Source organism: Natator depressus, chromosome 20 (assembly GCF_965152275.1).
Source record: "Natator depressus isolate rNatDep1 chromosome 20, rNatDep2.hap1, whole genome shotgun sequence".
NCBI classification, from domain to species: Eukaryota; Metazoa; Chordata; order Testudines; family Cheloniidae; genus Natator; species Natator depressus.
This window is the reverse complement of record NC_134253.1, coordinates 20,481,195-20,551,627: the sequence shown is the minus strand read 5'-3', so window position 1 is coordinate 20,551,627 and position 70,433 is coordinate 20,481,195. Positions and strand designations below refer to the sequence as shown.

Here is a 70,433-nt window from a genome sequence, read left to right as displayed (position 1 = left end):
TTAGAAAGTTGGCAACCCTACTAGTGGGGAGGAGGAGGGACACAGTGGAATTGTGGGGGGGGGGGGGGAGAGGGAGGGAGGGACAGGGATGTTGGGGAGGGAAAAGGGGACAGAGTAATTGTGAGGGTTAGCAATAGATGCACTCCAACCCAAGCCCTGTGAGCATCCCCCTGGAGAGGCCAGCCCCTGTGCCATGGGACACTCACCATGCCTTTGGCTACACTGCTCCCAAAGGAGCCAGACACTGCAGTTTAGCAGCTACACCTCAGAACACAGCTCCACTTGAAACACAGTGCTTAGACATGTTTATAAAGTGAAACCAAGTATAAGTTTAATTAAGAATAGAGGTTTGAGAAGCAGCAAGTAACAAATATTGGAAACAAATGGTTACCTGTCAAATAAAATCATAACATGGTTTCTAGAGCCTAAACTTAACTAACCAGAGATACTTCCCCATCTAACGAAGCTTAGCTCACCCAAAGTCTTTCTCTCAGCACTTAACAGCTGGGACCCTCCTTTCATAAGACATGCATGCTGGTAACCCGTCCTAGTTTTAGGCTCACATGTGTACCCCAGTACTCCCAGTTATACCCCTCCTCCCACATCCATTGTCTTTGCTCATAAACAGGATGCCCCCTGCTGGATGCTTTCTCCTGTCTGCATCTTTCTTGTAGACTTTGCAAACTCTTGATTAGGCTCAGGCTCCGTAAAGCAAATAGGCATCCAGTGTGAGTCTTACAGCACACACCAGTTCAGACAGAGAGAGAAGCATCTCTCACCTCCTGCTTGAAAGGAACCTGCTTATCCCTGTCACGGCATCACTCACCACACTGGCACCACCTGCTGGTCATTTCAGGAATTAGCTCAGTCCAGCAGGTGCGTACTCGGGTGGTGGCTCTCCCGTTCTCACCTCTGCCTGCAGACCCATTACAGCTCCTTTCTCTCATCTGCTTTGTGGCACAGCCCTCCAGCCATGTCACCATCCGGTTCCCCACTTCCGGGGGACTCCTCCAACAAGCGTCCAGCCACTCCTCTCAGCAGCTTGGCAGTCCACAGCCAGGCTGCTCCTTCCTTCCAGCTCACTGTCTCTATTCCCTGGGCCACTTCCCCTCAGCCTCGGTTCCTTCTGCTCCTGCCTCTGGCTCCAGCTCCTTTTCCCAGGGCCTCAAGCCTGTAAGTCCTGGCAGCCTGTCAGGAGCTCTCCTGGTCCCTGTTAGCACCTGCCCTTCCCCCAGTGCTGGTCTCTCTGTAGCCCTCTAGGAAGCCAGTCTTCTCCCTGGGACTCCCTGCAGCAGACTATGTGCGCTGGTCTGCAGCTTCCTTTTATGTAGGCCGGCTGGGCCCTGATTGGCTGCTCCAGCTGCCACCCCTAATTTTCTGCAGCTGCTGCCCTAATTGGCTGTTTCCCCAGCAGCCCCTCCTTTGGCTGCCTTCCCCTCAGCCTCCCTAGGTGGATTTTAACCCTCTTAGGGCCAGTGTGGGGCAAGCGCCCTGTCACAATCACCTTCTGGTAAGAAGCCCCCAACTTAAACCACATATTTTTCAGCATCTATACATAACTTCTTAACTATTATCCATACATACGTTTCACAGTGATTGTGATGACCAGTGAGCTACTGGCTTTCGGTAGAGACCTTTCATGTCACCTTTGGTGAATTATTATACTTATTCCTGACCCAGGGGATCCATGTTAACCCTGTGCATCCACTTTGTCCCCTCTGCCAGTTGGCACCAAGAGGTCCCTGGGGTCACATGGATAGGATTTGGGGGAAGGGCAAATGTGTGGGTGGGGGATGGGTTCAGGGTTGGAGAGGGCATGTGTGTGGGGTGCAGGATGGGATCAGGGATGGGGAGGGAAAGTGTGTGGGGTCGGGAGATGGGATCGGGGCAGAGAGGGAAAGTGTGTGGGGTGGGGGATGGTATCAGGGCCCGGGAAGGCTGTCTGAGATGCAGGCCTTGATACCATCCCCCACCCCACTCACTTTCACCAGGCTGGGGCAGGGGGTTGGGGTGCAGGAGGGGGAGCAGGCTCTGGGAGGGAGTTTTGGTGTGGGAGGGTGTGCAGGCTCTAAGATGGAGTTTGGGTGCAGGAGGGGTGCGGGGTGCAGGTTCTGGGAGGGAGTTTGGGTGTGTGGGGAGGTGCAGTTTGAGGGCTCAGGGAGGGAGTTTGGGTGTGGGAGGGGTGCGGGGTGCGGGCTCTGGGAGGGAGTTTTGGCTGCAGGAGGGGGTGCGGGATCTGGGAGGGAGTTTGGGTGTGGGAGGGGCTGTGGGCTCTGGGAGGGAGTTTGGTTGTGGGGTGGGGACTCAGGGCAGAGGCAGCAGAGGTTTGGGGTGCGGGAGGGGATGAGGGGTGAGAGCTCTGGGAGGGAGTTAGGGTGTGGGGTGCAGGCTCAGGGCTGGGACATCAGGTGTTTGGGGTGCAGGAGGGGATAAAGGGTGCGGGCTCTGGGAGGGAGTTTGAGTGTGGGAGTGGGTGCGGGTTCCAGCCAGGCGGTGCTGACCTTGGCGGTTCCCGAAAATGACCAGCACTGCAGCATGGACTTTGTTTGGCCCAAAGCGAGGGAGAGAAGCAGTGGGGTGAAGCTATGGAGTTAGCTGCAATAATTTACCTCTTCAGATGTGCAAAGAGCAGGGCAGGACATCACAGCAAAACGGGCCCAGAAATCACCAGAAACAGGCTACAGGGATGAGCAGGGCTTTTCCTATAATGGCTCCTCCTGGCTGCTGGGGGATGCTGTGGTGCCGGGCCCCAGACTGTCCCTCCTGTGCACTCAATGCTCCCCCAGAGACGGAGGAAACAGCCTAACCATTGGGGTGAGAAAGAGGGGAGAAGGGAGCACAGCGGGGCTGGCTGTTTGGGGGGCTGAGAAGTAGGGGAGAGTAGTCAGGGAAAAGGATAAGGGCTAGGTGCATAGGCGCAGAGGGGAGAGGGGGAAGAGGAGGGAGATGTTAGGGGCAGGGGCAGAAGGGGCGGGGTAGGGGAGGGGGTAGCAGAGTCAATAGCCCCCGGAACAGATGCCCTTCCCAAAGCTGGCACAGAGCCCAGGATTCCTGAGTTAGCGCCCTTTAAGGGTCTGTGTCGTGTGTACGCAGGCATTTTCAAGCCACACTCATTCTCATTAGGGTGGACTAAACCGCTGTCGTAGACAAGCCCTGCCTCTCAGCATTCCTCCGCTGTCAGGCAAATAGCTGTGAACCCACTGGCAAAGCGTGTGTCCCATCCCTCTCTAGAGGCTGGTGCAGCGAGAGGATAAGAGTCGACCACTTCTACCAGTTCCTCCGTTAGCTCCAGTGGCAGAGGTCCATGCTGTATATTGAAATGCGTCAACTCTCCTGTGGTCCCACGAGGAGGGTTATTTTGGCTCCACTTGGTGGTATTTTGTTTTTTTCAGGTTGCAAAGCCATGTACTCAAAAGTGTGGAAATGCCAGTATTGGGGCCAGGGTCCTGTGGGTAATAGTGAGCGATCATGGCATTAAAAGCCATGTCATAAAGCATATGCACAAGGGCCAAATTAAAGTTGCGGGGGTAACCTTAATTAACCATTGCCTGTTTGGTGCTCGCATTTGCAGCTAATTCTTTTTATGTCGCTTTTTGAATGTAGTTCGTTATAAATATCCCCTACTCATTGGGTCGTCTGCAAACTTCGTCAGTGACTTTATGTTTTCTTCCAAGTCATTGAAAAAAACGTTAAATAATGTGGGGCCAAAACCGGACCCCTGTGGTGCACTGCTGGAAACACCTGTTTGATGATGATTCACCATATGTAGTCTCAAAATGTAACTTTCAGTTAGCCAGCTTTAGTCCATTTAATGTGTATCATCATGTTAATTTTATATCGTTCTAGTTTGAATGCGGTACCAAGTCAAATGCCTTTCAGAATATTAAAGTATATTAAATCAACACTACTGCTGTTATCAAGCAAACTTATATACTCAACAAAAAAGATATCAAGTTACTTTGACAGGATCTGTTTTCCATAAACCCATGTTGATTGATGTTAATTATATTACTGTTCTTTAATTCCAGTATCAGCTTCTCTGTTATCTTGCCTGGGATCAATCTCAGACTGACAGGTATACAATTACCTGGGTCATCCTGTTTGCTTTTTTAAAATATTGGCACAGTGTTAGCTTTCTTTGACTCTTCTGGAACTTTCTCCATGTTCCATGACTTATTGAAAATGAACATTAAAGCAAGCTCTTCAGCAGGCTTTTTTAATACTCTTGTTTGCAAGTTATCCAGACCTACTGATTAAACATGAGTCCCTACTGGTTAACATCCTCCTGAGATACTAGTAGAATGGAAAGAGTGTTATCATATGAAATGAATCATCATTTGTGTTTTTCCCAAATATAGAACAGAAATATTTATCGAACACTTCTACCTTTTCTCTGTTATTATTGATAATTCTACCATTTCCACCTAGTAATAGACCAATACCATTGTTAGGATTCTCTTTGTTCCTAATAGACTTAAAAAACTCCTTATTGTCCTTAACTCTTCTGGCCACAAGATTTCTCCTTGTGTCCCTTTGCTTCCCTTATCAATTTTCTACAATTCCTAGCTTCTGATTTATATTCACTACTACCAACTTCCCCATTTATTCCATTTATTTGAGATATATATGTATATAGTTGCCTTCACTTCCCCTCTAAACCAGGCCTTTTTTTTTTTTTTTTTTAACCAATATGTTCATCTGTCATTATTGTGGCTTTTGGAGCATCTAGTAAAGTGTTCTTAAACAGTTCCTAATTCACTGTTTGAACTCTGACAGGGCTGGAGACACCAAACTGAAGCCAGAGATCACCAGGGGCTGCCTTTTGAGTCCGCCCTCAAAGACACTTTGAATTGACAGATCACTACAACTCTGTCACTCTTAGGATCTAGATTGCAACTCATTTGTTTATTTATTTCTTTTTCCTAGTTAATAAACTTTCAGATAGGACTGGCTGCGGGCGTTGTGTTTGGTAGAAGATTGAAGGTATCAACTGATCTGGGATAAGTGACTGGTGCCTTGGGACTGGAAGCAACCTGAATGTGGTGCGATTTTTGGTGTAGGTGACCATTTATCACTAAGTCCAGTTTGTCTGGGTGGCAGGATAGACTGGAGAGTCTAAGGGGACTGGCTGTGACTCCATGGTAAGGCTGGTACAGTGATCCAGGAGTTCACAGTTGTTACTGGCTTGGTGAAATCTAATGATAGAACACAGCACCAGCATGGGGTGTCTGCCCTGTTATTGACAGGCTGCCTGGAGGTCACCACTCACAGTTGTGAGCCTCTCCACACAGCGTGATGGGGTAAATTGAGGTGACTGGCCATTCTCCACCTCTCCCTGGCTCCCTCTGTGTGTGTGTGTGTGTGTGTGTCCGTGAAAGAAGAGGCCATAAGGTCCCCTTAGTCCCACCCTGTGCTATGGGTCACTGTAAGAGATGGGCCAAGATACCGAATTCAGATCTGGGCTCCATCTCTAACAGCCCAAATTGCCGGGGTCTGGGGCTGTGGTTCACCTCATAGTGAAGATGGCGTCAATTGGGACCCAGATCCCAGTCTGGGTTTGAAATCTCTGATAGATGTGGGGCTTTGGGGCCCAGGGCTCTGTTGTTTGGGCCCAAGAGGTCTGAGGTGATAAGGGTTAGGAGGTTGGGGATAAAGATAAAGGAGAGATGTGACGAGTGACCCTAGAATGTGCTCAGAGCAGGAGAGACCTTGTTCCATTGACCCTGCCACTCTGGAGCCACTTTTGCCTTTGAAGTAACTGGAACATCCTGGCTCAAAGCTTTTCTGCCAAGTGTAAAATCCCAACCCGGGCGGGGCGTTCAGGCCCCAAGGTCAGTGGCTCTGTAATGGAATCAGAACAGACTCATTGTAGAGGGGAGGAGACGGACTGGCTCCTAACAGGGCTCGGGGCAAACAGACCCATAGCATGGTTTAGGGAGAGAGAGCAGCTGAAATTCAGCAATGCCTGCAGGCAGAAGCAATTGGAGGGGTGGGGACTGCCATGGTGATGGCATGATGTTGGGGATTGTCCCAATGTCCACTGCTGTCTCTCCTGTTGCTAGGGGACAGACTTGGGTGGCAGAGCAACATCCTAGCGGGGATTAGCATTACTGCTCTCAGAAGGAAATCTGTTCCCACAGGTCTCCTAGTGCACAAGCATCCTGCTTCCACATGCAGCCAGAGAGGGCAAGAGAAAGAGATGGGAGCCCGGCAACCAAGCCTGGCAGCCCCACAGGGCCAGTGCAGGGAGCGTGTTGTGCTCTCACCCAATGCAGAGAAGAAGGTGGGATGGATTTGTCCTGCTTATCTCTCTTGCCTCATTCAGTCTGCGAGCTCTTTGGGCAAGGCCTTGTCCGATTTGTGTGGTGTAAGCGCAGAGCACATTCAAGGCACTGTTCACATCATTTATAATAACCCCACCCCTGTCCTGTATCTCTGGCTCCAGCACCAGGATAAAATACCATACTCTTTGCTCTGTCTTGGAGAGCAGAGGAAGCGCTGCATGGCCCTCACCATGCTGAGAACACTCACAGCTTTGCACTTAGACAATTTCTACAATCCATGCTCATGCTTCAGGGCTTCAATTTGTCACCTGCAGGGGTCAGGGAGGAATACTTTCCCCGCAGATGCACAATTGGCCCGGTGCATTTTGGTTTTCTCTCGCCTTCGGCTGAAGCATCAGGGATTGGCCACAGCTGGAGGAAGGACACAGGATGATATGGGCCAGGGCCCTGAGTTGTTACAGTAAGTGCTTTGTTCCTAGATGCCCAGTTGGTGATTCTTGCTCCCAGGCTCAGGGTCACACTGATTGCCAGTTTTGGGGTCAGGAAGGTATTATATAAGTCTGGCAGGGACCTTGGGGGGCAGGGAAAGTTGGGGTTCGGCTTCCTCTCCAGCATGGAACAGGGATCCTGCTAGGATCATCTGAACCTGTCTCACCCAAACAATTCTCTGCCACTGCAGGGGCCTGAGGCCTTGGTGGCATCTCGGTCCCTCCTGCTCTGTCTGTGGCCACAGCCCATCAGTCTCTGGAGGGCTGGGAAGTGGAGAAGAGAACTGGCTGTGATTTGGTCCAGTAAAATCTGTTTGGCAAGGCTCTGATAGGAGTTGTGTCTTTAACTCTGGTTATTTTGAAGTGGGGTTCAGAGGCACTGTGGGATTTACCCCAGGTCACCCAGCCAGTCAGCAGCAGAGCTCAGGGGTCCTGACACTGAACTGTCTATGTCTAGCAAAGGACTTGTACCATCACAAGGTGTGTTTTTTTTTCCTTGATGTTATTGTCATTAACTGTATTGGCCATTGATATTTCAGTGGTTCCTTTGACTTCCCTTCTCAGTCACCTGTTGTGGAGAATGTGGACATTTTTGTAATATTTTTATGAACAATATGCATGACTCCGTTTCCCCACTCACAGTGTATTGCCACAGCCTGGGTGTAAAGGGGTTAATATTTCCTCTGGGACAAGGTGAGACAAGGGGTGTGGGTCATAAGCAGGCAGGTCTGGGTTGGTTTGAATGAACTGTCAAGGAGAGGAGAATGTGTGTGCTCAGCAGGACGGCACCTGAGAGAAAGGGACCAAGTGGATGTGTGGGGTGTTAAGATGACTGCTGTGCAGCAGAGAGAGCTGAAATCCAGGGATTTTGGAGCAGAGGGGCAGGGGATGCTGCCAACACGGGCTCTGAGCTCAGTTTGGCTTTCCCAGACAAACCTGCCCCCCTTGGTTCTGAAGTCCAGGTGACCAATGAAGAGGGCGTGGTCTGAACAGGCCATGTGGTGTCACTGCTAATCCCTGCTGGCTGCATCGTTGCCAAAGGGGTCGAGTCTCTCACAGGGGTCTACACTCAGCTGGACTCACTGGGGAGCCCCGGCGAGAAGCAGAGGGGCTGGAGGCCAAGGCCTCCATCTCAGAGTTGTGGGGCCATGGCACTCCCCCTTGCAAAATGTGGAGGCCTCAGGCCTAGAACAACGAAGGGAGCAGTCCCAGAGCTGGGTCAGAGCAACCTGTAAATCCACGACAGCTGGCAGGAGAGCTGAGATGCTGAATGCAACAGCAAAGTTTTGCAAGAAGTGACTGCAACAGTAGAAGCAAGCTTAGTTCCAGAAAACAGTGGGGGAGGTGGCATGTAACCAGTTCCTTGAGAGGCATATTATAGAGCTGTGCAGAGAGGACTAAACATTGGGAAGTGAACCCTGATCCAGACCATTACTACAGGGAAATAGTAGAATAATCAATCCTAATACAGAAAAGGTAGAAAGCAGAATCCCACTATACATATAAAATGATGGGGTCTAAATTAGCTGTTACCACTCAAGAAAGAGACCTTGGAGTCATTGTGGAGAGTTCTCTGAAAAGTGGATACTCAATGTGCAGCGGCAGTCAAAAAAGAGAATAGAATGTTGGGAATTATTAGGAAATGGACAGATAATAAGACCGAAAATATCCTACTGCCTCTATATAAATCCATGGTACGCCCACATCTTGAATACTGCGTGCAGATGTGGTCTCCCCATCTCAAAAAAGATATATTTTGGACTTGGAAAAGGTTCAGAGAAGGGCAACAAAAATGATTAGAGACATGGAACAGCTGCCGTATGAGGAGAGATTAATAAGACTTGAGTTATTCAGCTTGGAAAAGAGACGATTAAGGGGGGATATGATAGAGGTCTATAAAATCATGACTGGCTTGGAGAAAATCAATAAGGAAGTGTTATTTACTCCTTCTCATAACACGAGAACTAGGGTCACCAAATGAAATTAATAGGCAGCAGGTTTAAAAGAAACAAAAGGAAGTATTTCTTAACAGAACGCACAGTCAACCTGTGGAACTCTTTGCCAGAGGATGTTGTGAAGGCCAAAACTACAACAGGATTAAAAAAAAAACTAGATAAATTCATGGAGGATGGGTCCATCAATGGCTATTATGGGATGGTGTTCCTAGCCTCTGTTTGCCGGGAGCTGGGAATGGGTGACGGGATGGATCACTTGATTATTACCTGTTCTGTTCAGTCCCTCTGGGGCACCTGCATTGGCCACTGTCAGAAGACAGGATAGTGGGCTAGATGGACCTTTGGTCTGGCCCAGTATGGATGTTCTTATGTCTGTCTGACCCCCTTTGTTCGACTCCCAGATGTGCGTCCCGACTGCTTCCCGCAGCCCACCCTTAACCTACACCTCTTACCTCTCCGGTCCTATGTTTTTGAGCTGGGAAGAAGCTGTTCAGCCTCCCTAAGAAGAGGTGGGGAAGTTCATTGTGGCATGACGCCCCATATTCCTTATAGTAATATTACTGTGATGTGAGTATGGCATAATTATGATGTATTTTGTGCAAGATAAGGCATGTGAGAGATCATTGGAAAGGTTATGATTTACTGAATATGATTATCGTACTAGTATGCATGTATCTTTTTTGTATCTGAAGTTTGGAATATTGTCTATGCATCTATTACAAATGTGTTTACACCTGGGGAACACCCACTAGACAGAATGCAATCAGTCTAGATGGATGGCTGGGAAGGTCCATTAGGGAGAACAATAGGTCTTAGAAGATGCTAGTCACCCGCCAGGGAGCCTTCCTGGGGACGCTGCAAACAGTCTCTGAGTTATGGCTGCAGGGACATGTGACCAAGTCACTTGGTAATGGACTTCATGATAATACTAGTGTTTTTCCACTGACCAGGAGTGGGAATCAAACTGGGAGACAAAGGGTCCCTGCCATATGCAAAAACTATTTAAGGCAGGGGGGTGACATCATTGTCATTCGTTCTTCACTGACTCCCCACCCAAGAAAGAAGACTGCTGGAAACACCTGAGAAACAAAAGGACTGAACTAGGGGGAAGGGCTGAACCCAGGCTAGAGTGTTGCCTTGCCTGTGACTGGAATATCTGGAATTTAGTTGGATTTAGTTGGTGTTGGTCCTGCTTTGAGCAGGGGATTAGACTAGATGAAATCCTGAGGTCTCTTCCAACCCTAATCTTCTATTATTCTATTAATTTTAAGCTGCAAGCAATGGCAGCATGTCTTCAAGACTCTCTGTAAACTGCCTTTAGGGTGAGAATTTGCTGCTCATATCCAATTATGTTAATATATTGAACTTAGATTGCGTTTTTGTTTTATTTGCTAGATAATCTGCTTTGATCTGTTTGCTATCCCTTATAATCACTTAAAATCTATCTTTTGTAGTTAATAAGCTTGTTTTGTCTAAAAGTAGTGTGTGGAAATCATAACTTGGGGCAGAAAGCTGTGTATAGCCCTCTCCACACTGAGGGAGGGGGTGAATTTCACGAGCTTATGCTGTACAGTTATCTCTGCAGTGCAAGACGGAACAATTTTGGGTTTACCCTCTAGAGGGATGTGTGCACTTGAGTACTGGGCAATTCCTTAGCTGAGCCTTCCCATGCAAAGCTGATTTCAGTGTCTGTGTGTTTCTGCAGCTAGGTGTGTCCCTACTTGTGTGCTGGTGAAAGTGTGAGGCCGGGAGCATGTCTGCAGCTTGTCACAGCACTACAGGGTGAAAGGGAGTCAAGGCTGATGGGTCAGGCAGAGTCAGTGGTACCCCAGTTCCAGGCAGCACCTCAAAGAGCTGGGGGGAACCAGTCACATCCTTATCCCCCTGCCTTTTGGTTGCTAGGCATCAGTGTCCTGACGATTGGATTTGGCATTTTCTTCTCAGATGCTCCACTGATATGGGAAGCATGGCCCAGACAGCTAGACAACACTCACACCTCTGGTTTAGCCTGCCCAGAGAGCAAACAGTCCCTTTCCACCCACTAGGTAACAATGCAGCATATAGGGGAAACTGAGGCACACATAGGCTTTATATAAATATTACAAAAAATTACCACTTTGTCACACAAATCAAAATGGGGTTATGGCAAATAGATCCTGTCAAACTAACTTGATAGCTTTTTCTGACAAGATTACAAGTTTGGTTGATAAAGATAATAGTGTTGATGTAATATACTTAGACTTCTGTAAAGCATTTGATTTGGTACTGTGTGACATTTTGATTCAAAAACTAAAACAGTATAAAATTAACATGCCATAGATTAAATGGATTAAAAACTGGCTAACTAATAGGTCACAAAATGTAACAGTAAACAGGGAATCGGTTCTTGACCCTACGTTAGTTAGCATTTTTATCAATGACCTAGAAGAAACATAAAATCACAAAACTAAGGTGTCATACAGCTAAGGGTAGCCTAAAATTCCTCCTTACCTGTAAGGGGTTAAGAAGCTGAAATAACCTGGTTGGCACCTGACCAAAAGGACCAATGGAGAAAGAAGATCCTTTCAAATCTTGGGGTGGGGAAGGCTTTGGTTTTGTGTGTTCTCTTGGGAAGCAGAGAAGCATAAGGTCAGAAAACTCCTTCTCCTACAAACCATCCTAACAGTCTCCCATATTACAAAAGTTGTAAGTAAAAGCCAAGCAAGGCGTGTTAGATTATCTTTTGTTTTGCTTGTGAATTTTTCCTTTGCAGGAGGGAGGTTTTTTCCTGTTTTTTGTAACTTTGAAACGAAGCCTAGAGGAAGTTCTGCTGTGTTTTTGAATCTTTTGTTACCCTGTAAAGTTATTTTCCATCCTGATTTTACAGAGGTGATTTTTACCTTTTTTTTTTTTTAAAGAACCTGACTGATTTCTCTATTGTCCTAAGACCCAGGGGTTTGGGTCTGTGATCACTTTGTAACCAATTGGTTAGGATATTATCTTCAAGCCTCCCCAGGAAAAGGGGTGTAAGGGCTTGGGGTGATATTTTGGGGGAATAGGAACTCCAAGTGGTCCTTTCCCTAATTCTTTGTTAAATCACTTGGTGGTGGCAGAATTTGTGTCTTGGGGAAGTTTTAACCTAAGCTGGTAGAAATAAGCTTAGGGGGTCTTTCATGCGGGTCCCCACATCTGTACCCTAGAGTTCAGAGTGGGGAGGGAACCCTGACATAAGGGGACTAGTAAAAAACAAAGAGGACAAGTCACTGATACAGAGCGATATGGATCTCTTGGTAAACTGGGCACAAGCAAACAAGATGCGTTTTAATATGGTTACATGTAAATGTATACATCTAGGAGCAAAGAATGTAGGCCACACTTACAGGACGGGGATTCGCTGGGTGCAGAGGTGGATAATGAAGTGAACATGAGCTACCAGTGTGATGCTGTTACCAAAAGAGCTAAACACATAAACAGAAAACTCTTGAGCAGGAGTAGAGAGGTTATTTTACCTCTGGATTTGACGCTGGTCTGACAGCTGCTGGAACACCATATCCAGTTCTGCTGCCCCCATTTCAAGAAGGAGGTTGATAAACTGGAAAGGGTTCAGAAGAGCCACAAGAATGATTAAAGGATTAGAAAACATGCCTACAATGATAGATCCAAGGAGCTCAATCTATTTAGCTTACAAAAAAGAAGGTTAAAGGATGCCTTGATTACACGCTATAGTTACCTTCATGGGGAACAAATATTTAACAATCAGCTCTTCAATCTAGCAGAAAAAATCTTAACATGCTCCATTGGCTGGAAGCGGAACTTAGGCCATGTCTACACTAGCGAGTTTCCAGTGACACAGCTGTACCGATACAGCTGTGCCGCTGTACAACCACTTTTGTAGCCGCTCTCTACTGGTGGGAGGAGCTCTTCTGTCAACATAATTAAATCACCTCCAACAAGTGGTGGCACCTCTGAAAACAGAGGGGCTGGAGCCCAAGGGCTCCATCTCTGACTAGCAGAGCCATGGGGCAAACAATGGAGGCCTCAGACCCAGCACAATGAAGCATGGCTGTGTAAAGGCCAGGGGGCACAGACCATCCTGGAAATCCAGGATACCGACATTGTTTAACTGTAACTTACATTCATTGCCAGTTACTTCCCCTTTCCCCCGCCCCTTATATACTGATTTTTGTGTGTTTTATCGCTGAACCCACATCTCCTTTGACCCAGGCTGGGTTTTGGCCCACTCTCACTTTTTCTGTGTCTGCAGAATTGTAACTTTTTGGTCATCAAGTAAGTTCTCCCCAAACACCTCCCAGTTTTCATTACCGTTTCCCACTATATATTCATGGTCCCACTCACTTAAGCCAGCTGCTGCTTTAAGCTTTGGGAAATTGGCCCTCTAGAACTCCAAGTACACATGACCCTAGTTGGTGCCGTATTCTGTTCGCACAAAGTAAATGCAACCGGATCATGATCACTGGTACCTCGGCAACTGCTAATGTTCAGCTCAGTGATTAACTGTTCTTTGTCCCTCAGAACGAGGTTCCATACTGAGTTCCTTTGCATTGCGAGCAGGATTCTCTGTGTTAGGAAATTATCATCTATTGTTTTTATACACCCCAAGGAAGTTTTGTTACCAGCCAAAGGAAATGTGTAGCAAGTGTTTCCCAGGTTGAAGTCCCCCATAATAACAGTGTTTCTTCCTACACGTTATTGACAGATGCTTAAGAAGCAGTTTGTTCTGTTTCCTAGTGAGATTAGGTGGTCTGTAACAGATGCCCACCAGTGCCCCCCCATATCCTCAGTTTTACTTTTACCAGTGAGAACTTTAATCCACTAGCCTTTGTGGTCCTGTGATTCTGCATGGTCTGGGACAGGTAACGGCGCCTTTGAGGTAAAGTACCACCTCTCCCCTTTTTCCCATTCTGCCCTGACGGAACAAGTTTTAACTATTGATTTTTAATGTTCCAGTCACAAATCCAAGCCAGCAAGTTTCAGTAATACCAGCCGTGTCATGTGTCCTCTCTCTTACCTGAGTGTCTCCAACGCCTCTTGTTTATTCCCCAGGCTCCGGGCATTAATATAGAGATAATTAAACATGTGCTCCTTACATGCCCCTTTGTGCTTGGATTTGTCAGATGCATAACACTGATGCTGGTTTACATATCTGGGGGTTTGTACCATGTGAAGGGGAACACTCGCTGGCAGCTCCACCTAGTGATCAGGCCAGGTGTGCTGAGTTGTCTTCTTCCCAGGCTTCCCATTTGGGTTGGGGTTTGGGATTCTGGACCCTTGCACCTTCAGGATCATCCCCAGTTAGGTTCCCACCAAGGGATAGACTTCTGTCATTGTCACCTTTTCAGGGGTTGGTAGAGGAGCTCAGGCCCACCCTCTCCACAGGACTCTGATCCAGGGCCCAGTGGTAGGCTGTTGAGATAGGCACTTTGGAGTGCGATGCAACTGCCTCCCTGGATCGCTTCCTACCAGCATCTCTTCCTGCAGGGCAAATTAAAGTCTCTGAGCTTCAAAAGTCCCCCGTCCCTCTTGGTTAGGTCTGTATCTCCAAGCCTCAGGCTGCAAGAGTTCCTGGGATGCCCCTTCCCAAGAGTTCAGAGCACAGGTCTGCTCCCTTCCGCTGCCTGCCCCCTTCTGAGATGCTCTGCTTCCCCTTTTAAGCCCTGCCTCCAGCCTGTGCAGGCACATTCCAGGATCTGCAGAAGCGTGTCTGAATTGGCGTCTTTGTAGGTCACTGCAGAAGGGGTCTCTCCTGCTGACCTCAGAATCTAGTTTATTCTGGTGGTAGTGTTCTTCATCTTCACTCACGGAAGGCAGCAAGCTGTCCTGCCGTGCTTCTACCCATTGCAGAATGCCCTGTCCATTCTTCTTAGCATACAGTCCCCACTAAGGACTGGCTGTCTCCTTTGGCCAGTTGTGGATGTTCTCTTGGGCTTGTCTGGGTCTGTCTAGCCTGAGCTGGCAGCAGTTCTCAGTTCTTTCCTCTAATGTCTGTAGGTCCTTCCCTCTGGTTCGTTCTTGGAGGTTGCTCTCTTCAGATGCCTTACTCTGCACCTGGCAGCGCTTTGATACTTCCAGCTGTGAGCAGATCCTTGGGGTTCTCCTACCTCTGGAGATAACAAATTTCCAGTCATCTTTTCTGTTTTCTTGTCTCCCTTGGTCACTGGACTCCACAGCCTCCCAGTGTGGTATCTGCTGTCGTGCTGGCTGGATCTGAGTACCCAGGAATTTCGCCATAGCCGTGGTGTTTTGCAACATGATCAGCTGTTCCTCCGGACCACAAACCTTCTCCTCCATCCTCACACCTCATGCAGATGGAGTCTCTTCAGGCAGGAAGTGAGCGTGGCACATCCGGCGCAGGTCACAATAGCTGTTCACTCTTGTAATGTGCCGATAAAGGCTTCAAACGCTCTTCTACAAACTCCCATGGAAACTCGGCCCTTAGCCGCTTGCTGTTATCCTGTCCCTATGGAGAAGATTGCTGATGATCTAGGGCTCTTTAATCTAAGAGACAATGGCTGAATGAGATGCTGAAGTGAGACAAAAATCAGACTAGAAATTTTTATCAGTGAGGAACCATCAGAACAATGGATCTAGGGACATAGTGGGGTCTCCATCACTTGGAGTCTTTAAATCTGACCTTAACATCTATTAATTAAATATATATCTGATTTAATTGGTTTGCAAAGTGCTTGAATTTCTCAGGGAGAAAAAAAATCCAGTGATGGCTCATAGGTGTTTATATCCCAAGGCTGGAGTATGAAATGGGGTAAAGGTGGCATGCCCCAAGGTCAGTATATGCTGCCTTATCACTCGACAGAATCATGAAACGTGAGGTTAATATAACAGTATTTACAACTCTCTCATAAACATTGTATCCTTGATAATGAAAAAGCAAAGTAATGTTTGTTGGGTTGCAGTAGGGATAATGCAGGGCCTGTGTACTTACATGTATATTTTGCTAACCTTTTACCTCAATAGAACAAACATTTAAACATAGAGTCGTGTGACTGAAAGGAAACCTGACTCACTCTTCTAGCTCAGATCTACCTTGCATAGGACAGCCCAGGATTCAGTCACCAGTGCCCTGAAGGACCAAGGGAACCCATGTTGGTTTGGTGGGGCTGGAGCGACCCAGAGTTCAGGTGGCGGCTGGGTTTTCTTTTCCACAGGACTCTATAGAACAATATTATCCAGACAAAAACTGTAGGACCTGATCCTGCACCAGATTGTGCATCCCCTGGCGCTGCAGTTGCTGCAGGATGGGGGTCTTGGTTTGGAGGAAGTGAACTTGGAGGAATGAACTCAGGAGATGTGGATTCTCAGATGATGTTGGGCAAGGACCTTCCTTACCCTATGCCTCAGTTTCCCCATCTGTAAAATGGCAATAATGATACTGACTGACCTCCTTTGTAAAGCGCTTTGAGACCTGCTGGTGGAAAGTGCTATATAAGTGTAACCCTTCTGCCCGTCAGAGTTGGCAGCAACAAGGGCTGGGTTCAATATCTAGGGGATCCATTCCAATAACACAATGCAAACCGGCTCGAGCCCCCACCTAGTGACCTGGGACAAATATATACGACCCCCGCTGGGCGCCTCCAAGAGGCAATACTTCCCCTCTCGCAAGCACATAGTCTGAGTGTAGCAAAAAGCCTTTTAATAACAGAGAGAAACAATGTGGCATAATGTTGGGGAAACACCACCCACAGGATTCATAACACAACCCATGAGCAAAAAAACCCACCCCAAGCAAATTGGGGCATGCCCCTTTCCCTTTGGTTCTTGAGTCCAGCAACCCCAAATCACCCAAAGTCCCAAAAGTCCAATGACCCAAAAGTCTCTGTCCCTGGTCAGGGCAGCCCCAGAGTTCGAAAGTTTATCTGCGGAGCTTTACCTCCCACCCTGGGTGGAGATGGGACTGGGGTAAGAGGCACCTTACTTGATCTGAAGCTAACCGCCCCACAGCTCCATAGGCCTTCACTCCACCAGCCGCCTCACGAACTCCTTCGCTCAGCTCCGCGGCCCACAAGCAGCTCCCGCCGTCCCACAAACTGCTCTGCATCCCACCATCCTACAAACTGCTCCACCAGCCTGTCCACAAGGCACTCCAGCCGTCCCGCAAACTGGTCCATAATATATCTTCAGGCTCCCCCACTACTTAACACAATGCTCAGTGATTTCAGCTCAGCTCTTTGGTGAATTCAGCTTGTAGTAGGGGACCCTCAGTGCTGGTGCACCATTAGCTCAAAGTGAGCTCAACAACCTGTAACTAGACTTCTAATGAAATCAAAATTAGCTCTGATATTCCACAGTGGAGAGAGAAGGGAGTGCAATTAGCATGTAAGGCCCTCCCCAAGGGGCCCATGCCACCAAGTATTAATACTTGCCCCCAGCCTCTCTCAAGTCACAGAGTTTTGGAACCCATGACCCTTGCCTAGCGAGTGCTACTTAGTTGATGGTGAGTCCCTCCATCATAACAAAAGGCCAAGTACAGTTCCAAGCACAGTTCCCATAATCAGGGTAATAACAATTTATTCTTCCTGCCCCAATAACAGAGACACTGGGGATCCCACAGCAGCCAAAGTGACCATTTGAGCAGCTATGGCCTCAGTCTAGGCGGGGTGGGTGTGCCTATGCAAATGAGATCAGCCCCTGAAGTTTTTTTCCACAACTTGCCACACCTCACCACCAGATGTCAGGGTGGAGCTCATCCTGACACGGCTTACATAAGAGCTAGGTGTTGTTGTTATATAGCTCATAACCATGAAGACAAGAAATAAGTTTAAAAAACTACCTTCCTGGGGAGCATCCCCTCTCAGAAAAGCTCCTTATCTCTTATCCTTATTTCAGTTGTCTTCAGCTACTGTGTGCTGTTTTCAGTTATTTTCTGTAAAAGCCCTGGAAGCAAATCCAGCCCCACACTTAGTTTGCTGGAAGTTAAGGTTGCTTTCAGACATCCTCAGAACCCAATGAGACCAGGAGTAAGTGAACAAGGTGTGATAAATGAAGGGTGGGGGGTAGCCCCCGTTTATGAAGAGCCATCCATCCAGTTAGCTGTAACATCTCTCTTTGTCTGTTCTCTGCTTGCTTTACCTGTAATGGGTTAACAAGCCCGCAGGTAAAAGGAAAGGAGTGGGCATCTGACCACAAGAGCCAATGGGAAGGTAGAACTTTTTAAAATTGAGAAAGAAACTTTCCCTTTGTCTGTTCTCCGGAGAAGGAGACATGGAGCAGCAGTGCTGTGTAAGGCTTGAACCAGGTATGAAATTTCATCTTCCATATCTAGAAGAAATTATTTGGACAGGGAATGTTTGGTTAGACACAATCAGGTTTATTTTTTTATTTTGGCTTGGGGATCTCCTCTGTGCTAACCCCGATGCTATTGTTTGCTTGTAACCTTTAAGCTGAACCCCCCCAAAAGCTAGTTGGGTGCTTAATATTTGGAATTGAGCTTTTAAAATCTAGCAAAAGCCTAAGCTCTAGATATATTTTTTTCTTTTTAATTTTTTTTTACCTTTTTTAAGAACAGGGTTGGGTTTTTGGTGTCCTAAGAGGTTTGTGCATGTTGTTTGATTAGCTGGTGGCAACAGCTAATTTCCTTTGTTTTCTTTCTCAGCTCTTCCCCGGAGGGGCGTGAAAGGGCTTGAGGATACCCCACAGGGAGGAATTCCCAAGGGTTGGTTTGGGGTTTTTTTTTTTGCTTTTGGGTGGAGGCACAGTTTACCAAGTCAAGGTCAGAGAAAAGCTGTAACCTTGGGAGTGTAATACAAGCTTGGAGTGGCCAGTATTAATTTTTAGAAGCCTTGCAGGCCCCCACCTTCTGCACTCGGAGTGACAGAGTGGGGATTCAGCCTTGTCACACGGACGTGAGCTTTGACATACGTCGGCTACATCTTCACTGACAAAACAGTTGTTTCTACAGGGGTAGGGTGACCAGACAGCAAATGTGAAAAATTGGGACAGGGGGGTGAGGGGTAATAGGAGCCTATATGAGAGAGAGAGCCAAAAATCGGAACATGTGGTCACCCTATACAGGGGTGATAGCTCTGTAAAGGGGGATTAGCCATTGGAATAAACTCCCAGGGGAAGTGGTGGATTCTCCATTTCTTGATGTTTACAGATCCAGGCTGGAGGCCTTTCTGGGAGATGCTTTAGTCCAACGCAAGTTACTGGGCTCAATGCAGGGGTAGCTGAGTGACGTGGAAGGGCCTGTGGAGGTCAGACTGGATGATCTAATGCAGCGTCTCCCAAACTGTTTTGGCCACGGAGCACTTTTTAGTCTATTACCGAATACTTATAATATTATTCTGTAGTTGTTTGGTTTTCAAATAAAAAATTGCGTTATTTATGCTCAAATATATTTTATTTTATAAAACAAAGCAAAAATATAAATTTAAAATAACTTGAACTAACAATTTCGAACTGGAAAGCGCGTATAAAGTAGTACAAAAATCAAGGGCAAGAGTCAAAATTAAACTCTCGATTCTTTCACTGAACACCTCTTCACGTCGTGTGGAACACCAGTGTTCCGCGGAGCACAGCTTGGGAAACGCTGATCTAATGGTCTCTTCTGGCCTTAAATTCTCTGCATCTCAATATACAGCCCTAGTGGAGACGAGGAACAAGTAGTTTTTACCTACATGCAACTTGCTGAGGTCAACACTAGACCCCCGCACGCACACACTTAAGCTTGAGCTCACCTAGCTAGATGGAAGTAGAAATTCCAGAGCCTTGTCTCCACTAGGGTTGTACTTGATCAGTCCTATGCCCATGTAAAAACACATCTGGTTTTGCAGTGACGCCATAGCCCTAGAGGTCTACTGAAGCTCCAGAGCTGCTCCTTTGGCCCCTGAAGAGACTCACACTTGTATGTGCTGAGGCCCAGGGTCACTCACCGCCAGTGACCAGCGAGCACCATTATTAATATGGAGTTATGACTGCGTTCCAAGCTAGTTTTTTATTCTGTACCATAACTGGTGTCAATTTGCTAGTAGAGGTAAATTGATGAAAGATTAACAGTGTGTTAACTTCCTGCATGTTTAACTTTGAATGAGGTCTCAAAGCAACCTGGATTACTGTTTGTTTACGCTCCCTAACTTCGCTTTCAGACACACACAATGGAGCAGTCCCAGGCTGTGGGTGTCAGATGTTCACGGGGTGTAAAGTGGCGGGTTAGCTGGGCTTTTTCTGAAAATGACACTGTTCTGGATGGGCTCCCTGGGTGTGTGTTTGGGTCTGTGCAGTGGCTTCGTGCGATGGGGCCGGGTTCATCCAGTGCAGAGCCAATTCACGCTGGCTGGTGGGGGGAGGGTGGGCTTTCCCCTCCCGCTTCCGGCCAGCTGCAGAGGCCCTGAGCACCAGGCTGGGCTCCCTGCCCCCTCGCCAGAGGGACAAGGGCCCCTGGCTGGCACCAGCATAGCGCTGCGGCCTCTGGAGTCGCTATGGGGAGAGCTGGGGAGGGGCAGCGGCACAGGTGCCCCCCGGGTGGAACCGGGCAGACAAATCAGCTGGTGATACAAGAGCAGAGGTGGTTCCCGGGCCCTGCGGGCTGGGGTGTGAGCTGCGGTCCCCGCTCTCTGGAGCTGGCGGGCTGGGCTCTGCCGGTGCTGGAGCCAAGCGACGGCCCCGGGCTGCGGCCGCTCGGAGCCACACCCCGACCCGCGCGGACCCCCGATAGGGGGCGATCGTGTCCCAGCCTGGAGCCCATCACCCACGGAGCGGAGCCGAGCCGAGCCAAGCCCCTCCTCTGGCCCCGCCTGGCTATGAAGGCCGCTCCCGGAGCTTAGCCCGTGAGTCCCAGCGTCCGTGCCCGGCCCAGGTGAGCGGAGCGCCTGGTTCGTCCCCTGCCCGGCCTGGGCTGGGCTCTGCATGGTCCAGACCCCCGCTCGGTGTCAGCGGGGCTTCCCATGAGCCGGGATCCTGGCAGCAGCGAATGCCCCGGGCTGTGAGGGGGAGCCGGGAGCCGGGGGTGGGGGGCGGGGGGCGGGGGCCTGTTGGCGGGGCGGCAGCAGAGGTGCCCCATAACTGTTGAGGGCGCGGAGCGATGCAAAGGCTCTGGGGCACGCAGCGGGGCTCGGGGCAGGCGCGCCGGAGACAAAGGCGTTTTGGTTTCCGGAGCGGCTTTGCACGCCGTGCTATGGAGTCTCAGCTGGGGACCGGTCTTGCAGGCAGCTGCTTGAGGTTACAGCCCACCGCGACGGGGAAGTCCCTCCTTGGCTGCACCAGACTTGTCAGGCTGTAGGACCCAAGGGAAAGGCTACTGCAGCTGGTGTCCAGGGAGCTCTGGCAGGTAAGGAAGCCAGGGCCTGGGGAAGACCGGCTTTGTGGTAGGTAGACAGGTGGGGAATGGCCGTTGTGCCCCCCAGGAGAGCCCAGCCCCAGCTGTGTGATGGGGGGAGACGGGCAGGAGCTGGAGGCGCCGGGAGTAAAAGCTTGGAGCCAGCTGTGTGCAGGAGGGTCCGGGAGAGGCTCTAGCTGGGCGGGAACCGCCCTGAGCCTGCAGGCAGCTGGGGCAAGGTCCAGCTCTGTGCGGCAGCCTTGAGCCATCTCTGTGCAGGGGGAAGGGCAGGAAAGGAGCTAGCTGTGCCAGGGAGGTGCTGGGCACGGAGGGCTAGAGCCAGCTGTATGCGGAGGGAGCAGGAGCCGGGAAGAGGTGCGAGCACTAGCCACTCTGCAGCATGGTCGAGGGAGCCAGCGCCCTGCTGCCAAGTACCTTGCCCTGCCCGCCCAGGGGAAGCTCACGGCAGTTTTGCAGAGCCCAGGCCTGTGTGAGGAGGGGGAGAAGTTGGCAGCGAGTCTCATACACCAGCCAGCCCCAGCCTGTGCCCTGGGGAAGAGCCAGTTGGCTCCGGTGGATATAAGCCCTGGTAGAAGTCTTGGGGGGAGAGGGGGACATGTGACCCTGTGTGACCCCCCCCACACACACACACGCTGCCTCTGGGGAGCAGAAAGAGCTATTGGCTGTGTGGGGGAGCGCGGGGGGTTAGGAGCAGGAAGGGTTATTGGCTGGCTAAGGGGGCTGGGTTCTCTCCTGGCTCACACACAAAATCATAGAAGATTAGGGTTGGAAGAGACCTCGGGAGGTCATCTAGTCCAACCCCCTGCTCAAAGTAGGACCAACCCCAACTAAATCATCCCAGCCAAGGCTTTGTCAAGCTGGGCCTTAAAAACCTTGAAGGATGGAGATTCCACCATCTCCCTAGAGAACCCATTCCAGTGCTTTACCACCCCCCTTAGTGAAATAGTGTTTCTTAATATCCAGCCTAGACCTCCCCCACTGCAACTTGAGACCATTGCTTCTTGTTCTGTCATCTGCTACCACTGAGAACAGCCGAGCTCCATCCTCTTTAGAATCCCCCTTCGGGTAGTTGAAGGCTGCTATCAAAACCCCCCTCACTCTTCTCTTCTGCAGACTAAACAAGCCCAGTTCCCTCAGCCTCTCCGCGTAAGTCAGGTGCCCCAGCCCTCTAATCATTTTCATTGCCCGCCGCTGGACTCTCTCAAATTTGTCCACATCCTTTCTGAGGTGGGGGGCCCAAAACTGGATGCAGTACTCCAGGTGTGGCCTCACCAGTGCCGAATAGAGGGGAATAATCACTTCCCTCGATCTGCTGGCAGTGCTTCTACTAATGCACCTGCTGGCAGTGCTCCTACCAATATGCCGTTGGCCTTCTTGGCAACAAGGGCACACTGCTGACTCATATCCAGCTTCTCATCCACTGTAATCCCCAGGTCCTTTTCTGCAGAACTGCTGCTTAGCCAGTTGGTTCCCTAGCCTGTAGCGGTGCATGGGATTCCTCCTTCCTAAGTGCAGGACTCTGCACTTGTCCTTGTTGAACCTCATCAGATTTCCTTTGGCCCAATCCTCCAATTAGTCTAGGTCACTCTGGACCCTTCCCTACCCTCCAGCGTATCTACCTCTCAGCAGCTCAGTAACGTACATACAGCTTGTAACAAAGGAACCCAGTGGCAGTTCACCCGCGGTTACAGCCCGGTCTTTCCCCACAGGATGCTACTGCTCACGGACTGGGTGCTGGAGCTGCTGAGCATGGAGCGGACCCCCTTCTGCGCCTACACCGTCTCCGCCCTGCTCCTTGCTCTGCTGGCCCTGCTCTTCCGCACCCTCCTGCAACTTGGGAGATCTTGGCACCGCTACTATGTGACCTGCCAGCGGCTGCGCTGCTTCCCGGAGCCCCCACGTCGCAACTGGCTGCTGGGACACTTGGGGACGGTAGGTGTCATGTCCCGTGGGGGCGAGAAGGGGGTGAGTGTCTTCTCTCCCCTCTTACTCGTTGTTGCCACTGACACATGGCTTGACCCCTGCTGGGAGGAGCCACCCTTGCCCACCCCAAGGGAGGGGCTGGTAGAATAGCCCCTGAGAGGGCTGGGGGCAGGTGACCCTGCTGGTTCAAGCCTCTCCCTCTCTCCCAGGTGAAGGGCTTTGGCCCCAGCTGGTGCTGGCAAGGGGAGCATGGCATGGCAGGTTGCTCAGGGCGCCATGCTCACTGCAGCTGCATGACACATGGGAATGGGGTTGGGACCGAGCAGGGGTAGGAGACGAGGGTCCTGGGACAGCTCCACCAGGTTCTCGGCACACGCCCTGTCTGGCACCAGAGTGAGCAGCGTCTGAACTCAGTCAGACTTCCTGACCCAACAAGGCGGGCCTGAGCTGGAGGCAGAGGCATTGGCCACACTGCTGCTCCCCATCCTGCTGTGGGTGGGGCCCTTCCTATGGTTGCTGGCTCTGATGCACCCCCGATACGGCAGGGCCCTGGGATCCATCTCTGGCACTGGATGGGGCAGGTGGGATGCCGGCCCACATGCAGAGTGAGACGGGGGTGCAAATGGCCCCCTAACCACTCAGTGCCCTGCACTCAAATGCCACATTCTCCAGGCAGGGCCCCAGGCTCAGCGTGGGATGTGCCCTGGTGGGTGTCTCTGGGTGCTGGTGCCCAGACACTTGCCCAGTGGCAGGGGCTCTAAGGGAACCAATCCATAGAAGCATCTCTGCTCACCACTGGCCCCTGCCATGCTCCCTGGCCCAGCCCCGTGACACCCCTGCCAGCCAGCTGCACCCCAATGGCTCTGCCTGCATTGGTGGTAAGTGGCCCCTGGGCCTGTTCGGCCGCCTTTGCTGTGGAGCAGGGAGGGTTATAAAGCCCCTGGCAGGATGGCCCCACCTGGGGTAGCTTTGGCAAGGGCATAGCCAATCACCATGTGCTGTGACATCGGGCATTGCAGGAACTCTGCCCCTCAGAGCACAGAGGGACCTAGGGGACCCAACTGGCTGCTTGGAGTGAGGCATGTTTGGCCTCAGAGCAGCCACCAGCGCAGTGAGGGGAGTTAGGGTTGGTGTCAGAGGGTCCCTGACACTAGGGGTCAGGTCAGTGTGTAGGTCCCTGGGGAGAGGGGCAGTCTCGGAAATGTATTGCCTGCTCCGGGGAGCATCCCCCAAGATGGATGGGATGTGAGCACTGGGCAGGAGTGAGGGTCTTGACAGATACACTTGGTGAGGCATTGCCCACGGCAGTCCTGCCTCTGATCACAGGATCCGATTCTGCCCCTGCCTGGCATGCACTGACTTGCTCAGGAGTCCCGGGTAAGATTGGGTCCCTCCTATATTAACTCTGCCCCGTCCCTCCTGCAGTTCATACCTGGTGAGGAGGGGCTGAGCCTGGTGTCCCAAACAGTGGCTACATTCTCCCAGGCCTTTGTGACATGGATGGGGCCCTTCCTGCCAGTCCTGTGCCTGGTGCACCCTGATTTCCTCAAGCCGATCACAACAGCCTCAGGTACGCTGACTCCTGGGGGTGGTGGTGAGGCTCTGAGGGTATGTCCGTACAGCACATAGACACCTGTAGCTGGCTCGGGCTCAGACTGTGGGGCTGTTACCCTGCAGTGTAGATATTCCAGCTGGAGCCTGGCCTCTGGGACCTCCTCCCTGTGGGGTCCCAGATCTTGGGCTCCAGTTGAGCCCAAATGTCTATATCTCAGATTTACAGCCCTGAGTCCGAGTCAGCTGACATGGGCAGGTCACGGGTGTCTACATGCACTATAGACACAACTTGTGGGGCCAGAGATGGGAAACACCAGCTGGGCCCCTCTAGCCCGTGACCTCGGAACCTAAGCAGGACTGGCCCCAGCAATCTGTTCTCCAGGGCCCTGGCCAGGCTAGCTGTGAACATCCCAAGGGACAGGGCTCCCAGCCAGGCCCTTACCCCCAGTGTGACATCATGGTGGTATGAAGGCTTTCCTGACTTCCCCAGGGCAGGGCTGGGAGCCAGTCACCTGAGACCCTGCAGAGCAGCCCGACCAGAGCCCTGGGGAAGGCACCAGAGGGGACAATCCGCCTGGGGAGCTAATGGCCGTCTCCCTGCAATAGCTCCCCAGGGTCCGCACTGTCCAGCCTGGGTTTCCCTCTGCTCCAGGTCAACCCCCCAGCCCCATGGGTTACAACCCTCGTGTTCTCATACATATTCAGTGCAGGCCCCTTGGCTCAACTGACTCGCTCCTCTGCCCGGGTGAACCAATCCTTCCCTGCCACCTTGGCTGCTCTCCCCTGCGTTCTGCACTGTGTGGGCCCAGCAGCCTCTTCTGGCCTTGACCCCTGGGATTGGGTTACTGTCCAGGGGGCCCAGAGCTGAATGCAGGGTGGGTCAGGCCAGGAGGGACCATTCTGCTCCTCTAATCTGACTGCCAGTTTCACACAAGGCAGAGACCCTCCCCAGAGCTCCCTTCAGCCAGCCCCGAGCTCCTGGCTGTGCTGGAGGGAGCGTTGCAAAGGGACATTATCTTTGAAAACTCGTGGCGAACGGGGGAAGTCCCAGATGACTGGAAAAAGGCTAATGTAGTGCCAATCTTTAAAAAAGGGAAGAAGGAGGATTCTGGGAACTACAGGCCAGTTAGCCTCACCTCAGTCCCCGGAAAAATCATGGAGCAGGTCCTCAAGGAATCAATCCTGAAGCACTTACACGAGAGGAAAGTGATCAGGAACAGTCAGCATGGATTCACCAAGGGAAGGTCATACCTGACTAATCTAATCGCCTTCTATGATGAGATTACTGATTCTGTGGATGAAGGGAAAGCAGTGGATGTATTGTTTCTTGACTTTAGCAAAGCTTTTGACACGGTCTCCCACAGTATTCTTGTCAGCAAGTTAAAGAAGTATGGGCTGGATGAATGTACTATAAGGTGGGTAGCAAGTTGGCTAGATTGTCGGGCTCAACGGGTAGTGATCAATGGCTCCATGTCTAGTTGGCAGCCGGTGTCAAGTGGAGTGCCCCAGGGGTCGGTCCTGGGGCCGGTTTTGTTCAATATCTTCATAAATGATCTGGAGGATGGTGTGGATTGCACTCTCAGCAAATTTGCGGATGATACTAAACTGGGAGGACTGGTAGATACGATACAGAGGGACCTAGACAAATTGGAGGATTGGGCCAAAAGAAACCTGATGAGGTTCAATAAGGATAAGTGCAGGGTCCTGCACTTAGGACGGAAGAACCCAATGCACAGCTACAGACTAGGGACCGAATGGCTAGGCAGCAGTTCTGCGGAAAAGGACCTAGGGGTGACAGTGGACGAGAAGCTGGATATGAGTCAGCAGTGTGCCCTTGTTGCCAAGAAGGCCAATGGCATTTTGGGATGTATAAGTAGGGACATAGCGAGCAGATCGAGGGACGTGATCGTTCCCCTCTATTCGACATTGGTGAGGCCTCATCTGGAGTACTGTGTCCAGTTTTGGGCCCCACACTACAAGAAGGATGTGGATAAATTGGAGAGAGTCCAGCGAAGGGCAACAAAAATGATTAGGGGTCTGGAACACATGACTTATGAGGAGAGGCTGAGGGAACTGGGATTGTTTAGTCTGCAGAAGAGAAGAATGAGGGGGGATTTGATAGCTGCTTTCAACTACCTGAGAGGTGGTTCCAGAGAGGATGGTTCTAGACTATTCTCAGTGGTAGAAGATGACAGGACAAGGAGTAATGGTCTCAAGTTGCAGTGGGGGAGGTTTAGGTTGGATATTAGGAAAAACTTTTTCACTAGGAGGGTGGTGAAACACTGGAATGCGTTACCTAGGGAGGTGGTAGAATCTCCTTCCTTGGAAGTTTTTAAGGTCAGGCTTGACAAAGCCTTGGCTGGGATGATTTGATTGGGGATTGGTCCTGCTTTGAGCAGGGGGTTGGACTAGATGACCTCCTGAGGTCCCTTCCAACCCTGATATTCTATGATTCTATGACAGCCCATCTCCGTGTAAAGACTCCCAGGGATGGCAAAGCCCCTGTGTCCCTGGGCCAGCTGTTCCCAGGGCTCGATCCCCTCCCTGTTAAACACTTGCACTGTGTTGCCAGTCTGAGTTCGTTCCTGCTGGATCTGACTCTGCCGCTGTCTGCTGGATGGCAGAGCCGTCTGCTGCCAGGCATCCCTGCCCATGGAGGGGCTGGTAGCTGGGATCTAGGCACCTCTTTTCCTGCTCTTGAAGAAATTAAATCCATTGGGCTCCTGTAGCCTCCCCCAGAGAGGCAGGTTTCCCAGAGCTTGAGGTGTTCTGGTGGCTCCTCCCAGACCCCTCCCCAGCTGTCGCTGTGCTATTTGAGGTGGGGGCACATTGGAGGGAGGGGCTATTGCCTCCCTGCTCCGTTGTGGGACAGCTCTGCCCAGGCAGCCCCAGGAAGCTTCAGCCTGTCTCTGGGGCTGTGCTGCAATGGAAACCCTGTCGGACAGGCTGGGCTGCGCAGCTCTACAGAATCCCCTTTTTCCCCCCGGGCGGTTCTGGATCCGCCCTGGAGTATAGGCTGCCTTAGTCCAGCTCCTCCAGCTCCCTTGATGTGACTGCTCTTGCTGCAGGCCACTGTCTGCACCAGCTCACCCTGGGCAAAGGCCGTCAACGTGCTCTGTGCAGGGAGGCAGGGGAATAAAATGGGGCCATGTAGCTGCAGGGGCCAGGTGTTTGGGGGGGGGGGGGGGTCTACCTTGTGTCCTAGTTTGTACCAGTTCCTGTCTGGCTCTTGAGAGATTGTGTCATTTGCTGCTTTGGGGAGTCCAGCCCAGCCCCTGCCACTCTCTGGATCCAGGGGCACCCAGAAGGCTGCCATAAGGGGATGGGCAGAGTCCCACTGGGGTGTGGGCGAGGAGTGCAGGAGCAGGCAGAACGGCTCCAGGTGCTGCAGCCTGCGAGCTATTCCCTGGCACCTTTGCAAGCGGGGGAGTGGCGCCCCTGCAGCATAGCCGCCCCTGGTGCTGCCGGAGAGCCATGGACTGTCCCTCACCCCATCCAGGCCACTGAGCACGATCGGCTCCTCTCCTGGGCACAGGGCACGCGGACTGGCTGTCTCCGGCATGGAGAGCCAAAGGTCCATAGGGGGGACTGAGGCTCTCGGCTCCAGCAGCACAGTGCCTGTGGCTCCTGGGAACAGCAGCAGGAGAGACCCAGCCATGCAGGGCAGGCCTAAGGCAGCACCCAGCGGGAGCTGCTGCACAGCCAAGACCCCTCCAGCCCGGGCAGGGTGATGGCTCGGGACAGACTGGGCAGCAGGGCCAAGGGGCACTGCCTGGCTGAATTCCTCAGGGGCAGCAAGCAGAGCCACCTCCCCACTGGGGACCTGTGTCATCAGTGGTCTTGCAGGAGCAGCTGGGGCCCCTGCGGGGGAGAGGGGAGACATGCACACACTCCAGAGGCAAGGGAGTGAAGGCCAGCAATGATCAGTGACGTGGGGAGCTCGTGCTGCCCCTGTCCCCTCCCTGCCGGCCAGGGAGAGTGGCCCCGGCCAGGGCCGGTTGCCCAGTGCTCTGGTGTCTCTTGTAGCGCCAGTCACCCCCGGGGCTGAGAGGAGCCAGTGGGTGCAGCAGAGGGTGAGGGTTCTGTGCAGCTGGGCCCCCCAGCACCGCCAGCGCAGGCCCCTCTCTGGTGAGCGAGTTGCTGGAGCTGTGCGCTGCAGGGGGACGAGCGATGAGCTGAAGCCAGACTCCGAAGGAATCCAGCCCCCAGCCTGGTCGGTGCTCCCTGGCCTGGGGGCTCCTGCTCCAGCCTCTTCTGCCCCCTTGCGGAGGGGACATCTCTGTCCCCGTTAACGTACTGCTGCCACTCTTCCCAATTAGCCCTGCTCCAAGTGGCGGCTGGGCCCGCAGGGCCAAGGGCACGTGGAGCTACGCTGGGGCTTGTTTGCTCATCCCTGAACTGCTGCCCTGCAGGGTGGTTGAGAAGTGACTCTGGAAGTTTCACCAGGGCCCTGAGTCCAGAGCTAAAGCAACAAATAGAAATGCTGCCCCTCCCCGCCAGCCTGGCATCCAGCCCCACCCCGCCAGCCCTTTGCATGACTCGCTGTGCCCAGGAACCCAGTGCAGTGTGCGGGAACTATGTAAACAATCCCGTTGCTGATGCAGCAGCGGGAACAGAGTCCAGCTCCCTCCCCCAGTGCCAGGCGGGCTTGGCAGGACACAGAGAGGGGAGGTCTGGCTTTAGTCCTCAAAGCCAGCAGCTGGGTCTGAGCAATGAGCGTTGCTCCCTGGAGCAGAGTTGGATGTCACGGGGCCAGGACAGAGGTGCTTCGGGGCTCAGGAGCCCTCAGTCTCCTGCTCAGCTCAGCTGGATAGCAGAGAAGCGCAGGGCGGGGATGCAGTGCTGGGGCTGTGTGAATGCATGTAGCCAGTTCATGCCGGGGCTGAGGGCTCATGCTCGCTGCCCACTGAGCCCCCGGGTTCACCTCTGCACGGAGAATGGCTGGGAGCCGTGTTTGCAATAACACAGGGAGCCCCAAGTGGCCCCATCCAACCGACTGCCAGGTGAGGGCAGCCCCCCCTCCCCCATTAGAAATGAAGCCAGAGGCGCTCTGAGAGCAGGCAGCAGTGATTCTGTTGGGGAGCTGCCGCTCCTGCAGTGGGTTGAGTCGGGCGCTGGGCCCAGCATGTCACCCTGGCCGGAGACGTGGCCGGAGTCCCAGCTGGCCCGTGGCTAACCCATGGCTCCTCGTTGTAGGGTCAGAACACGGAGGAGGGGATGCAGTGCGTAGATGAGCTCGTCGGGCGCTACAGCCACTCCTGCCTTTGGTGGTTTGGGCCCTGGTTTCCCATTCTCTGGCTCTTCCACCCAGAGGCCGTTAAACCTGTGTTGCTGGAGTCAGGTAGTGAGGGTGGCTCCAGCGCCAGGAGTTTGTGTGCCTGTCTGTCTCTCTGTCTGTCCTGGGGCTCAGGAGGGTTGGATTCCCAGCAGGCGCCTGGAGCTCTCGATGTTACGTGTGCTGCACCCGCCATGACGGGACCTCTGGGGACATGGGCCCAGTGGTGAGAGGGCAGCTGCTCCCTAGAAAAGCCCCCGGCCAGGAGGACTGGCTGCTGAGACCAGCCCTCCTCCACGTGGCTGAGGAGGAAGCTGTTTGGCTGTCGGGGCTGGGGGAAGGTATCGGGTCTTGGGCCGAGCTCAGCTCGGCAGGTGGCTGTTCATTGGGCTGCTTGTCTGGCTGGGTGCTGCCCACCCAGGGTCCTTAGTGAGTCCCCCTGGCCCCAGAGGAGTTAGGGCAGAGGCTGTAGCCATCCCTTAGCATCCTGAGAGGAGCACATCCCGCTGGCTGAAGCCCAGCAGGAGCTGCTGTCAGCCTCTGGGCCAGTGACCCATGGGAGCAAAGGTTCATTGAAGCCCTGCCGGCATCCCTGGCTGGTGATAGGCGAATGGGGGATCTGATAGCAAACAGCTGGCTCAGGGACATCTTACGCCCTTCATCAGCTCAGTCCATGGTCCCAAAGGGGGCACGGCAGGGTTGTGGGGTGAAGGGGACAATGAGGGAGGTGGTCCGGGGGAGAAACAGGTCAGGGGGAGTCATAAGGACCAAATGGCCGATGTTCTTGGGGGGGCCTATGGGGAGCAGCAGAGAGTGTGAGGCTGATACTGTTGTGGGGGTGCATGGCCGTGAGGCTAGTGGGATGTTGGGGGTGGGGGAATCTGGAGAATGGTGCAGAGAGGGGGTGGTCCTGGGGCTAGTGGTGCAGAGGGGGCAGTTTCTGCCCCTGTTGTCTCTGGCTGACCCAGGGAGAGGAGCAGCTGTGGCCAGCTCAGTCTCAGGGAGCTGGGCCTGCCAAGCCACCTTTGCCCGTCTCCCGTGCCACCCACGCGAGTGCCAGCCATTCGCACAGCCCTGCGAGGTAGGGAGTCACTGAGGTACAGAGGGGGCAGGGGACTCACACAGCATGTCCATGTAAGAGACAGGAATAGAACCCAGGAGTCCTGGCTCCCAGCCCCCTCCAGACCCTGCTGTAGCCACAGGATCCCCACTCTGCTCACAGAGCCAGGGAATACAGCTAATAAGGGAGTTTTAAAGATGCCAAGCTCTCTATTGTGAAGGCCCCACGTGACTGCCAAGCTCACGCGGTCCGTGGGTCACAGGCACTGCCCCAGGAGGAGTCTCTGTCGCGCTGCAGGCCCGGCCCAGGCTGCGGATGCTGCTTGCCCCCCGTGTCCTCCACTCGCTCAGAGCAGAGCCTGCTCTGTGTGAGGGGCCTGGTGGCTCAACGCCTGGTCCCTGTCGTGTGGCTCCTTCACGCTGTTCACTGAGCCTGTCCTGTTGCCCCAGCAGCCGCCCTCCTGGCTGCTAGGGTGGAGCCTGGAGCAGGGTGTCCAGCAGGGTTCTGCCTTGTCTGATGGGGGCTGCTTTCACAGGGCGATGCGCCAAGGCTCCTTAGGAAACAGCCTGTGGAGCAGGCGGGCACTGGACAGACCCACATTCCTGCAGCTGCCCCTTTCCAGACCAAAAGGGGGCCCGTAGGTGCTGCAGCTCCAGCCGGGGCTCTGATAACAGTAGTCCTGCACTCCTTCCCTGTGTCCTATGCCGTGTATGTGTGTGTGAGCGCTAACGCCAGGGTGCACCCCATTACCGCCCCCCGTGCCGTGTGTGTCTGAGCACTAACACCGGGCTGCGCCCATCTCTGTTCCACTCTGCCGTGTGTGTGTGTCTCAGCACTAAACCCCAGATGTGCCGCATCTCTGCACCCCCGAGCCATGTGTGTCTCAGCACTAACCCCTGGGCCTGCCCGTCTCTGGTCTCCCCCACAGTTGCCATCGCACCCAAGGACTACCTGTTCTACGGCTTCCTGAAGCCCTGGCTGGGTGAGTGCCCTTTCTTCTGGGCTTGGATCTGCTGTGCTTGGTGTCATGGGGCCCGAACCCCAGGGGAGGGGCTTGTGGGGAATGGAGGGTGTGATGTTCCCCTCTGGTGTTATCTGGACCGATGATCAGCTAGGTCACTCCAATCCTTGACTCTGGGAGCCAGCCTTACCCTGCTCTGCTGTGACAACCCCCACTCCGGGGCTGTTCACGCACAGCCCCTGGCATGTAAGCTGCTCCTTGGTCTGTGCAACCGAGTGACACTAGCCAATATCTCTGGTTCCAGACACAACCCTAGGAACCTCCGTCTTGCAGTGTCCAGTTATGTCCGCTGCAAGCTTATGAGACTTCATCAATTTAACAAAGAAATTGATATTTACCAGGCTTGTTCTCCCAAGGGGAGTCTCTGACACACTTCAAACCAAATGCACTGCGTCAGGTAGAATAAACAAAGAGATTTATTGACTACAAAGATAGATTTAAGTGATTTATAAGTCAAAGCAAAACAAGTCGGATTTGGTCAAACGAAATGAAAGCAAAACTCATTCTAAGCTGATCTTAACACTTTTAGTGTCCTTACAAATTTAGATGCTTCTCACCACAGGCTAGCTGGTTGTCCTTCAGCCAGGCTCTCCCCTTTGATCAGCGCTTCAGTGGCTTGGTGAGGTCTGTAGATGGAGGTGGAAGAGAGAAGAAGACCATGGCAAACATCTCTCCCTTTTATCATGTTCTTTCTTCCCTCTTGGCTATGCCCCCCCACCCTGACCCTTCAGCGTCAGGTGAGCATTACCTCATCGCAGTCCCTGACTGACCAAGGGAAGGGGGGTGGCTCACCAAGTTCCTACACCAAAGGCTCTTAAGCAAAGTAAGCTATCGTGGGATAAGAGGGAAGGTCCTTTCTGGATCAGTAACTGGTTAAAAGACTGGAAACAAAGGGTGGGAATAAATGGTCAGTTTTCAGAATGGAGAGAGGTAATAGTGGTGTCCCCCAGAGATCTGTACTGGGACCAGTCCCATTCAACATATTCATAAATGATCTGGAAAAGTGGGTAAACAGGTGACAGAATTTACAGATGATACAAAACCACTCAGGATAAGTCCAAAGCAGACTGCAAAGAGTTTCAAAAGGATCTCTCCAAACTGGGTGACTGGGCAACAAAATGGCAGATGAAATTCAATGCTTGATAAATGCAAAGTAACGCACATTGGAAAACATAATCCCAACTATACATAAATAATGATGGGGCCTGAATCAGCTGTTACCACTCAAGAAAGAGATCTTGGAGTCATTGTGGATAGTTATCTGAAAACATTCACACAATGTGCTGCGGCAGTCAGAGAAGCGAACTGAATGTTGGGAACCATTAGAAAAGGGAGAGATACTAATGCAGAAAAATATCATATTGTCTCTATATAAATGCATGGTACCCCCACATCTTGAATACTGCATGCAAGTGTGGTTGCGCCATCTCAAAAAAGATATATTGGACGTGGAAAAGGTTCATAAAAGGGCAACAAAAATGATTAGGGGTATGGAACAGGTTCCATATGAGGAAAGATTTTTCAGCTTGGAAAAGAGACGACAAAGGAGGGATATGGCCACTGTTGGCAGACAGGACACTGGGCTGGATGGACCATTGGGCTGATCCAGTCTGTCCATTCTTATGTCAGTGTGGAGCTGGAGCTACTCGTGCCATAGCCGTGAGCACCAGCACATGGGTGTGCCCAGGATCACACACACACGCCTTCACGTGCGCACGTACCTCTATGCACATACCACCATGCACCTGCACGTACACACACGCATGCACCTGCATGTTCATGCCCACATGTGCCCCCACAAACACACACACATATGCTTCACTCACACCCCCACCCATGCACGCATTGCACACGTGCACGCACTCTCGTGCCTGCCCAACATGCACCAGGGAGGTTGATTCTCGCTGAGCACCCCAGCTGGCTGAGACCCAGCAGGCTGGAGGGGGCCTGGGCTGCGGGATCTCTGCCAGGGCTCTGAGCTGAGTGCCTGTCATCTCAGGGGACGGTTTGCTGCTGAGCAATGGTCCGAAATGGGTGCGGCACCGGCGCATGCTGACGCCAGCCTTCCACTTCGACATCCTGAAGCCCTACGTGAAGATCTTCAGCCAGAGCACTGACATCATGCATGTGAGTAACCCCCTCCCGTCATGGCACCAAATCCATGCCTGTGCCTCTGGCCCCCCCCATGGCACACACTGCCCTGGCACCCGCCAGCCTGCCCGGGACCCTCCCCCCCCACGGCACACACTGCCCTGGCACCCGCCAGCCTGCCCGGGACCCTCCCCCCCCACGGCACACACTGCCCTGGCACCCGCCAGCCTGCCCGGGACCCTCCCCCCCCATGGCACACACTGCCCTGGCACCCGCCAGCCTGCCCGGGACCCTCCCCCCCCATGGCACACACTGCCCTGGCACCCGCCAGCCTGCCCGGGACCCTCCCCCCCACGGCACACACTGCCCTGGCACCCGCCAGCCTGCCCGGGACCCTCCCCCCCCACGGCACACAGTGCCCTGGCACCATGCCACCCCCCAGCCTGCCCGTGTACCCTCCCCCCAATGGCACACACTGCCCTGGCACCTGCCAGCCTGCCTGGGACCCTCCCCCCAAGGCATATGCTACCTTGGCATCTGCCAGCCTGCCTGGGACCCTCCCCCCCACGGCACACACTGCCCTGGCACCCTTCAACAGCCTGCCCGTGACCCTCCCCCCAATGGCACATGCTGCCCTGCCACCCCCAGCCTGCCCGTGACCCTCCCCCCATGGCACACAGTTCCCTGGCACCCTTCAAATCCCAGCCTGCCCGTGACCCTCCCCCCATGGCACACACTGCCCTGGCACCATGCCACCCCCCAGCCTGCCCGTGTATTCTCCCCCCAATGGCACACAGTGCCCTGGCACCTGCCAGCCTGCCTGGGACCCTCCCCCCCCATGGCACATGCTGCCCTGGCACCTGCCAGCCTGCCTGGGACCCTCCCCCCCCATGGCACATGCTACCCTGGCACCTGCCAGCCTGCCTGGGACCCTCCCCCCCACGGCACACACTGCCCTGGCACCCTGCAAACCCCAGCCTGCCCATGACCCTGCCCCCATGGCACACAGTGCCCTGGCACCCTGCCACCCCCAGCCTGCCCGTGACCCTCCCCCCTTGGCACACACTGCCCTGGCACCTGCCAGCCTGCCTGGGACCCTCCCCCCCCAAGGCATATGCTACCTTGGCATCTGCCAGCCTGCCTGGGACCCTCCCCCCCACGGCACACACTGCCCTGGCACCCTTCAACAGCCTGCCCGTGACCCTCCCCCCAATGGCACATGCTGCCCTGCCACCCCCAGCCTGCCCGTGACCCTCCCCCCATGGCACACAGTTCCCTGGCACCCTTCAAATCCCAGCCTGCCCGTGACCCTCCCCCCATGGCACACACTGCCCTGGCACCATGCCACCCCCCAGCCTGCCCGTGTACTCTCCCCCCAATAGCACACAGTGCCCTGGCACCTGCCAGCCTGCCTGGGACCCTCCCCCCCATGGCACATGCTACCCTGGCACCTGCCAGCCTGCCTGGGACCCTCCCCCCCACGGCACACACTGCCCTGGCACCCTGCAAACCCCAGCCTGCCCATGACCCTGCCCCCATGGCACACACTGCCCTGGCACCCTGCCACCCCCAGCCTGCCTGTGACCCTCCCCCCTTGGCACACACTGCACTAGTGCCTTCCTCCCTTGGCATATGTGGAACCAGCAGCCTGCCCTCCCCATGCCTCCCCCACACCCTATGCAATATGCTGTACCATCACTACACTGTGCCTCTGGCCCTGCACCGCCCCCCAAGCATATACTGCACCAATACCCTGCCCACCCACCCGCCTGCCCACTGCTCTTTCACCTGCCCCCACCACATGCCCAGCCCTGTCACTGCACCAGTCCACTAGCCTCCTCCCCTGTCTGTTTGCCTGTCTCTGACGCTGGCTGACCCGCATTGCATGGGCACTGGGCTCCGCAGTGCTGTCCCTGCAGGCAGCTGCTCGGGGGCGGCTCTCACGGGCACTGTTCCCCCACAGGCCAAGTGGCGCCGGCTGGTGGCGTCAGGCTCCACCTCCCTGGACATGTTTGGTCAGATCAGCCTCATGGCCCTGGACAGTTTGCAGAAATGCGTCTTCGGCTACAACAGCAACTGCCAGGAGTGAGTGACGCGGGAGCAGCTCCCCCAGCAGGGCCCCGCGCTGACCCGAGGGTGGGAGCCCCCTCACTGGGGGAGGTCAGAGTGGGGAGAATGGGCTGCAGGGTCCCTCCCTCCCTCCCTTCCTGGCCTGGCCCCAGTGAGCCTGGCCAGATTCACGGAATGGGTCCCTGAACTGGAGATCCCAGGGAGGGGAGGGTGTTACTGCAGGCCTGGGCAGGGGCTCTCCAGTGGGGTGTCTGGAGGCATTGGGGGGTTGCTATAGTGGCTGCGCCAGGCCCTGGTCAGCACTGGGGGTGGAGCTCCTTCAGCTCACTGCGCGGAGGCTGGTGCTTGGTGCTTGCACTCGCAGGTCTGTCTGCTAACGCCTGTGGGGTCGGCATGGCTGTGCTGTGACTCTCTTGGGGGATGATCCTGCTGTTGCATGCCTCTCGCTGCCAGGAAGCTCCTCACCTCAGTCCCATCACCCCAGAACCCTCCTGCCCCCAGTTTATACATGTACTGCAGGGCCCTCGTCGGCAGCTTGTACCTGTTTTACTGCACTGGTGCACTTACAGACATGAGTATAATTCTTGAGGTTCAGATTTATAGCCGAGATGGAGAGCTTTGTAGAGGCAAAGAGTTCTTTCAGAAATAGTCCATTGGTTATAGTCAAGTGTTTATATTCAGGGCGGTCCAGTCAGAACTGGGATCTCAGTCCTTGTGGCTTAGGCTTCCCCTGTGTGAAGCCTCAAGCAGATCTGAGATAAACAGGATCAGGACCCAAGGGTCTTTGACAGGCCGGAGTCCTTAGGCCAACAAAAGGCAATCGGGGCGACTTTGAAGTAGGTCCATCACCGGTAATTAGCTACACGAAGTAACACAAGGCAGTTGCCGGTTTTTCCACCAGTCGCAGATGATTGGCTATACATTTCAAAGAGAGAGGAATACAGCGACGATATCCTGCGTTTACAGTTCATTGATGTTCTTTTGATCTCTGAATTAACCGAATACAGCATGGACAAGGACTGTTTGATTACATTGTTGACCTCTACTAATATGTACGTAAATACCCAAAACCACAAACGTAATCTCCCCATATGTTTTTAAGGGTTCAATCTGAGTCATTTGTCCTGCAGGATGCTTAACCCTTTCTGGTCATTTGTCACCGTCCCACATTGGCTGAGCCGCAGCAGCAGTCAGAGGCACCCAAGCTTGGTCCCTTCCCCGCCGGCTGGCCCGGAGATCCCGTGGCTGGGAGATCACGCCATCGCTCTGTGGCGAGGCCCAGCCCGCGGGGATCCCCCAGCTCTGATCAGGGCGCCCCCGCCCCGGCCTGTCAGGCACATGCTGGCCTGTTGTGTTGCAGGACACCCAGTGACTACATTGCAGCCATCCTGGAGCTCAGCTCCCTGGTGGTGCGACGCCAGCACCGCCTGCTCCTGCACTGCGACTTCCTGTACCGCCTGTCACCCGACGGGCGGCGCTTCCGGCGTGCCTGCGACACCGTGCACCGCTTCACGGCCGACGTGGTGCAGCGGCGCCACCAGGCCCTGAGCCGCCTGGGCAGGGAGGCCTGGCTCAAATCCAAGCAGGGCAGGACGGTGGACTTCATTGACATCCTGCTCCTGGCCAAGGTAACATGGTGGGGGGGCCTGCCCCATGGGGGTGGGGGGAAGTCACGGATGTCCTGCGATTGGCCAAGGGGACATGGGGGGGCCTGCCCCATGGGGGTGGGGGGAGGTCACGGATGTCCTGCGATTGGCCAAGGGGACACAGCAGGAGATCATGCCCTCGGGAGCGTGGGGGTTCGTTGACGTCCAGGGCAGGGCCTGGAGTTCCCATTTGGCACTGCCAGAGAGTCCTGGGGAGCCAGGTGGAAGGTGCTGTGTGATGTCTGTCACACCAGGACTTGCCCCCCGGCCCAGCTCTCTGGGGCGGCCCAGCCAGAGCTGCCTTCCCAGCATGCTCAGCGTGGAGCGATATGAACTGCACTTGGCGACATGGGGCTGGCACCTCTGGGGAGCTCTAACACCAGAGCCAGGCTGGGCATGGGGGAAGGGGGGAGCCCACCTTGGGGCCTGGGGCTGTGGGGTAGGGCAGGGACTGCCTCTTTCCCCGGGCTGGGTGGAGGGAAGATGGCCAAGCTCACTCCACCCCAAGATGTCCCATCCTCCCAGGATCTGAAATGGGGGAGGCGTGGGCCGGTGGGGCTGGGGTCCCTGAGTCACGGGGAGCCAGGTTACCCGTCCAGCAGTGTGTGCTTTGTGCAGGATGAGGACGGCCAGGACCTGTCAGACGAGGACATTGCAGCTGAGGCCGACACCTTCATGTTTGAGGGTGAGGAGCCCCCCTGGAGAGGAGGTGGGGGGCTCTCCTGCTGACCTCACAGCCTCATGTGGGAGGATGGGGCCTCCGCAGATGACATGGCTCTGGGGGGAGGGCAGGAGAGCTGGGTTCAGTCCCTGGCTCTGAGTGACCTGGGTGTGCCTTTCTGTGAAATGGGGCTAAGACAGATCTGCCCCTGGGCACTGCCAGACAGTCCCAGCAACGGAGGAGGTGGTGGTAGTGGAGACAGATGCTCAGAGTCACCCCATTTGCCCCGCAGGCACGAGGGGCCTGGAGTTCCCAGATGGCGCTGCCAGAGAGTCATGGTGAGGAAGGCCCCGGAGGAGGTGCTGGCAGGGGGAGGGTCCCTCCAGCCCCGGACTCTCCATGGTCCCTCTCTGCCCCCGCGGCTCTCACGCTGCGCTGGCCTCTCTCTGCAGGCCACGACACCACAGCCAGCGGCCTCTCCTGGGTGCTGTATAACCTGGCCTGTCACCCCGAGTACCAGGAGCGCTGCCGGGAGGAGATCAAGGACTTAATGCGGGACAAGGAATCGGAGGAGGTTGAATGGTGAGATGGCTGCTTCAGCTGCAGTGCTGGCACTGTCCAGTGCAGTGCTGACCCCCAGTACCCCCACTTCCACACCCTTTAGTTCCAGCACAGCCCCCACCCCACCTGTGAGGGTTAGCCCAGCTGCTGCCCTCCCCTCCCCACCAGTCTATGCCTAGCACTGGGGTCCCTTCACCTCTGCCAGCCCCACAAGCTGGAGGGCTTCCCCTGCAAGATGGGCCTAGGCTGCTCCCCAGTGCCCGAGGGCCCTGCCGCTCTGGGTTTTGCATGTCCCGCCCTGGATGCCCAAGGACCCTGCCACTCAGATGTGCATGCTCCTCCCCCTCATCACAGTGTTGTTTGTCCCCACAATGCCAGCTCCATGCCTATGCGAGTCTGTCCCAGCCCCATTGTCTGGCTCATGGGCTCACACTGGGCCCCTCATGCATCCACCTCTGGGGCCAGCGCTAAGCTCTGCTCTCTGCAGGGAGGACCTGTCCCAGATGCCCTTCTCCACCATGTGCATCAAGGAGAGTCTGCGCCTGCACCCGCCCGTCACGGCTGTGTCCCGGCGCTGCACCGAGGACATCAAACTGCCTGACGGACGTGTCCTACCCAAAGGTACCAGCCTTCTTCCCTGCCCCCCAGCCAGGGGCATGGCACCGGAACTGGGCCCATAACCCCTGTGGCGCACAACCCCTCCCCTCCTTCTCCCTTTCCTCTCTCTAATGAGGCAGTTTCCTCTCTGGCAGGGAACGTCTGTCTGATCAGTATCTATGGGACACATCACAATCCTGCTGTCTGGCCGGAGCCCCAGGTACCACTGGTCACTCTGTTCTGCCCCTTTGGCTCTACTCCACCCCACGGCCACCTTCAGCGTGGCACCAGGGGGCGCTGTGCTGCAGAGAGTGGGATTGCGGGGCTTGGTAGGGGCACTGTCCCCTCGGAGTCATTGCTGACCCAATGCCCCAGCGTGGCACTAGGGGGTGCTGAAGTGCCATCAAAGTAGCAGCTTCCTATTCCCAGTGACCCTCCCCAGAGAGGAAGCTCCTCCTCCCCCCCCAGCTCGCCTAGAGGGGAGTGAGGGTTGCACCCCCATTCACACTGGGTGGGGCTGGGTCACTGAGTGCTGGGTGGAGGCAGAACCATCCCCGCTGCCAGCACATGGCCCCAGTCGGAAGCTCACTCCTGGGGAGCCTGGTGCCCAAGCTGCACCCGGAGAGGGGCTGCCTTTGCTCCCCCTTGGCTCAGGGACCAGCCCCACACCCCACCCTTCACCCTCGCTCCCCTCACCGTGCCTTGTGGTTGCTGCTCCAGGTCTATAACCCACACCGCTTCGACCCAGAGAACTCCAAGAACCAGCCCCCACTGGCCTTCATGCCCTTCTCTGCTGGACCCAGGTAACCTGCCTGCCGGGCTCAGAGCCCCTCGCCGCACGAACTGCCCCCTCCCCCAACCCCAGCTGCCCACCAGCAAGCGGCTCCCTGGCTGCAGTGAAGAATTGTGGGATACGCAGGAGGTGGCCTCTGGTCAGGGTTGGGGTCAGCTGTTATTGCTGAGGATCTGTCCCTTCTCCCACAGGGGGGTGGGCTCCCCTCAGCATCTGTCTGTCCCTGCAGGCAGTGGGCTTTGGGGTGTCTGTCTGTCCCTGCTCCCCCATCCCTGCCCTCACATGGGGTGTGGTTTCCAGGCGAAGAGCACCGGCTGACACCCCTGGCTTTCTCGCAGGAACTGCATCGGGCAGAACTTCGCCATGGCAGAGATGAAGGTGGTGCTGGCGCTGACCCTGCTGCGCTTCGCCCTGCGGCTGGACGAGAGCAGGCCTGTGCGGCGCAAGCCCGAGCTGATCCTGCTCAGCGAGAATGGGCTGTGGCTGCACCTGGAGCCGCTGGGGCCCAGCCGTGAGAGCCGGCCCCCCGCACCGCGCTCCTAGGGCCGTGCACTCCGGCCCGCTGCGGGGATCCAGCCTGCTCCGCACAGCTCAGGGGCCTGCTGAGTGGAGGACCAGGTGGGGATCATGGTGGGGCCAGCTCTCTCCTCTAATCTAGACCAGCCCTCTGTACCAAAGGAGGCGCTGTGGGGTCCAGGCATGGGGCCCCTCAGGTGCTGCAGGCTCCTTTCAGACACCAGCTGCTTAGCCCTCCCCTACCTGCCCCTGGGAGGCAGGGTGACAAGTGCCTCTCCCCAGCCCCTCTGGATGCCCACGGCCACCTGGTGACTCAATGTCAGAGCTAGAAATGGAGCCAAGCAGCCTGGCTCCCGGCCCTGCCCGCTCACAGCCTGGGCGACCACTTGGCCTGCGTTCCCTGCTCCCACTGGCCAGAGGCAGGGTGCCAAGCTGTCTGGCCACTAGTCTAGGATGTGGGAGACCCATGTTCAATTCCCCGCTCTACCACAGGCTCCCTGTGTGGCCTTGGGAAAGTCACTCAGCCTGTGGCCCTCTACTCCCATCAGTGCAATGGGGCTAATGGCCCTGCCCACAGGGGATGAGGGTAAATGCAGTTGGGGGGGTGAAGTGCCACATACTTATGGTGGGGCATCTAAGAAGACGTGGTCAATAACCCTAAATGCTATGGGCTTGTTAGTGGATCAGCCCCTGCTTTCTCGCCAGCCCACCTGTGCCCCGATGCTGCTGTCTGGAGCTGAGGGTCTGGTCTGTCTCTCACTCCTCTTCCCCGGAGGGTAGGCATCTTCCCTCCTGCTCTGTCCTGCTCCCCCCACTCCTGCACTCATCAATCCACCTGCCTGGCCTGGGGCATGAACAGCTGAGAGGCCTGCGGGCAGGTGGCTCGGTGCTCTGGCCGATCTTCCTGAAGGGCCCCCAGTGGCCCAGGTGAGCGCTGGCAAAGGCCATTTCTCACTCTGCTGTAGGTGGCTTTGGGGTGGGCTAGCGATCCAGGGGGCAGCTGCCCAGCAATCGCAACCTGCTGCCTGCAGTCACCTGGGGGAGTTGGGGCAGGGAAGCCTTTGTTACTCACACACACATACAATTCCCCATTGTGTGTGTGTTTATCGCCAGACCGTGCCCGGGAGGGCTGGCTGCAGACCCAGCAGGGACCCACTCCCTCCCACAGGGAACTCATGGCTCAAAGAGACAAACAATGGTTGAGAGAGCGAGCAGGGGGCCATATGTGGCCGCTGGGGCAGATGGACCTGGAGCTGGGGGACAGTTGGTTTCATGATATTTCTAAGTTGGTTCTGGAGCATGGCGAAGTCCAAGGCCCCTGCTGCAGGGTCGAGGCCACGAGGCTTTGGGATCTGGCCTCGGGATTTCAGGATCTGGCCACTGAGCTTTGGGTTCTGTCCCCCGGCCACATGGCGGCAGGCTCCAGCCCCAGGCCCACCCCCCCCCCGCCATCTCCCCAGTCCCTGCTGCCTCCTCGAGCCCCAGACTTCAACCGCGTGCTCCATTCCTTGGCCACAGGGCTTCAGGCCCCAGGATCTGGCCACGGGTCTTCTGGCTCTGGTCCCCAGCTGTGAGGCAGCAAGCGCCAGCCCCAGGCTCACCAACCCCCCCTTTGCCCAAGCCCACTCTGCCTCCTCCAGCCCCGGGTTTTTGGGCTCTCTGGCTCTGGCTCCTGGCCATGCAGCAGCAGGTGCAGGCCCCCAGCTCCCCCCTCTCCACCATCAACTCTGGCCCCTGCTGCCACTCCCACCCCCACAGTCCCACATTGCCTCCACCAGCTCCCTATTCATTCCACCCAGTGCCCTGGGCCCCCACTGCTTCCATATCCATCTCCCCATCCAGGGTTTAATTTGTCTCCGGGCTTGCCAGGGCTGTGTAAGTGCTGTGAAAAGTGATATTTGTATGTTTGGTAATGTCACTTTTCACAGCAGACTTAGTAGCTAGCTGGGAGGCTGTGAAAAGTGATATTAACATACAAGTATCACTTTTCACGGCAGCAGATTTACTAGCTCGCAAGGCTAAAAATAACGAAAGCAACCAAAAAAGCAAAAGAAACTACAACAAAAAAGACAAGAACATGCAAAGCACGTTTGTTTGCGTTTCTATTCTGTTTAGGGCCAGTAAAGAATAGAGAAAACTACTTTATTTTTATTATTCAGTCTGCAAAAAAACCCCAAACCCTACGTAAATAAATTACACTGATTTGGACGTGTGTGTATGTGCATATTTGTTTGTTTTTTTCTTAAAGTTAATTAAGTAAGTATTTTAGGAACAAGTGTCAGAGTGGCCACCAGCAAGAGTCACTGCCGCTGGCGAGGGGCCCCTGCGTAACGGTCAGGCTTAAGAAAATTGGGGGAGATGAAAGAACTGCTTGTTGACCTGTGAACGACTGATTCTTGTAACATCGGTGTTGTCCAAAGTCGCAGTGAACACCTTTGTGTAGTGATATCTAGCCGTATTCATTTTCTATGTGGAAAAATTGAGTAGTTTATTTAGACATCATGGACTGGTTTGCTTCATTAATAATGCGTTGTGTAAAGAGTGAATGGAGTCTTTGTATTAATACATTTTGATACATTTGTGTTTTAATGGGGTGGGGGCCCAAATGTTCTTTGTGCCCAGGGCCTCAATAAATTTTAACCCACCTCTGCCTGCTGTGACCCCTAGGCTAGCGCCCAGTCACTGGCAGGGAAACTCTGGGCAACTGAGCGGGGCGAGGGGCAGCAAGGGCCCAGGTCTCAGTGCCCAGTTCTGTGTGTTATCACCACCCCCTTGTAAGAAAGCAGCCTTTGACGGGACACTACAGAGAGTATCAATTCAGGACAAATTGCTTAGAGCAGGGCAGTCACAGCCCAAGGCTGGGGGTCCTTTACTACTAAGGCCCACGAAACCAGCCAAACGGAGAGGACTTCAGTTTTATCCCACTGGCTAACCAGAAGTCAGACACTCCAGTTTCCCAGTATTACCACCAGCACCGCTCCTTATGGGGATGAATGGTTATAAAAACCAATACCCCAGTAACAGGAAAAAGGTTCTCCCGATCCCAAAGGGCCAAGCCCCGGACCCAGGTCAATGTACCAGTCAGATCTTACCCACAAATCACACTGTTGCCAATCCTTTAGAATCTAAAATCTAAAGGTTTATTCATAAAAAGAAAGAAATATAGATGAGAGTTAAAATTGGTCAAATGGAATCAAATACATACAACAATTGCAAAGTTCTTAGTTCAGGCTTGATGGGATTACTGCTGATTTAAACCAATCAAGTCTCTGGACTACAAACATCCCAGCTTGGATGGGTTGTTCGGTCCTTTGTTCAGAGCTTCAGGTTCAAGCACAGTTCCTCCAGAGGTCAGAAGCAGGACTGAAGACAAAATGGAGGGGTTTCCAGGGCCTTTTATATCCTCTGCCATGTGGAAGGACCCATTTGTTCTTTCTGTGGAAAATCACAGCAACAAGATGGAGTTTGGAGTCATGTGGGCAAGTACATGTCCATGCATGACTCAGTTTGCCGCCAGCAGCCATTGCTCACATGCTACCTTGAACGTTCCCAGGAAGGCTCCTCAGATGTGGATTGGAGTCTCCCAAGGTCCATTGTCAGTTAAGTGTTTCCTGATTGGACACTTACGCAGAACAGTCCTTTCTCAAGAAGCCAACTGAATGCTTCACTGATGCTACTTAGAATCAAACACATTGAGATACAAGTACATAGCCAATATTCATAACTTCAAATACAAAAATGATACACACATACAGACAGCATAATCATAACCAGCAACTTACAACCCTTTCATAGACACCTTACTAGACCTCTGTACAAGATTTGGTGCAACTATAGGACCTTGGTTGCAACAATGATCTATACTGTCACAGTTCATGTCAATAACGTCACACCCCTCGTCTTCTCTGCCTGCTGGGTGTGACAGCAGCATCCATATGGAGTAACGCCATCTGCAGCAGGGAACCTTGGTCCTGGTTGCCCAGCGCACCAGGACCGGCAGCTCCAGGCATTTGAACCGGCCAATGGGGTGGTGCTAAAATAACCCAGTGGCTGAAAAATAAAACCAGAATAACAGAAATCCTGTGTGTAGCTGCTTCTAAACCATGTGGGTAGGAGCCCAGCCCCAGCTATGCTGCCTGGGCAAAAGGGCCAGGGATTAGCCCCTGGCCCCGCCCATGTGAGCCTACTGGGGTGTGGGGTGGCACTCACTTTGATGATGGGTTACACAGCTATTTACTAGACAGCAGCAGGATATTGGGGCTCAGGAGTCTTGGGTTTTGCCTCTGTCTTGGGGAGGAGAGACAGTGGTCACAGCCAATGGCTGGGCGGCAGGACTCCTGGGTTCTATTTCTGGCTCTGGGAGGGGAATGGGATCTAATGGGTTATAGAGTCATAGATTTCAAGGCCAGAAGGAACCACTGTGCTCAGTCAGTCTGTCCTGCATAGCACAGCCAGAGATCTTTTAGACAGAGACCTTCTCAGAATACATTAAAGTGGCAGTTATTCTAATACTTAGATTCACCAAGCCAGCAACAAAACAGCTTCCCCAATACCTTACTGGTTACCCAGAAGCCAGAAATACAGTTCCCTTATAGCAACCCAGCCTTCAGCTCCCACCCAGACAGCCAAGTCAAATATGATGAGGATTACTGAAAATCTTAGTTAATTATATAAAAAGTTCTACCAGTCCCAAAGGATCGGACACATTACCCACCAAGTTAATGAATATTTCAGATCTTACCTAAATCCACGCTTACAGCCGATTCTTATCAACTAAACTAAAATTTATTAAAAAAGAAAGGAGAGAGTATCGGGTAGAGATCATTACACATACAGATATGAATAGAGTTCTTAGATCAGTTTCATAGTAGAGATGGTGAGCTTTAGAGTTGAAAAAAGTACTTTCAGAATTAGTCCATGTGTGGCAGTCCAATGTCCAATATCAGGGTGATTCAGGTGGGACTGGAGACCTCATTCTTGTGACTCAAACTTCCCCTGATGAAGCTTAAGCAGATCAGAGATGATAGGATCAGGGCCCTAGAGTTCTTTTTATAGTTTTCTAGCAGCCTCTTGACAGCGTGCAGTCCTTGGGTGAACAATAGGCAATTATCCCAGCTTTGAAGGAGACCTCCTATTTCCTAAGCATCACCGATAATTAGCTACATGGATTAACATAAGGCAACTGCCCATCTTCAGCCATTTACAGGTAGTTTACCACAACCTTCAAAGAGAAATAAGGACGATGATATTACTACATTCACAATTCATCTAAATGTTAACATTTCCTTTTGATCTCTGAATTAACAGAATCCAGCGATAGACAGGAACCATTTGCTTACATTGTCAAACTCTAACAATATGTAAACAGACAAAAAACACAATCATTATCTACTACTATGTCTTTAAAGGTTGAATCTGGGTCAACCAGCCTGCTAGTTGTGTAACCCTTTCTGGCCCTGTGTCACAAACCTAATACCTGGTTTAACAACACTAACACCCAGGCGAGCCAGACTGGTTCCAGCTATGTCTTTGTTAGGGTTCAGTTGAGGCCTAGGGGCCTTGACATGAGCTGGCACCTGGTCTGCCAGCTTCACAGTCTCTATTCCTAGTCTGGGTGATCCCCTGTCTGTTGTAAAGTTCCTTTCTTTACCTCCAAGAGGTTTTGATTACTTGCAGTTCTCTCTGATGGTTTTCCATGGATAGTCTTGGGATGGAGCAAGGCTGGACAACTGAGCCTTGCATTACATCACTGGCCAACCAGGGCAGGTACAACTCTCTCCTGCTTAAACAGGCCGTCACTGAGACATATTATCCCCTGGTGACTGACTTTTACTCCACGTTTATAAAGCATGCTGTCAATATTAATACATTATTCCTTAAATATTACCTGTACATATGTATGTCTTGTAATGAGTATGAATCTTGACAAGTTCTGAGCTTTCTGTAGATACCTTATACGTTACTGTTTATGGAGCAATATCCTGCAAGTCCTGGTTGGCGTAGAGAGTTTGTCAGGTCAGAGGTGAGAGATGTGTGCAAAGAACAGGGGACCCTTTGCCAAGGAGTCTCTATGTCACACCTCCCCTTTCGTTATTACCACCCCTTGGTGCTGCTCATGTAATTCCACTAGCAGCCTTTTCTGTAAGCTTTCGGGTATTATCACTAATGGGCGCCATGGCAAACGACCATTGTCCATGGATAACTCCACTTTCCTGAAATAGCAAGGGCCAGGTTGCTCTTTGATTGTGTGATTTGGCCACCCTGAAAGTGCTTAGTGCATCACCTTAACTAAAGCGGGGTCTGGGGTTGTTTCCAGAGCAATTTCCTTAGCTGTAATAGGGCGGTGAGCCAAGAGACTGTACACACAGGGTTTTCCTCTCTGCTTCCCTGTGTAAAGACACACATGGGACAGCGCCTCTGATGGGGTATGATGCACACCCTACGATAGGCAGCCGAGACCTCAGCCCATCTCTGACGCTCAGCTGCCTCTATCAGTGGAACCCCTGCCTCTGGGCCTAGGGTTTATGATCAGTGATGAGGGCAAACATTTGTCGAAACAGGTCCTCATGGAGTTTCATTACCCCCAAAATGGTGCCGAAAGCCTCTTTTTCTATCTGTGAATAGTTTCTCTCAGCCTTTGAGAACATTCTGGAGTGAATGCTCTGGGGTTTTCACTCCCATCTTCACCAGTGTGTGCAGTGGCAGCCCCAGCGCCTACAGACGAGGCCTCACTCACAGACCAGTGCTAGGGGATCCCGGACTGAAATGTTCCAGGAGCCTGGAATGACTCCGATTCTTTTTTGCGGCCTCAAAACCCTTGTTTTCCTTTTCTGTCCAAACTGGCTTCATATTTGTCCATAACAGCGCGGACATCGGACTGCTTAATGTGGCTCCATTTGGAAGTAGCCTTCCATAGCAGTTTAACGGGGCCAGAAACAATCTAAGGTCCAAGACATTCTGTGCTACTGGTGCATTCTCAGTGGCTTCTCTTTTAACGGGTTTACCCTTCGCCACCTCCACAATGCTCCAAGTGAGTAACCTGATTTTGAAACACTTATCTTTGCAAAAATATAGCATTAGAGTTAACAATCTCTGTAGAACCTCCTCTATCCCTTCTGAATTCCTCTGTTATCAATAGGTCATCAAAATAACCGTCCTCACCATTCACCCCCTGCCGTGCCTGACCGTTACTCTTCGATACACAGCAGGTGCACTAGCTCCCCGCAAGGGGATCATAAGGTCAGCTTTCACACCCAATGGCCCCTTATGTGGCTTCAAGGTCAGATATTTTTTGATCGGGTTCCAGCACGCCCTGCTGGTAGGCTTGAGACAAGTCTAGCCTGGGAAACATCACTCCTGCTGCCAGTTCTGCAAATAAATCTTGTAGTTTAGCAATTGGATATTGGGCCACTTTCAGCCCGGAGTTTATGGTGATGTTATAGTCCCCACAAATTCTTCTGCTGCCATCACTCTTTGGGGTACACACAACTGGGGCAGCCCATTCAATGATCTTGACCTTACACCATTTTGCAATTCCTCCATTTGGTTTTCTGCTGCCTATTGCAGAGCATATGGCACAGGTCTCTGTCACCAATCCACAGGACCGGAGCTATGAGCCCAGCTTTGCAACAGCCTCTGGGAGAACTCCTTATCATAGAATCATAGAATCATAGAATATCAGGGTTGGAAGGGACCCCAGAAGGTCATCTAGTCCAACCCCCTGCTCGAAGCAGGACCAATTCCCAGTTAAATCATCCCAGCCAGGGCTTTGTCAAGCCTGACCTTAAAAACCTCTAAGGAAGGAGATTCTACCACCTCCCTAGGTAACGCATTCCAGTGTTTCACCACCCTCTTAGTGAAAAAGTTTTTCCTAATATCCAATCTAAACCTCCCCCATTGCAACTTGAGACCATTACTCCTCGTTCTGTCATCTGCTACCATTGAGAACAGTCTAGAGCCATCCTCTTTGGAACCCCCTTTCAGGTAGTTGAAAGCAGCTATCAAATCCCCCCTCATTCTTCTCTCACCCTGAATAGTAGCTGGCCTGAGCACACGCATCCAGCATTGGAGCCAGGTTACTCCTGGGTGAACGGCCCTCCCTAGGGGACTGGTGCTGGCCCTGGCCCTCCAACAGCCTTTCCCATGTGTTCCCTGGCCGGCCAGGGCTCTGTTGGCGTCCCCTTTCCCTGAGACCACAGAGCTCTGCCTTGGCCAGAGAAGGTTAAGCTGCCCCTGTGTATTACCACTTTGCCTGCCCTGCCTGTTTTTCCAAGCTGCAGCAAGCGAGTTCCTGGTGAGGTCCTGGTGTGCAGCGAGAATGTCCTGCTGGAGCCATTTCAGCCCAGGGTCTGCGCCCGCATGGGGTGCTGGGGCAGGGCAGCATTGGCAGGAGAGGTTGCAGGGGCAGCACTGGCTTTTGCTACTCTGATGGAATTGGGGGGGGGTAGGGGTGCGGGGGGGGGGGGGTTGTCCCTCTTGGAGGGAATGAGTGAGTCTGTCTTAACACCCCCTCCTCTCTAGGGACTGGCACCCTTCTTGGACATCCTTCCTCATCTGCCCCAGGCAACACACGGCCTGGGTGGCCTTAACTGGCCTCTCCCTGCCTATGATCTATCTCAGGGGTGGCCACCCTGTGGCTCCAGATCCACATGCGGCTCGTCAGAGGTTAATATGTGGCTCGTTGTATCGGCACCAACTCCAGGGCTGGAGCTACTGGCGCCAACTTTCCAGTGTGCTACAGGGTGCTCACTGCTCAACTCCGGGCTCTGTCCCAGCCCCCAGCCCCCAGCCCCCAGCCCCCAGCCCCACTCCACTCCTTCCCCCAAGGCCCCCGCCCCTTCCCCGGAGTCTGCCGCGCCCTTGCTCCTCCTCCCCCCTCCCCCGCGAGCCTTCTGCACGCCACAGAACAGTGGATCGCGGCGGGCGGGAGGCACAGGGATGGAGAGTTAGGCGCTGATCGGCGGTGCTGCTGGCGGCTGGGAGACACTGGGGGGCGGGGGGGGGAGCTGACGGGGGACTGCTGACGTGTTACTGTGGCTCTTTGGCAAGGCACATTAGTAAATTCTGGCTCCTTCTCAGGCTGGTCACCCCGGTCTATCTGCACAGGAGCGAGGAGATTGCTCCCTAGCCAGGTGGAGAGAGGCACAGTTTTACGCAAGCTGGCACGCGAACAATAGCAGTGTGGCCCCAGTGTGCGGGTGGCCGCCAGAGTACAATCCCGCTCACCCCCAGGGAACATACTCAGGTGGGAGTCAACCGGCTGCCGTGGCCGGGCTGCCATTGGAAGCAGGAGAACTCCTGTGTACCTGTCTGCCCATGCTGGGAGGCAGCCCCTGCATCTCAGTACAGGCCTGACCCCCAGTGCCCAGCCCTGTCCTGAGCTGGAAATTGCCCACTTCCACAGTGCGAACTGGGACTCTCTCCTCCACACCCCACACTCTGCACGGCTGGCAGGGGCTTGGGGTCTGAGTCATGGTGCCTGTGTTCTTGGGCAAAGCATCTCCGGTCTGTGTCTGGTGATAGACAAGGAGGTGACTTGGAGGGCAGGTGCAGAGGGCCCATCTGCCCTGGAATGGGGCAGGGACACCCCTGGCTCAGGAGGTGAGTGGGCAGGGTCTGGACTCTGCCTGGGACCTTTCTCCTTGGCAGATGTCAAGCAGCAACACTCCTGCCCCAAACAGTGGGACTAGCACTGGTGGGGAGCCGCACAGGACCAGCTGCTCCCCAGGTGTGTCTGCATTTCAGGTCAAGGGCAGTAGGGTGAGGATCAGTGAGGGAAGGGCCAGCCCCATGTTCCCCGTGACCTGTGCTCCCAGCCAGGAGGTAACAGGGTGGCTGGGAGGGTGCTGTCTTGGGGAGGTGGGGTGGGGGGAATGGGGCCCTCTGTGAGGGAGGGAAACTATTGGGAGGGTGAGGAAGGAGATCTGTGGTGCTGGGGGGTCATGGGAGCTGGGCATGGTGGACCCTGGCTTCCCCCAAAGGGCACAGCATAAAGGTCTCTGCTTGTTCTCAGGCACCTTTCTGGGACGGCCTGGGACCAGGGCTGGGAGCAGACAAGGGGCAGAGTGAGTCCGAGCCCCAGGATGAGCAGGAGGTCTAGTTCCTTGCTGGGGCCCCTGGCAGTTTGTCCTCCGCAGCCTGGCAGTCGCTGGAGCGAGCAAGTTCCCAGCCTCTCAACCCATCGTGCTACCCCTGCCACCCACGTTCAGAGAGCTCCCCCTTCTGGTGCTGACCACTGACTGGACAAGGACCTGAAGAGACCCTCCCCACCAGCACCATTTCCTGGGGGCTGGGGACACTTCCCTAGTGCAGGGCACCTTGGCTGGCATCCCAGTCAGAGTCCTCCCCAGGACCCCCACTTGCCCCAGCAGGGTGCCCCTCCCCTCTGACTTGGGAATGTTAAATCCAGCATCCAGGTCATGTTCCAGCTCCAAGGATCCCCCATCTCCCATGGGTACCTTCTTCCCAGATGTGGTCCTGGGTTTGGCAGAAGCCTCTCCAGAGCCCAGCGGCCCTTTGGGGTGTGTCTGGGAAGGTGTGGCCTCCTGGGGCCTGCCCAGGACACAGTGTCCCAGGATTGCTGGAGACTTGCCCTCCACTTCAACGTCCTTTCTACTTCTGCACTGTTATGTGCCCCTTGAACAGCTGTCAGCCTCACTGCAGTGGTGGCTGCATTTCAGTGGTGGGCCAGTGGTCCCCGCACACACTGCACACTCAGCAAAGCGTGTTGGGATGGAAGGTGCTATAGAGAGACCTTTATGCCCAGATGTGGGGAGCAGCCATTGGGCTGGGCCCATGGGCTTTGATGGCAGCATCAGCCTGCCTGCTGGCGCTGAGGCTCTGTCTGCATCTCTCTCCACACAGGATGCAGCGTTTACAGCCGTGCTGCCCAATCTTAAGCTCTTTGTGGAAGATCAGCTCCAGACCAGCATGGTGAGGAGGGGGGCTGGGGGAGTTATGCCTTGGAGTTGGGGCCAGGTGTGGTGTCTCCTGGAGGGATTGTGTTCCTGGGGGATATGGAGCAGTGTAGTGGTCCCTCTCATGGGCAGTGGAAGTGCTGGCCCGCTGTCATAGCAGACGGTCCCGGGCCCAAGGCAGCACAGCTCCTGGTGGGATGGGAGGCTCTGGTACTTGCCCAGGAGGTGGGTGGAGGGGCTGATGGGGTCAGACACTGTTCTTGGACTGGGGGAGGGGCTGGGAAAGAATTTCCCCCTGGTTTGAGCTGTGGGGAGCCTGCTGGCTTTCAGTTCCTCTAGTGCTGCGTGTGGCTGCCCTGCCCCGCTCACATTGGTCCCTCCGCCAGCAGGGGTGGGGTGTGTGGCAGGCGGGAGTAGTCACTAGCCGAAGGGCAGGCTGCGGAGGGTTCTCCCTCCTCTCCCAAGACCTGGCCAGGGGCAGCCTTGCTGATGGAGCAGCCAACCCAGCTACTGTACAGCCCGGGCACCCTGCAGTGCAGCCTCCCTCCCTGTGGTGTGGCCCATGCAGTCGCAGCCTGTGCAGGTCAGGTGCTTGGCTTGTGGTGCTGCACTATGTGCTGGGACCGGTTGTTCCTAATTCACAGGGTCTGGGGTCTGTGCCGCGCCCTTTGCAGAGCATCCTGGGGTGAGCCCTGTAATGCGTCAGATCCCAGGGGTCACATTGTCTCCGCAGGGCAAGCCACACAGCCTCAGCACCTCTGAGCCTGGGCCTCTGGGCTCCAGCGTCCCCTGCTGCTCACAGTGAGCTCATGTTTGGGGACATTTTCCCTGTCAGGGATTGCTGCATAAGCTAGTACCTGCAGTGACACTGTGCGGCCTTTCCAGAGCGGGGGTAGTTACTAATCCCCTGCAATAGGGTGTTGGGGACCCTTAGGTTAGCATGAGACAGGTGAGCATGGGACAGTTTGTCTTGGTGGGAGCCAGGGCTGTGCCACATCCTGATCCTTTGAGCTCCATCCTCGTGGTCTCCCCATTTGGAGTCTCTGCTCCCAGAAGCACCCTGCAGCCATCTGTTCCCTTGGTCTCCGGCCAGGCTGAATGCCCATGCCCAGCCTGCCTCAGCTTAACTGTGAACGGCCCAGTCCTTGGGGCTCTGTGGTCTCTTTGGGATCCTACACCACAGGGCAGGTGTGACAAAATGGGAATTTTTGGTAATATTTTGGAGTCCCGCTTGCCTCAGTTTCCCTTATATTTTGCATGGCTACCCAGTGGGGGAAAAGGATTGTTTGCTCTCAGGGCAGACTGAGAGACATGAGGGGGAGGGGGAGGGGTGTGTGTGTGTGTCCTTGCTGTCTGAAGGGACCGAAGTGGTCATTAGACAGGACTGGCTGAGGCCGACCCATATCAGTGGAAAACTCCGGTCACCAGGACATGGATAACTGGCAACCAGTGCCCCACCGCCTCTGAGCAGGGAAGCTGAGCAGAGACCCTGGCTCGAGACCAAAGGACTGGGTGGTAGGAGGTGGGGGGAAAAGAGTACGCTTCTGGAAGAGGCTGGGAGCTCTCACTGCTTGGCCCAAGGAAGGAAGTCAGAGACAGCTGGCATGGCATTGCTCTGGGCTAGCGGGAACTGCCTGTGCTTTAACGCTTATGGTGAAGCGAGCACTTCCCATGCTGGGTTCCAGCTGCCGAATCAACCCGCCTGGGTGAGTGTCTCTGGTGCATTGGTCCCTGCGGAGTGGACTCTACCAGGAATCTCTCCATTGGACTCGCTGAGCAGATCTCAAGGGGTGAAGCCGGAGTGCTGCCAGCACCGCAGCAGTTCGGCCTCAGGAGGGGGTGAGGCTCCGTGGCCTGCCCTGGAGGAACCTTGGCAGCAGAGGTGACATGTGGGGGTATCATGCCATATGCCCTGTGGGCTGCAGCACGGCCTCCCAGTCACTCACTGTGCCTTCTTCAGTGCCATGCAGGGCCACTTCCCAGCTCAGAACCAGCTCCTGCCTGCCCCCCGCCCACCCTCCTCTGCCAGCCCCACCTTTGGCCGCAGGCTCCTGGTCCTGCCTGGCCTTTGGCCGTGGGATCCAGATCCCCATGCTCTATTCCTGGCTCCGGGATGGACTCCGTGAGGTTGGACACTGGTGTTGGTGCAGCCCCGGCGCACACACGTGCCCACACAACTGCAGGAGGTTAAATGCCAAGGCTTCCCTGCTTCTCTCTCCCTGAGTCATCCTCCCTGTCACAGAGCTACAGGGTCTAGCCTATGCCTACCCCCCTGGAACCAGTCCCTTGGGACTGACCCCTTCAGTGTGATGGGTCCCAAGGACCACACAGTTACACAGGGTAGGCCCAAAACGTGGTCCTTGGGTGCCAGCCCTGCCTGTCTGCAGGAAATTTGGCTGAGCCAGAGTGACGGGTTGGATCACAGAAACCCCCTTGGGGTTGCCAATTGATGTGCCAAGACTACTTCTGCCCCTGCTTTCCTGCCCTGGCAGCTTGGGACTTCAGTGCCCTACCCGGTTTGAGCCAGACCTACTAGCCTGCTGCAAACCCAGACCCAGGTCTGAACCACGTCCCCTAACAGCTGTAGGTTCAATTGAAAACAGGTTAGGAAGTGTTCCTGTCTTTAACACTCAGATGCTCAACTCCCAACGGGGTCCAAACCCCAAATAAATCCATTTTACCCTGTATAAAGCTCATACAAGGTAAACTCATTAATTGTCCGCCCTCTATAACACGGATAGAGAGATACGCACAGCTGTTTGCCCCCCCACATACTAATACATACTCCAGGTTTATTAATAAAGTAAAAAGTGATTTTATTAAATACAGAAAGTAGGATTTAAGTGGTTCCAAGTCGTAGCAGACAGAACAAAGTGAATTACCAAGTAAAATAAAATAAAACATGCAAATCTATCTCTAATACAGTAATACAACTAAATACAGATAAAATCTCACCCTCAGAGATGTTTCAATAAGTCTCCTGGCTAGAGTGAGGAGGGTGGGACTGGGCATCAGGACTCCTGGGTTCTCTTCCAAGCTCGGAGAGGGCTTGTGGGTTAAAACAGAGAGCCAGGATGCCTGGGTTCTGTACCTCTCCAGGTGCCTCTCTCTTGGATGCCAGGCAGCCCTTGGCTGGGAGGGCAAAGGACTCCCCTACCTGGTCTCTACTGTGGCCTGTGTGTTCTTCTCTAGGTGGAAGCCCTGACCCGGCAAACCCGAGCCACCACCCTCCATGCCGAGAGAGACATAGAGCTGGCCAAGCTGCCCGAGGGCACCCTGAACAATATTAAGTGCAGATACTTCCTGCAGGGAGGGATGGGAACAGCCCATCCCCATGCCTCAGCTGGCCACGCTGTGGGTGCTGCTGTCCAGGCAAGGGCAGGCCGGGGTGGGGGCAAGTTGTGGTGATGCAGGAGCTCTGTCCTCTTGGGGAGAAAGCTGCTCAAGAGCTAGGCCTGAGAATCACACCACCACCACGAGGAGGCAGGTCTACATGACTGGGGACTCCCCTACTAAGAAGAACAGACAGGCCTGTCACCAGAGCTGATCCGGAGCACAGGATGAGCTGTCTGCCAGGAGCTAAGATTCAGGATGTGGATCTGAGGCTGAAGAGGATCCTAATGGGAGCAGGAAAGAATCCACTGATTGTCCCTCATGTGGGAACAAATGACACTAGATTCTCGCATCAAGGGAGACTGTGCCAGGCTAGGGAAGATGCTTAAGGAAATGGAGGCTTCGGTGATCTTCCGTGGGATTCTCCCCTCCCTAGAGGAGGAGAGTGAAGGCAAGACGAGATGATCAACAGAGGACTCAGGCAGTGGTGCTAGGAGGAGGGCTTTGGGATGTTTGACTGCTGGGAGGCATTCACGAGCAGAGGACTGTTCTCATGGGATGGACCGAAACCTGAGTAGGGAAGGAAATAGCCTTTTGGGATGGAGTTGGTGCAACTGGTTAAAAGAGCTTTAAACTAGGAACTCACAGGAGATGGTTGGGAGATGCTCATGTAATCTCCATGCCTGATTCTAATATTGACCAGAAGGAAAAAATCAAGAAGGACGGACACAGCAATGGAGAAAGGACCAGCAGTGGGTAGGAGAATGGACATTTAGAGGAAGGACAGTGCCGATACCATTCAGGAAGGCGATATTGGAAGCAGAATGACTGTACCCAATTGGGCGAGGAATGTGGGTGAAGCCAAGCAGCAGCAATTAAGATGCCTGTACACCAATGCAAGGAGGCTGGGTAACAAAACGGAGAAACTAGAGCGACTGATACAGGAAGTGAAACCAGATGCTCTAGGGATAACAGAAACCTGGTGGAATAGGCATGACTGGAGTACAGGGATTGAAGGGTATGTGCTGTTCACGAAAGACAGAAACAAAGGCAAAAAAGAAAACCCTTGAGTCATCAGTTTACCCATAAACAAATCTAGTGTTCTCCCTTGAACTATTGTATTTTCTCTACAAAACCCCCTACCTATGCCCAAGTAAGGGTTCTGATGTATAGACCCAAACTCTGCATCAGTTCCACTGGGATTCCATCTCCTGACTGATCGTGCTGGGGGCTCTGCCTGTCTCCAGCACTCAGGACCCTGAGCTACCACCATCACCTGGGAACCCTGCCGAGTTCAAGCCTCATGGAGTGGGTGAGATTCCCCCCCCTCGCCCCTCCGTTTTCTTTTCTTCCTCAGGTATTAACCTTTCAAATGTAACTGTTATGTTTGTTTAGCCCTCCTTGTGTAGTTATCACTATTATTCAATAAACAACTTTTATGGTTCAGCTGGTTGCCTCTCTCTCTCTCTCTCTCTGAATTTTACTCTTTGGTGTTTTCCCCTTCCCCCCATTTACTCTGCAGCAACCCTTCTTTTACCTAAGCTAAAGATCCCAGTAGCGCCCAAAAATACTGTGGGGTTTGCTCATGAAGTGGGTTACTACCAGTACAATTGTAACGTGAAAGTGGGATAGGGATGTGTTAAACTTGGGGCACATAAGGGGGATGGGAAGCTGGAAGTGCTGCGTAACCCAGCCCAGTGAGCACAGGGACATACGAGAGGATCAGCTGGAGAGGGCTGATGGACCTGGTCCGCTCAGACTTGCTCTGCTAGTGTGTGCGTGCGTGCGCGCTCGCTCATCTAGTTCTAGGGCTGGAGGGACCCAGCCCTGGGGAACCGAGGTCCTGCAGGGTAGCTCCATTGGGAGGGCACTTGCAGAAGGAAGGAGTAGAGCTCCATAGGAACACACAAGTGACATAAGCAGCACAGTAATAGAATTACAGAACCCCTCCCTCCCCAGAAGAGTAACCCTAATCAATGAGCCTACCAGATGTGCCTGTTACTTTGGGGTCACAGCATGCAAAAAGCCTTTTTCCTTCCTCATGAAAGTTGGATCCAAGGCACGGTGGTTAATGATGCTGGGAGATTACTTTAGGTGGAAAAACTGCTGTAATAGTTGATTTTAGCCTGTTAATGTTAAATTTAGACTAAGAAGTGTGTTATGATTTTCATTTTGTATGTAACCAGTTCTGTTTCCATTATCCTGACTCAGTCCCTCTTAACCTTTGATAATAACTTTAGGATTATTCCACTCTACATATATCTCAGTGCTGCGAGGTTATCAAAGATCTGATCCTGAGCTGTACCAATCACACTGTTTGGATTCTGTTCCCTTGGGGACAGCTAACCTGGTAATTTCTGTGAGTGTCCTATGACTGTAACCTGATGCTACTGGGGGACACTTTCAGAGAGGCTTGGGGGCTGTGGTGCAACTACTGTTACCGTGCAAGGCAGAGCAAGGGCTGGCAGAGCCCTGTGGAGATTGGTAGGATGGCTAACAGACTGGTGATATTATGCTTGACTAGATATCAGCTCCCTGAGAAAATCTTCCTCTCGCTGGATGGGTAACAAGGTGACTCAGAGCCCTGGGCAAGCCAAGAAAGCTGCACACATACCCCTGTCACCTGCTTTCCCTCCTCCAGATGCCTCTTTATCTTAACATATTTGAGGTTTGGCTAAGGACTGTTCTAAAGAGGACCCTGATCAACTTCTTCTCCATGTGCACTGGAAGTAGGAATCAGCTTAATCTGCAGCAAGGGAGATTTAGGATAGATATTAGGAAAAACTTTCTAACTATAAAGATAGTTCATCTCTGGAACTTGCTTCAAAGGGAGGTTGTGTAATCCCCATCTGTCAAGGTTCCTTCCCCACTCTGAACTCTAGGGTACAGATGTGGGAACCTGCATGAAAAACCCCCTAAGCTCATTTTCACCAGTTTAGGTTAAAACTTCCCCAAGGTACAAACTATTTTACCTTTTGCCCCTGGACCTTATTGCTGCAACCACCATGCGTCTAACAAATATACAACAGGGAAAGAGCCTGCTTGGAAACGTCTTTGCCCCCAAAATCCTCCCAAACCCTACAGCCCCTTTCCTGGGGAAGGCTTGATAAAAATCCTCACCAATTTGCATAGGTGAACACAGACCCAAACCCTTGGATCTTAAGAACAAGGTAAAACCAATCAGGTTCTTAAAAGAAGAATTTTAATTGAAGAAAAAAATAAAAGAATCACCTCTGTAAAATCAGGATGGTAAATACCTTACAGGGTAATCAGATTCAAAACATAGAGAATCCCTCTAGGCAGAACCTTAAGTTACAAAAAGACACAAAAACAGGAATATACATTCCATTCAGCACAACTTATTTCATCAGCCATTTAAACAAAACAGAATCTAACGCACATCTAGCTAGATTGCTTACTGACTTTTTACAGGAGTTCTGACCTGCATTCCTGCTCTGGTCCGGGCAAAGGCCACACAGAGACCAAGAGAACCCTTTGTTTTCCGCCCCACCCTCCAGCTTTGAAAGTATCTTGTCTCCTCACTGGTCATTTTGGTCAGGTGCCAGCGAGGTTATCTTTAGCTTCTTAACCCTTTACAGGTGAAAGGGTTTTTTCCTCTGGCCAGGAGGGATTTAAAGGTGGTTAGCCTTCCCTTTATATTTATGACACCATCATTGGAAGTTTTTAAGAACCCATTAGACAAAGAACTGTAAGGGAGTCTAAGTATAGTGCTGGACTGGGATGATCTTTCTAGGACCCTTCCAGCCCTACATTTCTAGGATTCTCTGAACTGTGGAGTTTAACTGGTGAGCCCTACAGTGAACTGACCCTTCAGCCTTCACCCAGCTCTAGTCCAATGTGAATTATTAACAAAATGAGCTGGTCCCTGATATGGAGAAGTCACAAGACCAGTCAGCACAGCAGGACATACCCTATCAGAGATACCCAGTGACAGTCGTTCCCTTGTAGTGCAGTGGGGGAAGTTAGGGAATCCTATGGGTCCTCTCTGATAAAGTCTTGCAGTATACAAACAGGGACTTGGCTTAGAAAAGCAGAGATGCCTTCCCACACACACTATTAAAGGCACCTATCCTAAGTCTGTAAGTAAACAGATGCAGTTCACAGATAGCCTTCTGACCCAGAAATAGGCTAGACAGGAGGGAGGCTAACTCACCAGAACACAGTCCGTGCCACTTACAAGCCAGAATTCATCAGCAACACTGAATTCCCAGAAAAACAAAGAAGAGAATATGATTAAGAACCAGACCCCAGATCACGAACTATAGAGATTAGATCTAGCTTTGTGAGGATCCCGAAAGAGTGGTTAGAGACCCCAGAGAGGCACTGAGGTCTTCTTCCATCTCCGTGGAGAACGGGCAAGGGAAGAAGCCCGCACATCATGGTTACAGTGGACAGGCAGGAAGCCCCAATTTCTCTGAAAGAAGAAATCAGGCCTCTGAGCAATTGAAGCAGATACTTTAAACAGTTTCGTAGGAAATGTGTGCACAGTAAATACAAAGTCTGGGGCTGGGTTATTTACATCTGACCTTGTTTGTGAGATACATGGCCAGCACCTGAAAAAGAAATGTGAAGAGTCATCAGTCTTTTGTAGAGTGCCCCTTACTACACATAAACAGAGTGGAGAATACTAGGGAACAATAATATGATGACATGGACCGGGAATAAGCTGCTAGATACGGTATAGAAAGCAATCACCAGAACAGGAAAGACTACAAGATTAGGAGAACCCATATTACTTAATATTGTGGCTTTTGAATGAGCAGAATGTGTCAATTCAACAGGGGTCTCTATTGATTTCCTTCCAATATCCAACTGTTAGAGGAACATTGTCTCCCCATTGAGAGCTGCAAGCAATAACATCCCAGACTCCCTCTGCCTTTCGCCCTCCTCTGCTAACTGAGGAATCCTCACAGGCCCTGAACCCAGGGGGCCAGTAAACTGGAGAATGAGGTGGTGATGGAGACTAGAAACCTGACCATTCAGTGACCTTTTTATATGGAGGTGGAGGATCACAGTAGCTAACTTGGGAGGATGAGTTATATCTGCTGAGTGCCTTCTCTGAAGGGCAGAGCATCCTTATCTCCCAACAACATCAGTGGGAGTTTGAGAACACTCAGCAACTCATAGGATTGGGCAATACAAATACAAAGGCTTTGGTTGACTAAAGTTAAGCACTAAAATCTGCAGTTAGATGCCTAAATACCCATTATAGCCACCTGCAGTGGTGTTGATTAGGGCACCTAAATCAATGGGGGCTGTGGGAAGCGGTGCGGGGGTGAGGGATGTGCTGGCCACGGCTTTCTGCAGCCCCCATTGGCCTGCAGCGGGGAACCGCGGCCAGTGGGATCCGCGATCAGCCAAACCTGCGGACATGGCAGGTAAACAAACTGGCCCGGCCCGCCAGGGGGCTTACCCTGGGGGGCTGCGTGCCAAACGTTGCCGACCCCGGTACTACAGTAATCTCCCGTGCAGCAATGGCTGTTACAAGACAGCATCATTTAGAACAACCCAGAGTCTAAAGCGCGGGTGTATTTGAGGATCTGGGCCCGTACTTGGCTGTTTCTATAGTAATGACCCCTGAGCAAGCAGTGTAATGTACATGCTTATCACTGAGCTTGTCCAGAGGCTGCACGTCCATCAGAATGACTAGATGTCCTGATGTGTAATAAAAACACTTTGAGTCATAAAAAAAATCAACCCAGCCTACTTTACAGGGCCTGATCCTTCTCTCCCTTACAGCATCTGAGCAGTAGGATAATGGCTAATACGGGCCAGTTGTATTATATTTATAAAAAGTATAATACTGGCCAGTATTATAGTTGCTGTATTGTGTTATAAAACAACAACAACAAAATAGAAAAATAAAAAATACAAATTAATGTTTTTAATTAATTTGGGGGAAAGAATTTACAGCACAGTACAAGAATTTAAAACATTGAAAACATTCCTTTCTTTCTCTCCAGGATTATAGTCTCTTTTGTTCCAATTTTGGGTAGTGGGAGCGAGTAGTATAAGGGCCCTACCATCAATCAAACATTAACCCCACCTCTTGACCCCGTAAGCCCTGCACACAGGTCACTGGAAGTCCCACCTCATGGGAGTATTACTTCCGGGGTCAAGGCGGACACATGTCTGGAAGCAAGGTGTGTCATGTGACCCCTGTAAGAACTCCTCCCACTGTCCTCTGCTGATCAGGATGGATTTTGCCCCGTCAGGAACACCTCAAGAGAAGATTTGACCAATCAGGGGGAGTTCCGGGGTTTGTGTGACCCCTCTAAGAGCTCCTCCCACTGCCCTCTACCAATCAGGAGGTGTTTCAGCCGCTGGGGACCACCCCGAGAGGAGATTTGTCCAATTGGGGGGAATTCTGGGGTGGGGTGACCCGTCAGGAAGTGGCTCATGTGACCCCTCTAAGAACTCCTCCCACCACCCTCTACCAATCCCAATGGGTTTTGGCCACAGAGGACAGCCCCGAAAGGAGATTCGACCAAAATAGGGTGGGTTCTGGGACGGGGTCAACCGCCCAGAAGAGGGGCGTGTGACCCCTCTAAGGACTCCTTCCAACGCCCTCTGCCAATCAGAGTGCAGCACCATCACCTCATAAGTCCCAGCGCTGGGAAGAGGAGGCCATCTCTTACCAAGAAGACGTGGTTTAGAAATTTTGGAAAGGCTGAGAGGAAATGTGGACTCTTTTACCACCCCTGTGAGAACTTAGGACTTTGTTTTAGCCCTGAGGACCTTTGGAGTTGTGTGGAGAAAGCACTACAGCAGCGACAGTTCTGAAGAGGATGAGAGAGAAGCCAAGGGGATTCCTTTGGCCCAGCCATTGATGGATATGCCAGAATCCGAACCTGAAGCCCAACTGCTCATGAGACACCTCCATGAGCATGGTGGCCTCTCGTCATCTGTCACCCTGGAGGAGGAAGGCTATTATGGCTCGAGGGAGGCACTGGCAGACAAGGTGAATGGAAAAGACGTAGCTCAGGTAAATGAATGACTAAGAAGCGACGGTCGATGATTGGGTGTAATGGGGTTAGGAACCAGGGGTTGTGTAAATCTAAAAACAAACAGTGGGAACTTACACTTGTTTCTTGTCTGAAAATCTCTCGACAGCTTGACGATGCCTTTCTAGAAGACCCGGAGGCCCTGGATGGCGTTGCATCAAGCAGCGAAGGTGAACCAGGCCCACCTTGTGTTTGCTCAACACCGCTAGAAATTGTTGAAGATGACTCCGAGGGGGATGGCTATGAGGAGTTTAGGAGAAGGCTTGGCATGGAACTCGCTGAGCCAGTGCCACGTCACGAGCGTAAAAATGTTATGCGGACTATTGTACGCGTTGCTGTTTATGCTGTTCTTCATCACTGTCTTAGGGAAAAGCTTTTTGAAAATTGTGAGGGCTGGGTCATAGATGCCCCAGCCCAATGGCACCATGACTGTGACTTGGACTTCAATGGCTAGAAACTGCAAGCTCTGGGGCCTGTGTGCTGAGCTGTGTTTGGAAAGCTTATTGAACACTATTATTGCCATAGGTTATGTTATGCAACGTCTGTGCCTAACCAAAGAACATTTAGCGCAAGGGGTGACCTTGAGAAATGCTGTGCAATTCAGTGGAGGCCCTGACTGTGTTTTAAAGAAAATGTCCAAACCAGAAGATGCCTGCTTACAGCGTTACATTGACTGTCTGGTCCACACAAAAAGTGACAGAACCCTGCTTAAGAAAAAGACTATTTGTAAGAAATCTAAAAGGATTAATTTAGAGAATGATGAGGGGACAAACATGCAATACAAAACTTGGTCACTGTACATTTTAAAAAAATCGAATGAAAAGGGCTTTGTGATTATCTGTGTTTCTGTTAGAAGGTCTCTGGCCCTTAAGTGAGCTAAAAGTTTTTATGGAGCATCTGGGTTTGTTTTCAAGAAGCTGTATGACTTTTAAATTAAAAAAATGGTTTGTGAGAACCTAGGTCTTGTGTCTTTGTGTAAAAGAGACCCATTTACAGCAAAAAGCTGTGAAGTGGGAGGGGAACAAATCCTAAAAATGTGTTTACAGTGTAACCCTTCTGCCCAGAGTTGGCAACAACAGGGGCTAGGTTCAGTATCTAGGAGTTCCATTCCAGTAACACAATGCAAAACCAGGTCAAGCCTCCACCAGTGGGGCACTGAAGCTCCCCTATGACAAGTTGAAATCACTGAATACTGTGTTAAGTAGTAGGGGGCCTCAGAGCTGGGGCACCATGAACCCAAAGTGAATTCAGCTCTGCAGTCTGTAACCAAACTCTTAATAGAATCAAAATTATCTCTGACATTACACAATGGAGAGAAAGTGCAATTGGTGTTTGGGGCCCTCAGAAGGGGGCTCACACCATTAGGCACAAACCTCCATCCTCAAAAACTCTCTCAATTCACTGGGTTTTGGAATCCTTGTCCCTTGCCTAGCGAGTGCTACTTAGTTGATGGCGAGTCCCTCCGTCATAAAAGGCCAAGGACAGTTCCACTGTCCTTGATTCACATAATCAGGATAACGACACTTTATTCTTCCTGCCCCAATAACAGAGAAACTGGGGATCCCACAGCAGCCAAAGTGAGCATTTGGGCTCCTGTGGGCTCATGCTAGGCGGGGTGGGTGTGCCTGTGCAAACGAGATCAGCTCCTGAAGTCCTTTTCCACAACTCACCACCAGATGTCAGGGTAGAGCTCATCCTGCCTCTGCTGACAACACGAAAACAAAACAGGGATGGTTCAGACATGTGTTTGAGTACAACAGAGTTGACTCATCCTGTTGAACTGAATGGTTTTAACCACACCCCCACTGAATAGCGAAGGTAACTGTGATTCCTTACCCTTGTTGCTATAGGGATAAATTTGATGGGTGTGCACCCATAGTAAGGGAGGTGGGTGGGTGAGTTCGGATTAATATGAAATGAAATAAAACCTCAGGAATTCGCAGATGCTATTGGGCAGTTTAAAATATAATCCCTGGAGTTGGTAGAGCACTACTGGACAGTTTAAAGGACCCAGGAACTGGCAGAACTCTATTGGACAGTTTAAATATGACCCAGGAGTTGTTTGAATGCTATGGGTCACTCTTTCTAGCAATTCAAAGCCATTAAAAGTTTAAAATACTATATTTACCAAAAAACCCCAACCAACCAACCAAAAAACCCCACCACACACACACACACACACACACGGGTCTAACCCAAAACTGAAATGTTTGAAGGGTTCACAAACCTTCACCATGCTTTAGAACAAGCATTTGCTCGAAAGACAAACAAACATTTAAAAGCTGTGGGTGCTTATTATGGTTGTGATACAACCATTTTATTTCAACCCCCCACCCCAAACTTTAAGCATGAAAGAAACATGTTTAAAAAAACAAGCCCCAAAGACATTTACTGAGATCTGCAAAGGGTCCCATGCGCCCTGTTTTTAACTCTGAAAATATATATTCTATTATATCACTCGTTGGCCATGCTGTCTTAGTAAATAATGGTGCCTATGTTTATTGCAGAGTGATCTGTTTAGCATGGAACCAGTAACTTTAAATTGCATTTCATCACCGGGCCAAGGTAAGAACCATTTTAACTGTAGTTTTGCTTAATAACTTCAGGTATTACACAGGTTGGATAGGGATTTGGGGGTAATACTAACTAACATTTTTGCTTGTTCTTTAATCCAAAGGCCCAAACACACACGGGGCGGGGGGGCGTAACTTTCTGCAATTGGCTTTTAAATGCATGTGGGTTTATTGAAAAGTATTTTGTTGCAAACTGTGTTTTAAAGACAGGTTTCAGAGTAACAGCCGTGTTAGTCTGTATTTGCAAAAAGAAGAGGAGTACTTGTGGCACCTTAGAGACTAACCAATTTATTTGAGCATAAGCTTTCGTGAGCTACAGCTCACTTCATCGGATGCATACTGTGGAAAATACAGAAGATGTTTTTGTACACACAAACCATGGAAAAATGGGTGTTTATCACTACAAAAGGTTTTCTCTCCCCCCCACCCTACTCTCCTGCTGGTAATAGCTTATCTAAAGTGATCACTCTCCTTACAATGTGTATGATAACCAAGGTGGGCCATTTCCAGCACAAATCCAGGTTTCCTTACAATGTAAGTGATCACTTTAGATAAGCTATTACCAACAGGAGAGTGGGTTTTTCTTTTCTTTTTTGGGGGGGGGAGGGGGGAGAAAACCTGGATTTGTGCTGGAAATGGCCCACCTTGATTATCATGCACATTGTAAGGAGAGTGATCACTTTAGATAAGCTATTACCAGCAGGAGAGTAGGGTGGGGGGAGAGAAAACCTTTTGTAGTGATAAACACTCATTTTTTCACGGTTTGTGTGTACAAAAACATCTTCTGTATTTTCCACAGTATGCATCCGATGAAGTGAGCTGTAGCTCATGAAAGCTTATGCTCAAATAAATTGGTTAGTCTCTAAGGTGCCACAAGTACTACTTTTCTTTTTGTGCTTTGAACTCTCTCTCTCTCTCTCTGTATGTGTAAAAAAACCATAGGTGGGTTTTTTTTAAAGTATATGGCTGCAAACTGATGGTAATGGTGTGTTTCAAACTAACAGGGTGTTTTTTTAATGTGCAAAATGTGTTTTAAACTGGATTTTAAAAGTTGATTTTAAAAGCAGTTTGGTTTTTATTTTGCAAAATGAGGTGTATTTAAAAAAATGTTTGCGGGTTTGTTGTTTTTTATTTTAAAGTGGTAGAAATAAACTCAAAACTCCTGTTTGTTGTACAGCCTGAAATGGATTATTTTGTTTTAAAGCTCTGACTTTTTAAATAGAAAAACACCCTAATGAATATTTTATTTTTAAGTTTACAAGACAGTTTCATGTGATTTACAATAATAATAATCATAATAATATTGTCTGCTCCAGAGTACGGTCAAAACATGAGAGACCCTTAGACCAGAGGGTAAACAAGCTTAAAAGAAAAAGAAAAGAGACAGCTGAAAAGAAAAATTCACCAGATGGATGGATGAAGCCCAGTAAATATACTGTGTTTGTGAGGTTATGAGGTTTTGTATTTTAAGTAAATACATCGGTGTGGGTGAGAAAGATGGTAAAGTTAAGTTTTGTTATATGTTCCTTCCCCCCTAATCGGGTATGTGCAGTTCTCCTGACAATGCTGTAGTCAGAGCTACAGAGACACCTCCACCAGACCAGCCAAAGAACCAGAAATCTGCTTTGAGACCTTTAACAACTCAAAACAGCCCAAGAGTGCAGATGAAGCATCAGGGCAGTCCAAACCTCAAATACGTCAAACCCAAGGACAAAACCAAAGACTCTGGTAAAAACCAACCACGCAAACACAACTCCAGTTCCTCAGCGGCCACCTCCACACCAAGCCCTGAGAAAACCGTGAGTGAAAACGCCCACCTACGATGCTTCATTCAGAAGACCGAGGGACGCTGTATTCTCGGGGGTTCTAAAAGAACGGTATTCTAAAAAGGTTTGGGGAAAATATAATGCTTCGTTCAGAATACCGGTGAACGGTGTATCTTCAGGGGTCTAAAAGAAAGGAGGGCTGGAAAGCACATCAACAATGCAAAAGCTTTGGCGGGTGACTTTTTGAAAAATACTTCAATTTTTGGCTCTGCGCAGGCGTGACTAGTCGTGGAAAGGGGCCTGGGTAAAAGGGGCAGCCTCAAGGATACACATCAGCTCAGGTGTAAACAAAAGGGGGGACAGCGCTTGGTGGACAAACAAATGGCTGCCAAAAAGTTCCAGGCCAGGGTCGCTGTAAAAATTTTAAAAAGGGCTAAAGAGGTAATGGGGAGGGGGGGACAAAAAGAGATGCCCTTGACTGGAGGCTCTCAAACTGGCATGTCTGAAAATGGGGAGGTGGAATCAGACTCTCACACAGAGTCTGGTTTAGAAAATTCCCCAGAGGGCTCTCTAGAATGATGGGTCCCCATCTCCTCCCAATGACCCTCACAGAGGCGCCTCAGAGTCTGACTCTCAAATAGCACCTGATGTAGAAGATGCCGCTGATGGTCCCGTAGAGGAACCCCCAAGTAACCCTGAAAATGCACAGGTGTGTATGGAGAGAGTGAGAAGTTGGCAACGTGAATTACCTAGATTTGGGGGGTCGGTGTATTGTGAGGAATTTCATTTTGTCAATCTTGAGCGAATAAATTAAGCTCAGCAGGTTGTTGAAGCCATACACAGGGGGATACAGTTAGTTCTCGATGACGTTAATGGTAGGGTAGGCCTTGATGATTATGTTCAGTTACATTTAGAGAGCCGTAATTTAACTAACCCATTGTTTTCGGTCTGAAGAACTAGGGATGAGCTGTCTGCTGAGGATTTCTTCAATCAGACCTCAAAGCTGCTACAGAGCAATAGAGCTGCATGTCAATGGGACATTGCACCTCGTTGTGACAGTTGTAAAAAACCAGGGGTGGGGGCCGCTCGTAGAGTTTTAAATTCTATCCTCAGTAGTCAAATAATCCATAAAAAAGAGACAATGTTTAGTAGACCTGACTTACACGGGAACCCATCTGTGTTTTGTACATAGGCTCTTGGCCGTCATGTCCGACCATAAACCTACGGACGCGGAATCGTTAGCGGGGGCGAGAAAGTTGCATGAGAAACTGGGCTGGTCGGATCAAAAAAAGATTATGCTCAGTGACGTAGCAATGTCTGAACAGCATTTAGGAGTCAACATACAGGTGGTGCTGTATGCGGCGAAAGGGGCTTTTTTAAAACGGGGGGGGGCAGTGTACCCCAAGACTTATTTCATCCTGTTGCACGATGAGCATTACTATGGGGTTCTGGTTGTGAAAAAGTTGTTGGGAGCAAAAAATTATGGTGAGTTTTGCCCCACAGTGCACAGTCACGGCCACTCTTGCAGGTCCAGCTGCTGCCTCTGCTTGAGCATAACATGCTCAGACAGCGTGGACATGCAGCTGAGGTGTCCTCGCCGTAGACTGTATTGTCAGTCCAGAGAGCGTTTAGACAGACACATCGACTGGGCATCGACAGAACAAGCTGAATGCCTGTCTAAAACGTTGTCCGATAAGGGACAAGTGGCACAGGTGTAAAGGGAGGCGCTGTAAGCAGGGTCAGGGTTTGATCGCTGGTGATGTAGACGGTCACCTCGGTTTTATGGACAGGCTTAGAAAGCCCGAATCTTCAGAAAAGTGTATTTGTTATGATTCCGAATACACACAGGAGACTGGGTTGCACACTCCCAATTGTATTTTTGCTGTGTCCCTCAAGCCGGAAAAGTCCTGGGAATTTAAGGGTGATGAGTGTCTGTGTTTGTTCAGATCTTTATTGGCAAAGAGTTCCAGGTCTACACGTTCCAGGCACACAATTCCAAAGGTTACGATGCATACTTCATCATTAGCCAGTTACTGAAGGAAAAGATGTGCCTAGAACTGATCACTCAGGGTAGTAAGCTAATGTGTCTGGAAGTTAAGGCCCTGGGCATACGTTTTATAGACTCTTTAAACTTCTTGCCCATGAAGCTTGGTAAGCTCCTGCAGGTGATGGGGTTTGAAGGGTGCAAAGGGTATTTTCCACATTTTTTGAACACTTTAGAAAATCAAAATGACGTGGGGCCTATGCCTGGTGTGGAGCACTATGGTGTAGAAAGCATGATGCCCAGGGAAAAAGCAGAGTTTCTCGACTGGTAGCAGGCCCACAGGTAGGAGACTGTGACAGGTTTCAGTCGGTCCTCTGAGCCCCTAGGGGCGATGGAGAGCTATGATCCCACTGGCAGGCCTCAGTCACACCTTTCGGGCGCTGGGGAATTAGTGGGGAAGGTGCGCCGGCCCGAGTCTGCAGCGCGCCCCCCTCAGGCAGGGAGGGCGCCGGCCCGAGTCTGCAGCGCGCCCCTCAGGCAGGGAGGGCGCCGGCCCGAGTCTGCAGCGCGCCCCTCAGGCAGGGAGGGCGCCGGCCCGAGTCTGCAGCGCGCCCCTCAGGCAGGGAGGGCGCCGGCCCGAGTCTGCAGCGCGCCCCTCAGGCAGGGAGGGCGCCGGCCCGAGTCTGCAGCGCGCCCCTCAGGCAGGCTGGCCGGGGTAGGGGAACTCAGGCCCACCCGACTCCACTGCGTTCCAGAACCCTGGGCCCGGTCAGTGGCGGGAGGCGAAGGTCCTGCCGCTGGGTCAGCGGGGCCGTCCGCGCCCGCTGACCAAACACACCCACCCCACAGTGCAGTTCTGCCCCTGGGCTACTTCCTACCCGGTCTCTCCTGCGGGTCTCTCCGGTCCCTCCAGCTCGTCCGGGTATTCCACTGCTTGGAGCTCCAGCTCTCCCTCTGTGTCGGACTCACGCCGGCCCGGGCTGCAGCCGAGCCCCTCCAGGTCCTCCGGGTATTCAGCGGCTGGCAGTCCTGGTTGCCACAGGCCTTCCTCCCAGTCCGGTTCCTCCTTGCCCAGGGCCTCACCTGGGTCAGCAGCAGGATCGCGAGGGAGCAGCCTGCGTCTGTCTCCCTCCCTGGTGCTCTCCTCACTGGGCAAAGGGCCCCGCCCTTTGTACTTCCTGTCCCACCCCTCCCCTTCCGGGGATTGGCGGAAGCTTGGCCTGGCCCCGCCCACTCAGGCTGAGAGGGTGGCTCTTTACCCTCTGGTTCGGAGGGGAGCCACCCTGGCTCCCTACAGAGACTTGCAGAAAGAGCTCGCGTATTACTGTCAGCAGGATGTCAACATTTTGAGACAGCCTTGTATCCTATACAGAAAAGAGATTATGAAAATGATGGAGAAGGGAGATCTAGTAGAGAGAGAACCTGGTAAATTCACCGAGATAAAACCGTGTATAGATCCATTCTGGTACATAACACTGGCATCTGTCTGCATGGCTATGTACAGGTTTATGTTTTTGGAGCCTAACACGGTAGCTCTTCTCCCTCCAGACAATGATCACAGGCAGAAAAAGATATTCGACCCCATCTATTCAGTGGCTGTTGTATACCTCTCACAAAGAAACTATACAAATACGGCATGCTTTACAGGGTGGGGAACTACAGGTAGGCTCCTACTCTTTAGACGGTTATGCCAGTGTTGACAGGGTACACACAGCCTTAGAGTTTAACGGGTGTTCTTTTCCACAGTTGTGTCACCTGTCATTGTGAAAAAGCACAAAACCCTATGACGGGGACAACTTTTGGGTTTCTTTATTACAAGACGCAGATCAAGACCGACTATCTGAAACAACTTGGTTTTATAGTGAGGACTCTTTGGGAGCAAGAGTGGGAAGTGATGAAAGAAACAGACAGGGAGCTTGCAGGTTTTTTAAACTGAGCCCAGTTGCCCTAGCCTCTCGTGCCTAGGGATGCTCTTTTTGGGGGGAGGACAAACGCTATGCGCCTATATTAGAAACTTAACTCCGGGGAAGAAATCCACTATTATGACTTTAC

At 52.5% G+C, this 70,433-nt stretch overlaps 1 protein-coding gene across 2 annotated transcripts; it reads left to right on the top strand.

The window, feature by feature from the left end:
* Positions 1 to 20,474: 20,474 nt before the first annotated feature.
* Positions 20,475 to 40,811, top strand: LOC141974852 (ultra-long-chain fatty acid omega-hydroxylase-like). 2 transcript variants are annotated; one of them, XM_074934872.1, is made up of 13 exons: positions 20,475 to 20,536; positions 22,726 to 22,948; positions 24,365 to 24,509; positions 31,757 to 31,810; positions 33,849 to 33,976; positions 35,904 to 36,025; positions 37,371 to 37,638; positions 38,275 to 38,341; positions 38,770 to 38,899; positions 39,366 to 39,499; positions 39,631 to 39,695; positions 40,196 to 40,278; positions 40,607 to 40,811. In XM_074934872.1, the coding sequence occupies exons 2-13, from the start codon at positions 22,727 to 22,729 to the stop codon at positions 40,809 to 40,811; spliced, it is 1,623 nt and encodes a 540-aa protein (XP_074790973.1). In that variant the 5' UTR covers positions 20,475 to 20,536; position 22,726. The 2 variants fall into 2 exon arrangements, with proteins under 2 accessions (XP_074790973.1, XP_074790972.1); XM_074934871.1 differs by lacking the exon at positions 20,475 to 20,536 and adding an exon at positions 20,775 to 21,007.
* The last annotated feature ends 29,622 nt before the right edge of the window (positions 40,812 to 70,433 follow it).

Coding starts and splice junctions, on each gene's coding strand:
- LOC141974852 (XM_074934872.1), top strand. CDS start 22,727: ATGCTACTGCTCACGGACTGGGTGCTGGAGCTGCTGAGCATGGAGCGG. Junction 31,811..33,848: donor CTTCCTGAAGCCCTGGCTGG/GTGAGTGCCCTT, acceptor CTGTCATCTCAG/GGGACGGTTTGCTGCTGAGC. Junction 40,279..40,606: donor CCCTTCTCTGCTGGACCCAG/GTAACCTGCCTG, acceptor GCTTTCTCGCAG/GAACTGCATCGGGCAGAACT.